This window comes from Anomaloglossus baeobatrachus, chromosome 3, assembly GCF_048569485.1.
Source record: "Anomaloglossus baeobatrachus isolate aAnoBae1 chromosome 3, aAnoBae1.hap1, whole genome shotgun sequence".
Lineage (NCBI taxonomy): Eukaryota > Metazoa > Chordata > Amphibia > Anura > Aromobatidae > Anomaloglossus > Anomaloglossus baeobatrachus.
This window is the reverse complement of record NC_134355.1, coordinates 307,379,491-307,451,579: the sequence shown is the minus strand read 5'-3', so window position 1 is coordinate 307,451,579 and position 72,089 is coordinate 307,379,491.

Genomic DNA, 72,089 nt, shown 5'->3' with positions numbered 1-72,089 from the left:
GTGGAGAGGTAAAAAGAATAATTTTTTTGTGTGTTACAGAGGGGACTGGGATGGGAAACTTAAGGGAGGAGGATGAGGGGCATAGGGCCAATACGAGGGACATAATGGCTTGTGATGGGGGACATAATGGCTCATGATGTGGACATAGGAGCCCACGATGGGGAATATAAGGGCCAGGAAGTGTGACTTAGGGGCCACGATGAGGGACGTATGGGCCCAGGATGAGGTACATTATTACAGGAAGGGGCCAGGATGGAGCAAATTATTACAGGATTGGTTAAATTTATACAAGAATGGACAAGGATGAGTGATATAATTACTGTATAGCTAGAATAAGGAATATACATTATTGGTTTATGCTGGCAATTGGGGGAAATAATTACAGGCCGGCACTATGTTGTTTTGTTTCTTCATTTGGTGTAGTGTAAATCTGGCAAAAAGTGCGGAATGTGTACTAGATGTGTACTAGAAGCAGTTAGTTATAGATGACTGTGTATGGCTGGAAGAAGTGACAGCAGTATACACAGAATAAGAAGGAAAAACAAAGATGAATTACTTCCATTACAGAGATCAATAGTAACTCCGTGTACTATCTATACACTTACACTAACCACCATATAATATATATAGAGCGCACCTGTGTATAATGTCACTGGTGATCACTGTAGTACCTGTACACTATATGCAGCACTTCAGTATATAACATCACTTTATTACTTGTACACTAAATACTATCCACAGAGCTCTTGTGTAAAATGTCATCAGTGATCATGTACTACCTGTACAATATATATTATATACAGAATGCCTGTGTATAACTTGACCAGTGATCACTGTATTATCTGTACACTATACACTATATACAGAGCACCTGTTTAAAATGGCACTAATGGAAATATTAATGTTAATAGTATATTCTTTATTAATGATCAGTATTGTAGTATATGCTGAATATGTGTTCTGGTGATGGTGTGATGGAATTTGTCTCTTGTATGTGAAATTATTCAATCACTATGTGGTGGTAAGATGTGGTCTGGTCAAAGTGGGGCGGTATTTCTGTATTGTATATGGTACCATTTAGTTACTATGTGGTAGTAATATTGTAATATGTGGTTTGGTATTGTTGTGATGGTATTTCCCAGATATTGGCCTGTGGCTGTTAAGGCCACAGATTAGGTGAAGCAGACAGTGACAGATGGACAGGAGGCCATCCTTTCCAACATGAGGAGGATTCCTTTAGTACTTTATTACTTAAGTACTAAGTTTAAAACTTGTAGAAAACCCTTTAATACTATTCACTATTCTAAGAAGTAACAGTGACTGGAACAACGTAGCCCTTGACAGGAGACATTGAGACTTTACATAATGCATGATGGTGTAGGTAGAGTAAGGGGAAAGAGCTTATACTTTTAATTGCTGTTACTTCGATTTTTTTACATTTTTTTTAGTTGTATTGAGGAAAGTGTGCTAAAATGAGAGTGGCTAGAAAAATAGGTGTGGCATTTAAATTTGCATGTTTTTTTTAAGGGCGCTTTACACGCTACAATATATCTTACGATGTGTCGGTGGGGTCACGTCGTAAGTGACACACATCCGGCATCGTAAGTTACATTGTAGCATGTAACAGCTACGTGCGATTGCGATTGAACGGTAAAACGTTCATTGCATGCATGTCGTTCATTTCCTAAAAATTGAACGTCAGGTTGTTCATCATACCTGGGGTAGCACACATCGCAGTGTGTGACACCCTGGGAACGATTAACAGATCTTACCTACGTCCTGCAGCTCCCACCGGCAATGTGGAAGGAAGGAGGTGGGCGGGATGTATACGTCCCGCTCATTTCCGCCCCTCCGCTTCTATTGGCTGACTGCCACGTGACGTCGATGTGACGCCGAACGTCCCTCCCACTCCAGGAAGTGGATGTTCACCGCCCACATCGAGGTCGTATGGACGGGTAAGCACATGTGACGGGGGTTATTCGTTTGTCCGACACCTTCAACAAATTGAAAGTGCCGCACATACGATGGGGGCGGGTACGATCACATACGATATCGTATGCTTAATTGCAAGGTGTAAAGCAGGCTTTAATGAGTCTGGTTTTCTAGCACAAACAGGAAACCTGTTGTTAAAAATCTGAATCCCACCCCTGAGCTGGAGGCACTAGAACTGCTTGGTCTTAATGACTGCAAGAATTTGACAGCATACAGCATATATACTCGATTTTTTGTATTTTTCTATATTAGTAGGTCTATGTTGTAATATGTACTTGCTACCCTTCATATTTATTGCATTTACTATGTAACTTTTGGCATGAATATATTTTGATAATTGGTGATAAATAGGTTGTATGTTGTAAGGTGGAGGTGACAGTTTGAACACTGATGAAGCATGTGATAGCTTGAAACAGCTATAGGCCATTGTTTGTCCCAGATCTTATGCTCCTTAATGATTAAATTAGCTCAAACGTATAAGTGGTGAGTGCCCTAATTTTCAATAGTGGCTCATTTTTTATTCTAAATGAATGACAGCAATTTAAATTGCTTCATTTTACCACAATTACATAAAATATCAACAAGAATATTATCCCTACCCTAGACTATTGTTTCATATCATATAAACTAAACTAAAAGTTTTTAGTATATGTTATCTGTTCATTTCCCCTGAAGTTCCTTTTGACTTTCAGAAAAGGCACAATTACTTGTAAGCCTACCAAGGAATGGCACAGTTTGTGCAGTTCACAGAGCATCCAACACTTAATATTCTCTCACTAAATGATTCCCTTTAGTATTGCTGAGGGAATACTGATCAACATTATTTGCTTGGTGAATTCAAGATGAAAACACTTAGACAAAGCTAAGGTAAATGATGCATGTAGCTAATCTGCACACCTCCACTTACAGTTTTAAAATAAATGTGTTAAATTAACAAGGAGAAAAGAAACAGAACATTAATCACAATTTACCAAACTAATAAAACGTAACTGTTCACACAAACTAAGAAATGATATGTAAATGGGGTATATAGTAATTGCAACAAAAAGTTTTCCTAGGGTAAGGGTAGCCATTAATCGATAACGGTCGGGGTGGTCATAGACTATGTTTGTATTGTAGCTTTGTTTTTATAGCTGTTGTATGACACATACCAATTTGATGGCAAGAATAGTGCTGCTTACAAGACTTGTCAAATCAAACAGTAAAGTTGTGTATAAGAACAGAGCTATATATTGTTTCAACCATATTTATTGCATCTCTAATGTAAAATGTGTCTCTATGGTAGCAGATAAAAACCTGTAAAATTTTATCCTGTAATTATGCTCTATATTGTCAGTCTCTGACTTTTAGATTTAAAAACAAATGCATGGTAGCATAAATGAATTTCAAGGTGTGATGCAGAGACCCTCCGTAACCCTTTAATGATATCCACCATATTTGTACGGCCAAGCCGGTAGCGGGTGTATGGAGTGGGATCACAGGAAGAGCTCGCCCCATACAAGGCAAGTAATAGCTGTATATAACAACCTTGACCTGTTACCCGAGATTGGTAACTTGTTAAATTCCGCTTGTCAAACTGACAGCCAAAAGACAAACAGTAAAGGCTGAACGACTGTTTCACGCCTCCCACGCTGTGAATGTCCAACAAAATTATAGAAAAAATGGTATAAAAATCATTTTTTAAAAATATATTTTAATAATGCTTTAAAAGAGGATTACACAGGAAAGTTCATTGCTTAATAAATATTTCCAAATACATGGATAATATGTAAGATGATTCTGCAGATAGTAACTTTCATCGCACACTGGCCCAGGTAATTATTCCATAGAAATACACTTATATTGTTAATAAAGCTTCACTATTCAGAACAAACTATCCCACAGATCAAAGTGGCTAATAGCTTGAAGATGGTCACTATAAAACCTGCGCATTGGCAATGATTCATGGAATTGTGGCCAAAAGCTATATAAATGAGAAAGCACATATCCAATCCTCTTATCTAGTATGGTGAACAGTCCATAATAATGTGGATACACATAAGAATACCGCAATCCTGAGGTGCTGGTATGAAACCCCCTCCTGAAGTCCTGTGCTGTATCTGTCATAGACCAAGCAGATGAAGGACAGCTCAGCAGGTTCACTAGGTGAAAGTTAATATCAGCAGGATCATCTTATGCATTATCAATGTATTTGGAAATGTTTCTTAAGCAATGAACTTTGCTGTATAATCTTCATTGAAATAATTGTAAAAATATATTTTCAAAAAAGATTTTTGTGCCATTTTTCGATAATTTTATCAAACTCTGACAGCGGCATTAACACCTTGCCAACATGAGGGCACGTCATTCTATGCACTCATTGGCACGCCCATGTTGTAATCTTGGGGCACAAATGTGTTGCTGTGAAAGCCAGAGGTCTCTTGAAGACATGCATGCTTAACATTATGGAGCTCCCTTGAAACCCTGAGTGTATAAAAATAATAATAATAATAATCTTTATTTCTATAGTGCTAACTAGAGTTGATCGAATCTGCCAAAATCCGGGACCGGCGGATGCCTGCCGGATTGAAAAAAAAATCCAGATCCGCTCCGGATTCCGGTGCCCATATAAGTCTATGAGGACTAAAATCCGGAAATCAAAAATTTTTGTGGAAGGTATAGGAGGCTAGGAGCACTCGCGGTATACTCACCCGAGGCTGTCTCATGGCAGCAAACTCCTTCCGGGTCACACTTTTCCCTTCCGGAGCCAACAATTCAATAATCATTGTCTTGCCCGCTCACCGGTGTGTGTAGTTGGTTGCAGCTAGACGGACCCCCACCCTGAGTGTCAGTGTGTCAGCTGACTGCAACCAATCAGAGCCGGCAGGATGGCCGGTGGGCGGGGAAAGCAGTGCAAGTGTCTGCGGGTCAGTATGGTTAACGTGCATGTGTTTCAGAAACACATGCACGTTCATGTCAGACGTTTGGGGCTGTGCCAGTGATGAGCTGTCAGACTCGTACAAATCTGACATGACATCAGCCGGCACAACCTGCACTCTCTGAGTATAACCGTGCATGTACCTAGAAACACATGCACGCTTCTGTCAGAAGTGTGCGGCTGTGCCGGGGATGTGGCTTTTTTTTAAAAAATTATTTAAATAAGTAACTAAAATAAAAATGACATGCGGTCCCCGCTAATTGTGATACCCAGCCAAGATAATGCTGGTTGGGGGCTGGTAGTCTCAGCCCACGCAGCCGCCCAGTATTGCCGCATATATTAGATGTGACAATCCCAGTGAAATACTGGCTCTTCTCGATTGTACTAGAGAAGTGGCAATCAGGGTAATAAAGGGTTAATAGCAGCGCACAGCTGCTACTAAACCCTAGATTACTGATAGCACAGGTGTCTATGAGATACCTGCATCACACCAACCTGTAAATAAAAGTAGATAAAAACAGACACAGTGAAAAATCCTTTTTATGGAAAAAAGCACAAAACGCACCCTCCTTCACCTCTTTATTAATCCCAATACCCTGCAGGTCCAGCGTAATCCACACGAGGTCCCACGCCACTTCAGCTCTGCTACATAACACGGCTAGCGGCTATAGAGCACAACCACTGGCTGTGCAGAAAATGACTGATAATGGCACGGCAGGCAGATACTGTCACAGGCTGGGGGCATGTCTCCCTGCAACCAATCACAGAAGAGAGGATGGTTGGAGGGTGGGGAAAACACGGAAAGCTGTGTGTATACGATGCACAGTACAGGAAGTGAATATGCGACCCGGAAGCAGTGTGCCGCCATGACACTGAGTCTTGGTAAATATAAAATGCTGTTTTATTTCTATTTTTCTTTATTTTTCAATTTGTTTCTCCAGTGCCGGATCCGGATCGTGCATCTGGAATTCCGGATCTGGATCCAGCACCCGGAAATCTTTGAAACCGTGCGGATCTTTTACAGTTCGGATCTGCTCAGCTCTAGTGCTGTGCCAAAAATCACTAATGAAATTCAGATTAACGTGTCTTTATTATTGGCATAGGTCTACGCGTTTCAGGAGCTCTGCTCCCTTCCTCAGGACCGACAAGCATAAAAGAAACATCAAATCTACAATTGTGACAACAGACATACATTAAATAGCCGCATTGACGTCACAAAGACCATCCCACTTAGAAAAAAACGGGCGGGAAACAACGAAGCAAGGCAGTACAATCATGACATCATGGATACATTCATAAGACTAGAAATAAAGATATAAAAACATATATATATACAAAAAATCTCCTGAAATAAATGAAATTTGTTTAAAAAAGTGTATTTATTGTGATGCGTGTGAGCAAAAATATTTCAAAGCATGTGAATTATATATAAGATTCATAATATATAATTCTTATATATAATTCACATTCTTTGAAATATTTTTGCTCACACGCATCCATAATCCATGATGTCATGATTGTACTGCCTTGCTTCGTTGTTTCCCGCCCGTTTTTTTACTAAGTGGGATGGTCTTTGTGACGTCAATGCGGCTATTTAATGTATGTCTGTTGTCACAATTGTAGATTTGATGTTTCTTTTATGCTTGTCGGTCCTGAGGAAGGGAGCAGAGCTCCTGAAATGCGTAGACCTATGCCAATAATAAAGACACGTTAATCTGAATTTCATTAGTGATTTTTGGCGCAGCATTACCACCCCTCTCTACCTTTCTCTGTTATCTGCTTTCGGGGGGCTGCAGCCTTGATCACATTTTTATATGCGAGTAAAGGAGTTGTGACTTGCACAACTTCATCTGGTGAGTTGTACTCCCCTCCCCCTCACCCCACATTATTGGGGTAATACCCTATCTGCGCTTCTTTTTCCACAGTTCTACACTACAGCTCTAGTGCTAGCATTTTCCGCAGTGCTTTACAATTCAGAGATGTGTACTATATACTGCAATACTGTGGTTTGTTTTATATAGCAAAAGCGATGACTAACCTGATTTGTAAACACCATATTCAGAAAAAAGCCACAAAGTTTTTTTGGGTAACGCAATAATACAAAAATTGTTGTAACAAGTGATTAAAATGTTATATATATATATATCCCAAAATGGTATAAATGAAAACTTTTTCTCACCCTTATACACTTCATTGACCAAAAAATTAAAACATTACGTGTCTCAGAAAATGGTGACACAATAAATTTTATTTGTTTCAAAGTTTTATTTTTTCACCACTAAAATAGTAAAGATGATACTGATGAGCAGTATAATATTGTGAGGTAATTAGTAACACACAATGCACAGTGTGAAAACAAGTCCCAAAGAACAATGTCATAATTTTTTTTTTTGAGGGGGGGGGGGTGTTTTGACAATTTCAATGCACTTGGATTTTGTCTCTGTTTTTTTGTAGACTGTGGTAAAATGAATGGTGTCATTCTAAAGTACAACTCGTCCTGTGAAAAACAAGCCCTTATATGTCTACAGTATGTGTAAGTAATAAAGCTCTTGGAAGAGGGAAGGAAAACAAGAAAAAGGTAAAAAAGAAAATTGGCTGTCACAAAAAGCTTAAAAGTTACATATTTCTAATACATCTCATGAAATGATATTTCTTCTCCACTGGAACTAATTATTATTTTTCAAAATTCTTAATTTGCAGGTAAAATCAGTATTCAGTAATGACAGAATGTTTCATTACCGAGATAGGAGATGGCAGTTAAGGGGGCTTTACACGCTGCGATATCGTTAGTGAATTATCGTCGGGGTCACGGTGTTTGTGACGCACATCCAGCTAGCTTCATTAACAAGATCGCAGTGTGTGATACCTACGACCGACCTTAAACGATCGCAAAATAGGTCAAAATTGTTTGCCGTGAAGAGGTTGTCCTGAAACCAAAAATCATCTGCTTATTAGCGATGTTGTTCCTCGTTCCTGCGGCACCACACATCACTGTGTGTGACACCGCAGGATCAATGAACATCTCCTTATCTCCGTTCACCAGCAATGCGGAAGGAAGAAGGTGGGCGGGATGTTATGTCCCGCTCATCTCTGCCCCTCTGCTTCTATTGGCCGGCCGCTTTGTGACGTCTCAGTGATGTCGCAGTGACGCCAAACGCACCTCCCCTTGAGGGAGGGATTGTTCGGCAGTCACAGCGATGTTGCAGAGCAGGTATGTGCGTGTAACGCTGCTGTAGCGATAATGTTCGCTTCAGCAGCGATCACCACATGTCGGCCGTACGATGGGGCGGGTGCTATCGCGCTCGACATCGCCAGCAATTGCTAGCAATGTCGCAGCATGTAAAGTACTCCTTACTTTTGATGAGATTCTATGTAGAGGGGTAAAGTTAGAAGAAAGGTGCTAGAGGCAGAGTTCCCCCCATTTCTTCCCTTCCCATCTCTATAGAATGTTAAGAGTAGCAAATGTCATCTCCTATCTTAGTAATGTAGCAATCTGTCATCACTAAATACAGATTTTACCTGCGAATTAAGAATTTTCACTATCAGTCCTTGTGGATAAAGAAGAATATTTCTCTGATAAAATATTACAAAAATGCCTTTTTTTCTTATGTATTGTTTATGAAATAAAATAACAGTTCCTCTTTAAAGGATATCTCTAAGAATGTAATAAAATGGCCCCTATCATATAATGTAAATGGCAGCCCATCCTAGTCATTTGTCAGGATTGTCTTCAGTCTGAAAAAAAAAAACACATTTCCCAAGACCTGTGTTTCAATGACAGAGGTATATCGTAATCACATGTACTGGTGGGCCGTGAGAGAAGTGTGACGCCCTGGCAAAACCAGGTAGTCACAGTTAGGCCCCTGCATAACACCTTCCCTCATTAGGCAACACACAGCCAACCTGAAATCCTAGTCACCCCCCATAGGGAAAGATAGACACACCAGTGGGCGTGACCAGGCAGTTGGGACACACCCACCTAGGGGACTAGGCAGACCGGGGTGGGAAAACAAGCAGTTAGGCTCAGATCAGTCTGAAGTTCAAGTTGGAGAGGAGTGTGGGCTGGAGCTAAGTGTAGCTCCAGTAGGAGAAGTCCAGATTGAAAGGTACTGGGATAGGATTCCTGGTGCCACTGGCTAGGTGGCTGACGGTGGTCTCCATCAGCAGGAGACAGGAAGACGGCTCGGTGGAACTGAGGTGGACCAGGACAGGGTTATAGCCTGCCGGTACCGACATGGGGAACCGACCCGGAAACCGTAGCACAAGGGGGGTACTCGGACCCTCAAGCCAGAAACCGGAACCAAGCGGACAGGTTAATTAACCAATTGAGGCCAGGACTAGAGGTCCTGTCCCACCCAAAGTCCCTCATAGAAGACAACAGCCCACCGATTAGGAATATGAGGTCACCAACAGGGCCCATAGATCCCACGGGCCAGCGTCTGCGGGCACAGCTCCTTAGGCCACATCCAACCAGGAGCAGACTCCCACGTTTCAAACTGGGAAGTCATTTCTACTTAAAACAGTGCAGAGGACAGAGATAGAGACCACCAGCCAGGTGGGGGACCCTGAATGCAACCAGCCGCGGCACCGGCCACCATCACCTTGGTTTACCAGAGACTAATGTGTTTTACTAACAGTGAGTACACCAGCACCCCCTGCGGTCACCATCCCCCGCACCGAGCCACCGAGCCCCGGGGCCACCATCCCTGGCCACGGAGGGGTTAACAACTTGCTGCACAACATCTCCCCCGAGCGCCCCATAACAGCAGCGGTGGTGTCCCACCTCACCACACACCGTGGGTGGCGTCACAAACTTAAAACTGCCCAGCCTGTACATATACGTCCCCCCATTTATTCGACGTGTCCTCGAGAGTCGAGACCCTCGGGTCCGGAGAGCCTCTAGCAACTACCCCTGAATGTCCGGACCCGAGCAGCCCCAGCTGCTGGCATGGGGGCGGCACAGAAGTGTGACAGGAGTTTAAATAAATCTTATTCTCAGTTAACTGAGCATAGAGACCTAAGGCTGGAGAGAAAAAACGCTTTGTGTTCAGTCAGCCATGGAGAAGATTTATTTTTTCTCCTGTAGCAAAATTCTCTGGCAACTTCAGTATGTGTGCCTATGGCTGCTTTCACAGATCCGTTTTTTTGCTGTGCAGCACAATCCGGTAAAAACGGGAAAGAATGGATCCGGCGTGTGTTGCCGCCAGATCCGTTCTTTCCCCCATAGACTTGTATTAGCGCCGGATTTTGCCGCATGGCCTTGCGTTGCATCTGGCTTTTGCCGCATTCGGTGTAAATAGCTGATCCGGCGACCGGATGGTATGCTGCTTGTAGTATTTTTTGTCTCTGGCGAAAAACCATATGGCGCCGTGCGGCGTGAGTTACAATGAAAGCCTATGGGTGCCAGACCATCATCATCCGGCATATGACGGAATCTTTCCTTCAAAAAACGGAAGCAACTCATAGAAAAAATTGATGCAACAAATCCGTTTTGTCGCCGGATCCGTTGCATCAGTTTTTTTGTCGGATTGTGCCAGACAGCAAAAAACGGATGTGTGAAACCAGCCTAAGATTCTGCTCCTGTCAGTTGAGACACAGGTGTTGAAAGCTGTGTTTCTTCAGACTGCAACCCATCCTGCACATGGCTAGGATGGGCTGGGAGTCCATTTCATTAAATTCTTAGTGAACCCTTAATAAAAACTGTAGAATATATACTTTTATTGGTAATAGTCTATGGGAAAGAATGTGCATATTAGCTTAATGCTGAAGAAACAACCCATAGTTTTTTAACCTTTGCCATACACACAGAACACTTTTGATGCTTGAAAATTGAATGTATAAATTTTTCCATTTCCATTTACTTCTTCAATTATTTCTAACTATTATGCGCAAACTAGAAATGAGACAAAACAAAACAAATCTTTAGCTTACAGGTAAATGATCTAAATGCCACTGCAACCATGCCAGTCTCTCACTAATGCAGTAGTGTTTCTCATTGTTCTTCTGAATGATGTTATCTTCCGGCTATAACCACATTTCAAATCTCTAAATGGTCTATGTACAAGAGCATATTCCATATGGGTTTCCTGAGAACATTAATGCAAGATATATGTTTGAAAAAATATATTACCTCAATAAATCGTAAGTCACGTATCTGTGCATTGTTTTGTACTTACATCAGCACTTCTAAAGATTTGTTTTCAAAGGCACTATAATTTCTAGATTCTCAATGCTCGCATGTCACAGCCCATAAGCAAGGTCATGACTTCTCATACTATAAAAATTAGAAATATAGAAGTGCATATGCAGAATTTTTTTTTTTTAAATGTAATATACTAAGAATTCATTAGTCCTAAGAAGTGCTGAATTTGCAAGATGTTCCTTAACTTAAATATTTAATAAATATGCAGGAAAATGCTCCTTTCCAGGTCATGATTCAATGCTTCAGTATTTAAACCTTTAAAATTTCTTATTATTGGGTGTTTCAAGATTTCATTTTGTTTGGTACTATTTTTGTCATTTGCTAGATCACAGAAATTCATGGGTTTTTTTTAATTATCATGATAAAACACAATACGAAAAAAGGTAATACTGTATTTGTTACATTTAAAGACTATATAGCCAAAATGTAATGCAGTCACTACTTACAGGTTGTACAAACAGAAGAGTAGTCAGGACAGCCGGGGTCTGGTAAGAGGAGGACATGTATGGATTCAGGTAGTACACAGAGGCGGTCAGGTCACAATCCAGGGGTCAGAATTCCAGGAAGGCATATAATAAATTCAAAGAGTAAACTGAGATGTGTCAGGTAACGGTCCAAGATCTAAAGGCAGGAGCTCACGACAGGAACAGGGAGCGAGCAGAGAGGAGTCAAAACAATAGTCTGGGGTCGAGAAACAATAGATCAGAACACTAAAAGGAACACAGGCTAACATCACAACAACACAACTGAACCAGAATGTATGACTGGCAAGGTTCTGGGAGAGCATGCTCAGTAAAGAAGCAGAACAATTACCAGGAAGATGGAACACCTGAGTAATCAACACCTCCCAGAACCAGCATGGAATCCTGCACTGTCAGTCAACATGCCAGCTGAGTAGAAAAAAAATACAGCAGAGCATCTCCTAATGTGCAAGATGCTCTGCACAGAGGAATCATGTCACTGCCAGCGCAGTAGTTCAGGAAAGTGCAGCAGGCATCTCCTAGTGTGCAAGATGCTCTGCTGAGAGGAATTGTGACACAAAGCTGTAATTTTAGACAGCATTATTATATATGCTCTAAAGCAATATTAACCAATAGTGATGAGCGAGTACTAAAAAGCTCGGGTGCTCGAAGCTCGGGCCGAGCCTCCCAAGATACTCGTGTACTCGGCCCGAGCACCGAGCCCAATGTTATCCTATGGGAGACCCGAGTATTTTTGTGAAATGACCCCCCGGCAGCATGTAGAAACCCTAAAAATGTCACAAAAGTCTCAGAAGAGTGCTCAAATGACATGGCATCAGCATGGGGAAGACCCCTTGAAGCATTTATCACTCAAAAGTCACAGCTGTGAACAATTTTGTCCAAGTTTTACGCCATTTTTACGGACTCACCAGAAAACCTTCCAAAATGACACCAAAATGAATTTTCATGGCGGAAATGTTAAGGGCACATACCCAATAGTGAGATAGAGCTGGTGTATGTTACTTTTTGAGATTAATACATGAAAGATTTTACATGAAAACCTTGTGTGGCACTCCGATGTCCAAAACGCACGTTTTGTGCTTTTTACTAGCGATGTCGGTCATTTTTTTTTTTTTATTCTATCTCCCTCAGTCCGTCGGTCTGTCTCTCTCTGTCTTGTCTGTCCCCCTCTCACAGTCTGTCGGTCAGTTCCCCCCCCTCTCTCTTACTTACCGTTCCCCGATCACTGCCGCGGCGCTGCACAGCTGTTCAAACTCCGGTGGCTTTTCCTCTTTTGAAAAAGCCGGCCACTCATTAATCAATCTCCTATTCCCTGCTTTCCTGCTTTTCGGCGCCTATGATTGGTTGCAGTGAGACACGCTCCCACACTGAGTGACAGCTGTCTCACTGCACCCAATCACAGCAGCCGGTGTGTGTATACTGTGCAGTGAAATAAATAATTAAATAATTTAAAAAAACGGCGTGCGGTCCCCCCAATTTTAATACCAGCCAGATAAAGCCATACGGCTGAAGGCTGGTATTCTCAGGATGGGGAGCTCCACGTTATGGGGAGCCCCCCACCCTAACAATATCAGTCAGCAGCCGCCCAGAATTGCCGCATACATTAGATGCGACAGTTCTGGGGCTGTACCCGGCTCTTCCCTATTTACCCTAGTGCGTTGGCAAATCGGGGTAATAAGGAGTTAATGGCAGCCCATAGCTGCCACTAAATCCTAGATTAATCATGTCAGGTGTCTCCCCGAGATTCCTTCCATGATTAATCTGTAAATTACAGTTAAAAAACACACACACCCGAAAAAATCCTTTATTAGAAATAAAAAACACTAACAAAGTCCCTCATTACCAATTTATTAACCCCGACAAACCCTCCATGTCCGGCGTACTCCACAGTCCTCCAGCGTCGCGTCCAGCTCTGCTGCATGGAAGTGACAGGAGCTGCAGAATACACCGCCGCTCCGGTCACCTCCACGCAGCTAATGAGATGAGTATAGCGATCAGCTGAGCTGTCACTGAGGTTACCTGGATCCAGCGGTGGATGCAGCGGTGGCCGCGGGTAACCTCAGTGACAGCTCAGCTGATCGCGCTACTCACCGCCGCTCCAGTCAGCTCCATGCACCAACTGAGGTGAGTATAGCGATCAGCTGCTGTCACTGAGGTTAATCGCGGCCACCGCTGGATCCAGCGGTGGCCGGGAGTTACCTGACTGACAGCAGCTGATCGCGCTATTCCCTTCATTAGCTGCGTGGAGGTGACCGGAGCGGCGGTGTCTTCTGCAGCTCCTGTCACTTCCATGCAGCAGAGCTGGACGCGACGCCGGAGTCCGTGGATTACGCCGGACATGGAGGGTTTGTCGGGGTTAATAAATTGGTAATGAGGGACTTTGTTAGTGTTTTTTATTTCTAATAAAGGATTTTTCGGGTGTGTGTGTTTTTTAACTGTAATTTACAGATTAATCATGGAAGGAATCTCGGGGAGACGCCTGACATGATTAATCTAGGATTTAGTGGCAGCTATGGGCTGCCATTAACTCCTTATTACCCCGATTTGCCAACGCACTAGGGTAAATCGGGAAGAGCCGGGTACAGCCCCAGAACTGTCGCATATAATGTATGCGGCAATTCTGGGCAGCTGCTGACTGATATTGTTAGGGTGGGGGGCTCCCCATAACGTGGAGCTCCCCATCCTGAGAATACCAGCCTTCAGCTGTATGGCTTTATCTGGCTGGTATTAAAATTGGGGGGACCGCACGCCGTTTTTTTTAATTATTTATTTATTTATTTTACTACACAGTATAGACCCGCCCACCGGCTGCTGTGATTGGGTGCAGTGTGACACCTGTCACTCAGCGTGGGGGCGTGTCTCACTGCGCCTGTGGGCGTGGAAAGCAGGGAATATGAGATGGCTGTGTACAGAGCACAGCGCGCCGGCCGGTATAAAGGCTCGGTCATGCTGTGCAGGCCGGCCAATCACTGCAATTCCACAACTAACAGGGCTGTGGCATTGCAGTGGTCTGCCAGCCAATCCCTGCATGAGGGCTGGCTCTCAAAAGAGCGCCAACATGCAGGGATGAAGACCACGAGTAAAGCACGAGTATTGCAAAATTACTCGGTACCCGCCTGTGACGGGGGTGTACAACAGAGCAAAGGATGGACGAGGCCGAGGGACGATCCAACAGGTTTATTAACAGGAATGCAAGAACAGCACACGATAAGTCCACGTAAAACAGATTCGGGGGCCCTTCCCGACAATCCTCGGACCGGATTACAAAGCAATCGTCCTTACAGTAGTCCAAAGAGTTCCACACAATCCCACGGGCCGCCACACAGGCCTAGCTCCGTCCGTGTCCACAGCCACACAGGCTGGAGCTCCTGCTCCCTTCAAGTTTCAGCTCACTCTGCCTGAATCTCCCAGGTAAGCAGAGTTTACACTAGTTGGACTCTAGGCCCACCTCCCCCTACTCCCAGGGATGGAAGTGCCTCAAGAGGATATAACCTTGCATTTTAGGGGGGTGATTACCTACAACAATAGAAATGTACACAGAAGTAGTTCAAATAAGACAATTAACCCAGCTTGAAATAGGAATCTGTACAGCATATACAGTGAGAGGGTAAATTACATCTTCACAATCCCTCCCCCTCCCAACTTGTGTACGTACTAGGGACCTCTACAGGTCACTGGTTAAGTACACACAGGCAGAGCGTTACTTACATGTGGCTTCATGCAGCCACGAATTGGCATCGTAGCTCTCCCACATCATTGCCCAGGAGAACAGCTGCAGGCAGACCACCCATCACCCCAACCACACATCGCTTGACCCCAAAACCAAAGCTCAGATCCACAGTGGCTGTGGGAATAGTCCTCCATTGTTCACCAGCCAGTTCAATGACAATCCCAGGTCCTCTATGGATTGCCTCAGGCCGAACCACTCGGGGATCAGCCAGTGTGAGGAAAGCACCCGAGTCACAAAATCCAACAAGTCTCTGTCCATCCAGCACAACCTCCTGCAAGTGCTTACCTCGATGAGCAGAAGTCGTCATAACTGCGGGTCGCACCCCGTAAACTCCTGGTGGTGCAACATGGGCTGAGTCACTAGGCCAGTCCTCACATAGCGGTGCCACATCTTCCTCCATGGCACTGGGCTGTAAATAATTAACAATCCGATTGGGCGCAGGATCAGTCCTCATTTGAACAGCTGGGCAGGAGACTTGCCGATGCCCTGGCTGTCCACATTGATAGCATCTGAGCTGGGTCTCCCTCCATCCAAGGCGTCCTCTTGGGTAAGGGGTAGGGGAACTTGGAGGCCGGCTCCCACCTGAAGGTGCTGTAGGGGTTTGAGGATGATTCCTCCATGGCCTGGCTGGGCATGAGGCCTGCAAATGCCCGGGATGCCTACAAACATAACACCTGCGCTCTGTTACTTCCTCTCCCCGGCGTATTCCAGAAAGTGCAGTAGAAGCAACTGGAGGCACATTAACACGGGTATCAACATGTGGTGGCTTAGAGGAACGGGGAACAATGGGGACAGAATAACTGGGGGCATCCGGTGTTGTGGAGCTGTTAGGCGTCTCTCCATCCTCCAACAGAACCCTCCACTGAGGCTTGATGGTGAGCACCTCATCAGCTAGAGCAGCAGCTTCCTCCACTGTCGCTGGTTTTCTCTCACGCACCCATTCCCGGATCTCAGCGGGGCACTTGAAGTAAAACTGCTCTTTTAGGAGGACCTGGAGGACGGTCTCCAAGGTTAAGGCCTCCTCTGCCTCCAACCAACGATGCCACAGATGTTTGAGTTTGTGGGCATACATCTTGAAGGACACTTCCTCATCACATGCTAGAGTACGGAACTGAGTCCTGTAAGTGTCTGGCGTTACAGCATAATGTTCTAGAATAGTCTGTTTAATATCCGCATACTCACAGTTCCACCGATGGTCCATAGCTCTATAGGCTGCAGCAGCTCCACCCTCTAAGAGCCCAACCAGATGCCGGACGCGCTCCCTTTCTGGGACTTCCATTAATCGACACTGATGCTCAAAGTCCTGGAAGAAGCCCTCAATGTCACCAGCAGCCTCATTAAACTGCTTGAAGTCTTTGCGGGACACTCTGGGAAGTTCCCTCATGATGGGTGCTGGGGTTACAGTCTGTCTGGAACCTCTCGCGGCTTCCACAGCGAGCTGCTTATCCAGCAATGCCATCTCCTCCATCCTGCGCTCCTTCTCTTCAGCTCCACGCATGGCCTCCCTCTAATCTTCTATGGTGGCCTCATCTCCAAGCAGTGCCATCTTTTCCTTGTACCACACAACCCATTGACTTTTTTGGGTATTCACCTCCGGCTCCCGTCTTTGCTCCCCTTGCTGTGGAAATTGTTCCTCGGTGCCATCTTGCAGGCAAGCGTGTTCCAATGCCTCAATTAGTTGCTCCTTAGAGAGTCCTTTGTAGCCGACACCTAATTCACGGGCCTTTGTTTGTAGACTCGCCACAGTCCAGTTCCTGTATCCTGAGGTTCTGGTTTCAGACGTCGATTGGCTGTTGTCCTCCATTTCTTCTGCTCTGATCCCGCCGCTGCCAACCAGTTTGTGACGGGGGTGTACAACAGAGCAAAGGATGGACGAGGCCGAGGGACGATCCAACAGGTTTATTAACAGGAATGCAAGAACAGCACACGATAAGTCCACGTAAAACAGATTCGGGGGCCCTTCCCGACAATCCTCGGACCGGATTACAAAGCAATCGTCCTTACAGTAGTCCAAAGAGTTCCACACAATCCCACGGGCCGCCACACAGGCCTAGCTCCGTCCGTGTCCACAGCCACACAGGCTGGAGCTCCTGCTCCCTTCAAGTTTCAGCTCACTCTGCCTGAATCTCCCAGGTAAGCAGAGTTTACACTAGTTGGACTCTAGGCCCACCTCCCCCTACTCCCAGGGATGGAAGTGCCTCAAGAGGATATAACCTTGCATTTTAGGGGGGTGATTACCTACAACAATAGAAATGTACACAGAAGTAGTTCAAATAAGACAATGAACCCAGCTTGAAATAGGAATCTGTACAGCATATACAGTGAGAGGGTAAATTACATCTTCACACCGCTGAGTAGCCCGAGTACAGTGATACTCGTGCGAGTACCGAGTAGTAACAAGCATACTCGCTCATCACTATTAACCAACTCTAATCCTCAAAACTTGCCAACAGTGCATGTTTTCAGGATTTCCTTAGTATTGCACAAGTGATAACTTAATCACCTGCATAGGTGATGATTGCAATTGTTTGGAGTTGATTGTTGGTGGCTTTTAAGGACTGGAGTTGGAAAAAAACTGCTCTAAAGTGTACTTAGTGTTTTTTTTATTTGACTTGGTCCAAGAGTAGGATCTTAAAGGGATCCTGTCATATCATTTTTTTATATTAAACCACCCCCATTATGTTTTAAATCATGCAATGTAGATCAGTAATATGGTTAAAAAAAACCCTCCATGTATTTCTCTTAAACAAAATACTTTATATGTTTAGGCAAATACAGTAAATACCTTGGGTTTCAGTCATAGGGTGGAGCTTTAATGTCAATGTCACTCAAGTTCAGGCATGATTCTTTTTTTAATTTAGTCATGCCCCCAGCATTGTAATTGATTACACCACAAGTCCTTCAGCATCACTTCTATGCTGAGCTCCGCCCATTATGGTCTGACCTATCAAAATATAAAAGTAAAAAATCCATATGGTACATTCTATAAAAAGAAGAAATATAAACACCAGAAATTTTATTTTTCAGTTTTTACAATTCCCTAAAAGATTCATTAAAAAAATGCAACAAAAAACATCATGTGTATCCAAAATGCTTGCCATGATATAAAATAACCCATCACATAGCTTCACTGATACAAAAAAAATCTAAATATGACAGGTCTTAGAACATGTTAATATAAACCAAAGTATTTAACTACTTCTCCCACGTTTTTAATTTTTATTTTTTCTCACCTTCTTCCGACAGCCATAATGTTTTTATTTTTCCATCATAATTGCTATATGACTGTTTTTTTTCCAGACAAGTTGTACTTTTGATTGAAACCATTAATTTTAACATATCATGTATTGAAAACAGGAAAAAAATTCCAAGTGCGGTGAAATTGCAAAAAAAAGTGCAATTGCATGATAAAACTGATGTCTGTATGATTCCTCAGGTCATTACAAGTTTGCAGATACCAAACATACTACACAGTTAGGTCCAGAAATATTTGGACAGTGACACAATTTTCGCGAGTTGGGCTCTGCATGCCACCACATTGGATTTGAAATGAAATCTCTACAACAGAATTCAAGTGCAGATTGTAACGTTTAATTTGAAGGTTTGAACAAAAATATATGATAGAAATTGTAGGAATTGTACACATTTCTTTACAAACACTCCACATTTTAGGAGGTTAAAAGTAATTGGACAAATAAAGCAAACCCAAACAAAATATTTTTATTTTCAATATTTTGTTGCGAATCCTTTGGAGGAAATCACTGCCTTAAGTCTGGAACCCATGGACATCACCAAACGCTGGGTTTCCTCCTTCTTAAAGCTTTGCCAGGCCTTTACAGCCGCAGCCTTCAGGTCTTGCTTGTTTGTGGGTCTTTCCGTCTTAAGTCTGGATTTGAGCAAGTGAAATGCATGCTCAATTGGGTTATGATCTGGTGATTGACTTGGCCATTGCAGAATGTTCCACTTTTTTGCACTCATAAACTCCTGGGTAGCTTTGGCTGTATGCTTGGGGTAATTGTCCATCTGTACTATGAAGCGCCGTCCGATCAACTTTGTGGCATTTGGCTGAATCTGGGCTGAAAGTATATCCCGGTACACTTCAGAATTCATCCGGCTACTCTTGTCTGCTGTTATGTCATCAATAAACACAAGTGACCCAGTGCCATTGAAAGCCATGCATGCCCATGCCATCACGTTGCCTCCACCATGTTTTACAGAGGATGTGGTGTGCCTTGGATCATGTGCCGTTTCCTTTCTTCTCCAAACTTTTTTCTTCCCATCATTCTGGTACAGGTTGATCTTTGTCTCATCTGTCCATAGAATACTTTTCCAGAACTGAGCTGGCTTCATGAGGTGTTTTTCAGCAAATTTAACTCTGGCCTGTCTATTTTTGGAATTGATGAATGGTTTGCATCTAGATGTGAACCCTTTGTATTTACTTTCATGGAGTCTTCTCTTTACTGTTGACTTAGAGACAGATACACCTACTTCACTGAGAGTGTTCTGGACTTCAGTTGATGTTGTGAACGGGTTCTTCTTCACCAAAGAAAGTATGCGGCGATCATCCACCACTGTTGTCATCCGTGGACGCCCAGGCCTTTTTGAGTTCCCAGCTCACCAGTCAATTCCTTTTTTCTCAGAATGTACCCGACTGTTGATTTTGCTACTCCAAGCATGTCTGCTATCTCTCTGATGGATTTTTTCTTTTTTTTCAGCCTCAGGATGTTCTGCTTCACCTCAATTGAGAGTTCCTTAGACCGCATGTTGTCTGGTCACAGCAACAGATTCCAAATGCAAAACCACACACCTGTAATCAACCCCAGACCTTTTAACTACTTAATTGATTACAGGTTAACGAGGGAGACGCCTTCAGAGTTAATTGCAGCCCTTAGAGTCCCTTGTCCAATTACTTTTGGTCCCTTGAAAAAGAGGAGGCTATGCATTACAGAGCTATGATTCCTAAACCCTTTCTCCGATTTGGATGTGAAAACTCTCATATTGCAGCTGGGAGTGTGCACTTTCAGCCCATATTATATATATAATTTTATTTCTGAACATGTTTTTGTAAACAGCTAAAATAATAAAACTTGTGTCACTGTCTAAATATTTCTGGACCTAACTGTATGTACTTTTTCTTTTATCTAAGTGGCAAAAAAATTCAGAAGTTTGTCCAAAAAAAGAATTGTGCTTTTGTCACCATTTTTCGAGACTCTTGGCGTTCTTATTTTTCAGGATCTGGTGTTCTGTGATGGCTTATTTTTTGCATCTTGAGCTGACATTTTTAATAATACCATTTTTGCGTAGATGTGACATTTTGATCACTTATTATTGTATTTAAAAGAAATGTTGCGGTGATCAAAAAATTGAATTTTGGCTTTTGGAATTTTATTCTCGCTACGCTGTGCACCACTCAGGTTAATTGATTTTACATTTTACATCAGGATTTCTGAACTCAGCGATACCAAATATGTGTATGTTTTTTAAACTGTTTTATTTTCCATGGGGCGAAAGAGGGGTGATTTCAACTTTTAGGTTTTTTATTTTCTCAAACTTTTTTTACATTTTTTATTTATTTTACTAGACCCCTAGGGTACTTTATGCCTGAACAGTCCGATCGCCTGTGCATTTCCGCTGATCAAAGCAGCATTGCTCTGATCAACAGAAATGCTCATCTCCTTTGAGTCCTGGCGCTCTCACAGGAAGGGAGTCTTGGCAGTTTTATGGGTCATCAGCTGACCTCGCGTTACCATGACAACACATGGGGCTTGGGCCTTTAAATCGCACTGTCAGTGATTAGCAGCGCGATATAAGGGGTTAACAAGCGTGGATAGATCTCCAAACCACGTGCGCCTGCTAGCCACACATATCTGCTGATCAGATCAGCAGACATTACCAGGGTATACAGTGAGCTTGACGCCGGAGCCTCTGGTAACCGGAGACTGACCAATGAAGTACCAGTATGTCCTTGGTAATAATGGGGTAAAAAAATTAGAAATAGATTTTTTTGTCACCACTTAAATAAAAAGAAGTCTAAGCTATCTTTCAATACACTGCATACTAAAATGATTGAAAACATTCAAAAGTACAAAATCAAACCCTCGTTACTACTTTGAGGGAAAAATAAAAAATTCTAACACTTGAAAAAAGAAGAGGGAAAAATGCAAACATAAAAATTCTCTATAAAGTCAATGGGTTAATAAATGCATTATACAATGGTCCCCACATTAGCCCCTGGTTATAGAGGGAATCCCATGCTGTGTTTTAAAATTATTTAAATAAATAATTTTAAAAAACAGCAGGAATGCCCCCTATTTTTATAACCTGCTTACTGCTGGGGGTTGGTATTATCACCCACGTGACAAATCGCCAACCGGCAAACTGACTATGGGGAACCACACATGGGCGAGTCTCAAGAGTTGTTACAAGTGAAAAGGTTTTGGTACCGTGTTAGCCAGTGGAAAAATTATTGAATATTTTCATCATAGTATCATCATAGTATCATCATAGTTTTTAAGGTTGAAGGGAGACTCTAAGTCCATCTAGTTCAACCCGTAGCCTAACATATTGATCCAGAGGAAGGCAATAAAAACCCCAATGTGGCAAACAAGTTCCAATGGGGAAAAAATTTCCTTCCTGACTCCACATCCGGCAATCAGACTAGTTTCCTGGATCAATACCCTGTCATAAAATCTAATATACATAACTGGTAATATTAAATTTTTCAAGAAAGGCGTCCAGGCTCTGCTTAAATGTTAGTAGTGAATCACTCATTACAACATCATGCGGCAGAGAGTTCCATAGTCTCACTGCTCGTACAGTAAAGAATCCTCGTCTGTGATTATGATTAAACCTTCTTTCCTCAAGACGTAGCGGATGCCCCCCGTGTTCCAGTCGCAGGCCTAGGTGTAAAAAGATCTTTGGAAAGGTCTCTGTACTGTCCCCTCATATATTTATACATTGTGATTAGATCCTCCTTAAGCCTTCGTTTTTCCAAACGAAATAACCCCAAGTTTAATAACCTGTCTTCGTATTGCAGCCCACCCATTCCTCTAATAATCTTGGTCGCTCTTCTCTGCACCCTCTCCAGTTCAGCTATGTCCTTCTTATATATCGGTGACCAGAATTGTACACAGTATTCTAAGTGCGGTCGCACTAGTGACTTGTACAGAGGTAGAACTATAATTTTTTCATGAACACTTATACCTCTTTTAATACATCCCATTATTTTATTAGCCCTGGCAGCAGCTGCCTGACACTGTCCACTAAAGTGAAGTTTGCCATCCACCCATACACCCAAGTCTTTTTCTGTGTCTGTTTTACCCAGTGTTCTACAATTAAGTACATAATCATAAATGTTATTTCCTCTACCCAAGTGCATGACCTTACATTTATCTACATTAAACTTCAATTGCCACTTCTCAGCCCAATCCTCCAATTTACATAAATCTCCCTGTAATATAAAATTATCCTCCTCTGTATTGATTACCCTGCAGAGTTTAGTATCATCTGCAAATATTGAAATTCTACTCCGCATGCCCCCAACAAGGTCATTTATAAAAATGTTGAAAAGAAGCGGGCCCAATACTGACCCCTGTGGTACCCCACTATGAACTGAGACCCAGTCCGAGTACGTACCATTAATAACCACCCTTTGTTTCCTATCACTGAGCCAGTTTTTAACCCAGTTACACATATTTTCCCCTATCCCCATTATTCTCATTTTATGTACCAACCTTTTGTGTGGCACCGTATCAAAAGCTTTTGAAAAGTCCATATACACAACATCCACTGCATTTCCCTGGTCCAGACTTGAACTTACCTCTTCATAGAAGCTGATCAAATTAGTTTGACAGGATCGATCCCTCATAAACCCATGTTGATACTCTGTCATAAGGTTATTTTTCTTGAGATACTCCAGTATAGCATCTCTCAAGAAACCCTCAAGGATTTTACCAACCGTAGAGGTTAAACTTACCGGCCTAAAATTTCCCGGCTCAGTTTTTGTCCCCTTTTTGAATATTGGCACCACATTTGCTATGCGCCAGTCCTGCGGTACCGACCCTGTTATTAAGGAATCTGAGAGGATTAAAAATAATGGTCTATCTATCACAGAACTCAATTCCTGTAGTACTCTGGGGTGTATGCCATCCGGGCCCGGAGATTTGTCAACCTTAGTGATTTCGAGGCGGCGGCGTACTTCCTGCTGGGTTAAGCAGGTAATATTCAAGGGTGAATTTATGGTATCACTGGTCATGTCATCTGCCATGGCATTTTCTTGTATAAAAACCGTAGAAAAAAAGTCATTCAGCAGGTTGGCTTTACCCTCATCCCCTTCCACCATTTCACCAAGACTATTTTTAAGGGGGCCAACACTATCGCTTTTCAGTTTTTTACTGTTTATGTAGTTGAAGAATATTTTAGGATTATTTTTACTTTCTCTCGCAATGAGTCTCTCTGTCTCAAACTTAGCTAACTTAATTTGCTTTTTACATATTTTATTTAATTTTCTATAATTATATAATGCCTCATCACTACCTACCCTCTTTAATTCTTTTAAGGCTTTCTGTTTTTCTTTTATTGCTTCCCTTACAGCTCTATTTAGCCATAGGGGTTTCCTCCTATTTCTAGCATGTTTGTTCCCATAGGGTATATTTTCTGCACAAGCCCTATTCAGGATGCTCATAAAAGTCTCCCATTTGCTTTGTGTACTTTTATTACTTAGTACATCATCCCAGTTTATTGCACTAAGATCATCTCTCAACCGTTTAAAATTTGCTTTCCTGAAGTTTAGTGTCCTTGTAGCCCCTCTACTAGACATCTTACTAAAGAATACATGAAAACTTATTATTTTGTGATCACTATTCCCCAAGTAACCCCCAACTTGTATATTTGATATGCGGTCTGGCCTATTGGTTAGTACAAGGTCTAGTAGTGCTCCCCCTCTTGTGGGGTCCTGTACCATTTGTGAAAGGTAATTATCTTTCATTGTTATCAAAAATCTATTTCCTTTGCTGGAACTGCAAGTTTCTGTTCCCCAATTTATATCAGGATAGTTAAAGTCCCCCATAATAATTACCTCTCCGAGACTCGCTGCTTTATCAATTTGCTTTATGAGGAGATTCTCTACCTCTTCCATAATATTCGGCGTCTTATAACACACCCCTATCAGTATTTTATTATTCATTCTCCCCCCCCTTATCTCCACCCATAGGGACTCTACATTCTCAGTACCCTCACATATGTTGTCACGCAGGATGGGTTTTAAGGATGATTTTACATATAGACACACACCTCCCCCTCACTTATTTGTACGGTCATTCCTGAGTAGGCTATAACCCTGTAAATTAACAGCCCAGTCATAGCTCTCATCCAGCCATGTCTCTGATATCCCCACTATATCATAATTTTCTTCCAACAATATTAATTCTAATTCCTCCACCTTATTTGTGAGGCTTCGGGCATTAGTGTACATGCACGTTACGTATGACTCTGTACCTGTATTCCTGCTTACTGTATTAACTGTCCTAACCCTTCCCCCTGTACCACCCCCAATTTCATTACTTGTGCCCTGGTCACTATCTGCACTACATTCCCCTTCTATAAAGTGAATACCCTCGCCCCCCATTCCTAGTTTAAACACTCCTCCAACCTTCTAGCCATTTTCTGCCCCAGCAGAGCTGCACCTTCCCCATTAAGATGCAGCCCATCCCTAGCATATAATCTGTAGCCAACTGAAAAGTCGGCCCAATTCTCCAGGAACCCAAAACCCTCTTTCCTACACCAATTCCTGAGCCACCTGTTAACCTCCCTGATCTCTCTTTGCCTCTCTGGTGTGGCTCGTGGCACAGGTAGTATTTCCAAAAATACCACCTTTGAGGTCCATGCTTTAAGCTTACAACCTAATTCCCTGAAATCATCTTTAAGGACCTTCCACCTACCTCTAACTTTGTCATTTGTGCCAATGTGTACAATGACCGCTGGGTCCTCCCCAGCCCCTCCCAGTAATCTGTCAACCCGATCAGTGAGAGGAACAAAATTATAATCTTGTGATACCTTTTAATGGCTAACTAAAATAAATTAAAGTGATGTTAGAAAGAAAGCTTTTGAGACATCTCAGGTCCCTTCATCAGGCATGGTATGACAAAATATCTGAAGAAACACAAATATATGCACAAACAGAGCAGAGGGATGGCATAATAAAAGACATTTAAATAAATAAACACTGAGCTTAGAGAGTGAATCCTTAATTAGCTTTGATTAGTGGTGTGAGAGTTTTATTGTCCCAATATCCATGTAGGATCAGAGGTCTGGTGAGTCTCTGGAATGACTCCTCAGATTTTGTAATGGACCATGAATCCTCCTGACAGATTGAGTTCTGTGTCCACAGAGTTAAACATTGTGATGAATTTGTATTCCCAGACCCTGCGATGGCTCTGTGATCTGAAGTTGCCTTTTAATATGACAACTTTCATATGGTTTATGTTGTGTCCTGAAGCGCAGAAATGTTTGGCCACAGATAAATGGATTTTTTTGTCTGTAATTGTGTGGCGGTGAGATCTCATCTTTGCTTTCAGTCTCTGTCCTGTTTCTCCAACATAGAGGCCCCCAATAGGACATATAGTGCACAGGATTAAGTACACCACGTTGGAAGCGGAACATTTGAATGTCCCAGGAATTTTATAGTCCTTCTGTGTGTTAGGGATCTGTATCTGGTCTTTGGTCTCTACATGAGTGCAGGTTTTACAGCTCTTTACATTGCAAGGATAAGTTCCTCTTGGTGTGTCTGAGAGCATAGAACTTCGGATCATGATGCTCCTTAAATTAGGAGGTTGCCTGTAGCACAGCAAGGAGGATCTTTGAATATTGTTTTTAACCGGTCATCCTTGTGTAGAATGTGGTGAAGTTTCTTGTCCGTTCTTCTCGGTACCTCAAGCTGTGGGTTGTAGGTCACTACCAGAGGTACTCGACTATTTTCATCTTTTTGTTTGTATTGAAGCAGTTCACTTCTAGGGGTCCTTGTTGCTCTAATGATCTGGTCATCTATGGAGGTGGGGTGGTAGCCTTCGTTTAGAAATGTCTTTTTAAGATGGGTTAAGTGTTCATCCCTGTCTGCAGGGCTGGAACAGATACGATTATATCTGAGGGCCTGGCTGTAGACAATGGATTTTTTAATGTGTTTGGGGTGAAAGCTGTCCCATCTGAGGTATGTAGGATGCTCAATAGGTTTCCGATACACCGATGTCTGGATTGAACCATTTTGAATTTTTATGGTTGTATCCAGGAAGTTGATTTCTGTTTTTGAGTGTTCCAATGTCAAGTTTATGGTAGGATATAATGCATTGAATTTTTTATGGAATTTTAGAAGCTCTTGTTCAGATTCGGTCCAGATAATTAAAATATCATCGATGAAACAGAGATAAGCCAATGGTTTGAGGTTGCAGGATGCTAAAAAGTCATTTTCCAGTTTAGCCATGAAAAGGTTGGCATACTGTGGTGCCATTTTGCTTCCCATAATAGTTCCTGTGCGTTGTAAGTATAGCTCCTCGCCAAAAGATAAAAAGTTGTGTGTGAGGATGAATTAATACAGACTCAGGAGGGATCCCATTAGCTACAAGAAATATTTGGCAGGCGGTTAGTCCATCTTCATGTGGGATGTTAGAGTATAAGGATGCCACATCCATGTTATCTAAAATGGTACTTTCGGGTAGGGGACCTATTATAGATAGCTTTTTCAAAAGTTCAGTGGTGTCCTGTATATAGCTGGCTGTGTTTCTCACCAGTGGCTTAAGGACATTTTCTACCCACCCAGACAGTTTTTCAGTGAGCGTTCCCACCCTGAGGAGATTGGCCTCCCTGGGTTACCTGGTTTATGAATCTTGGGTAGCATATAGAAAACTCCCATCCTTGGATTCTCAGGTATTAGGTCCAGAAGATTTGTGAAATCTGTACCCAGACATCTGATGATTTTTTTCAACTCCTTCATATATTTTGGGGTTGGGTCATCATCCAGTCTGGTGTAGTACTGTATATCCATCAGTTGTCTGTTTGCTTCTTTAATGTAGTCCGTTGTATTCAGGAGAACTATGGCGCCCCCTTTAACTGCTGGCTTAATAGTGATCTCCTTGTTTTTCTTCAGGCTGTGAATTGCCCTTCACAGGTGCCCACTGATATTAGATGTTTCTTCTGCTTTTTTGTCCAATATTGTTGACTGTACCGAATATCTAAATGAGTCAATATACTGGTCCAAACAGTATACAACTTGCTTTATAACATCCCTTTACTTTATTTTAGTTAGCCATTAAAAGGTATCACAAGATTATAATCTTGTTCCTCTCACTGGGAACATTCAAGAGTTGTTCACACATTCTATCGCATGGGCATTACAGGTTCGCTCCAAAGATTCCCAGACTGAAGAGGAAGAAAACATTTGCACTGATGCCCAAAATCTTTGTGTGTTGGATCCTGCCTTGACAAAGATGGGTCCCAGTAGGATCCTGACCCTCATCAATTGATAGCCCCTGGGGGTGGAGGTGGTGATGATGAGAAGCCTGATCTCACTCAGAAATTTTGGTGGGCCAGCAGGGGGCCTTCACTCAACTGACAACACTTTGAGGAATTAAGCTAAATAGTGATGGCTATGATGCCATCCTCACCATTATTATCCCACTTCTGTGTGCATAATTTTTAAAGGGCTAGCAGCTGTCCCTCACTCAATTCTCAAAAGTTTGAGGAATCAACCAAGATTGTGAGCAGCTATGATGCCTTCATGAACATCACCATCCTACTTCACTGCACTCAAAATGCTTTGCATGTGGTCTTTGTGGAGAAGCAGTAAGAAAACAGCGTGGTACATGCTAGCATATCCTGACTCCTTGCCCTTGAAATATTTCCATCTAGGATTGTGGACTCTGAGGTGTTTTGCAACATGATGGTGGCCATTCTTCGGTACTCAGTCCCCAGCCGCCAATATATTTACCAAGGTGCCATCCCCACCTTAGGTCTACACTCCTCCCATAACATCACCCATGCCCTCAACAATGCATTAGGTTGCAGTAGCAGTAAACCTATAAAAGGACTGTAAAGCAATATATCCTGACTATATGCCTCTGATCCAAAACTATAGGCCCTGTCACACATTGAGATAAATCTGCTTCAGATCTGTGGTTGCAGTAAAATTGTGGACAATCAGTGCCAGGTTTGTGGCTGTGTACAAATGGAACAATATGTCCATGATTTCACTGCAACCACAGATCTGCCAAAGATTTATCTCTGTGTGTGACGGGGCCTTATCCCTCCTTCACCAGCCAGCCCTACACTAAATGCAGCTAATAGCAGTATTAATAGGGAAAAGAATAGATGTAGGCCTAAAAAGGATTTTTAGCTTTTTAGTTTTGGGTTGCCGCACAAGGTCTGTAAAGCTAGAATCCATGCCTACATGCCTCTAATGTACTAACTCTTCTCCAGAAACTCTCCCTACACAAATTGCAGAATAATAGCAGCATTATTAAAGAATAGAGTACATTTTGTTTATGTAGCATCAGCATGGTCTGTAAGGCTAGGATCCCTGCTTACAGGCCTTTAATACACTAACCCTTCTCCAGAAATTCACTCTACACTAAATGCAGAGTAAGAGCGGTGTTATTAGATAATAGAATAGATTTTTCAGGTAGCACAAGCAAGGGCTATAAGGTTAAAATCCCTACCTACAGGCCTCTAATACAGTAACCCTTATCCCGAAATTCACTGTACATTAAATGCAGAATAATTACAGTATTATTAGATAGTAGAATACATTTTTTAGGTAGCACAAGCAACGTCTGTATGACTAAAATCCCTTCCCTGGAGGCCTCTAATACACTATCCCTTCTCTTGAAACTCCCCTTTCACTACATGCAGAATAAGAATGGTATTATAAAATAATAGAATAGATTATTTAGGTAGCACAAGCAAGGTCTGTAAGGCTAGAATCCCTGCCTACAGGCCTCAGATACACTAACCCTTTTCAAGAAACTTTCCCTACACGAAATGCAGAATAAGGGCGGTATTATTAGAGAATAGAATAGCTTTCAATTAGCCCTGAATAGGACTGTTAGTTTACTGCTGTACCAGCAGATACTGTCATGCTATGACCCACGCCTTACACTATTTATAGGCACAGTGATGTAAACATGGTGTTTCAGGGTCTTTTATAAACTCGATGACGCTCTGCCTCTGACCAACCACAGTAATGTCAGTACTCAAGATGGCTACAGCATTACCATGATTCACAGGCATTATCTGCTTACTAGCTGGCTGATAAATAGCCAGGAAACATGCAGAACGGGGACTTGAGCATGGCATCCGAGCAGCAAAATGTTCGATCGAGTATCGAACACATTGAGCATGCTAATACTCGATCGAGTACCAAGCAGTACTGAGTACGTTTGCCCAGCACTAATGCTTACTTTTATCTATTCTCTTACTACATTCTTCTTCATTGGAGTTTTTCTTTTATCTCCATTAGGAAAGCGCATCTTCATCTACAGTGCCCACTTAAAGTCAGGTGTAGTCTTAGACACCTCTTCTGTCTTACCATTAGACAATGCACTTTTTCCATCAGCTGGAAATAATGACTCTGAGCTGACACTTCAATGAATAAAAGCCGATCTCTGATCTTTCTCCACATTTCCTTTTATAAAGAAGTAGACAATCAATATACTTATATGGCTTCATCTGGTCTGTATGCTATTAGTTTAGAAATCCATCATCTACCTCCCTTTTTGGAAAGAAGCAAAATTAAAAAAAATCTAATAACCTGCCAGCTCCTAATATTTTAGTATCATTAGAGTTTTTTTTATGAGACATAAGTCAAATTCAACTCTTTCTACCTTATCCTATTTCATCCACCTTTTCTAATTACAGCTTGGCCAAATGGTCTATCACAGTCTCCCCAGGACACCAGTTATGGAGGGCTGAGGTGCAGCATAGGAAAGACAACATGATTGTAGATACAGGATACTAAATCAGCAGTGGAAAAAGAATTATTATCAACTATCTGCCACAAAGACACTAAGGTAAAGTAGCAGAATTGTAATCATAACTCACGCTAAATATGGGGAAGTACCAAGTGAACGCCAAAAGGGAAGGGAAAGGAAACCCTGTGCCTAAGGAAAGGGAAGATGGTGACCCCTGACCAAACCTACTGCTGGTCCCTGGGGTCTTTCAGCACCCTAGATGGGTTCCACATCTTTGTGCCAAGCTGGACCCTAGGTATTCCTAGTGCTGGGCTCTTCGTCAGCCCCACTAAACAGTATAGATGACACAATGAAGACACACAGGGGGAAAATGCATGATCTACGTATTTACAGATGACACAGGTAGAAGTTCAGCAAAGTTTTCAGCAGCAATACCACAGAGGAGTACAAGCCACCTGTTTCTAACCAAGGCTCTAATTAGCTGAATAATATCACCCGCAACAGTCCAAGGAAGCAAGAAGTATTTAAGCACCAAGAGAATACTGATGATCAGCAGCTGAGTATAAGGCATGCTTCTGCTTGGTCCAAAAGAGGGAGAGATGAAGCCAACAGGAAAGCTACAGTACTTATACCATTGAATACTAACAGCAGGAACAATGGAAATTCAGGGAGTATTCTGCTCAGCCAAACACTGTGACCTTCTATGGCCATAAACCACATGACTGTCTGTCACTTGTTACTTTAAAGTGTAACCCTCAGTTTAATTTTTATTTCATAAATCAATAGTACACATGAAACTAAGCAACTTATTTCTTTTCAGTCAATTTTGCTTCTTTCTCTTCCAGAATTGATCAGTCATTATCAAAATTCTTAATTCTGAGGTAAAATCCATATTCAGTAAAGACTTTCCCATTACTGAGATAGGACATGGCAGTTATTACTGATGAGATTCTACGACGGGAGGAGGGAGGAGCTAGAGGAGGAGAAAGGATCTAGAGGCATATGAAGGACCTAGAGGCAGAGGAAGGAGCTAGAGGCAAAGTTCTGTCCCTCCTCTATCTTCTATCTACATAGTATCTCAGCAGTAACAACTCGCAGAGCAAGAAGTAAATTGGTCTGATAAGATATATTACAAAATTGCTTATTTTCATGATTACTATTGATTTATAAAATTAAAACAACGGTTACACTTTCAAGAATATGCATAAAATCTTGGTTTGGCAAGTGAATGCAATACAAGGCTTAGTTTCCATTGTAATGATGAGCCACTTTATAATCTAAAAACCTTTCTTTTCCATCTAGTTATATCTGTTATACTGTCATATCATGAATTTGAAAAATATTTCTTAAAAACAGGTGCAGTTATGGTTATGGTTCAGGTTTCACAAATGACTCTTACTGACTTTGCAACTAAAAAACACCTATTTATTGCACAGACCAGATGTAGCCAAATCCCTGAACGGGTCACTTTACAGTATAACACTGGAACTGAAATTACCCAGAAATCTATTTTGGTTTTATTTTTCCCTGAAGATTAGAGTGTATCCCTTTGGTTAATACTGTAGCTGTATATAAACAATTGGTAATATATTTTAAGTTTTAGTAACTGACGCATTATAATTATTTGATCTTTCTGTAATTAAAGAAGTAAATACATTCGCTCACACATTATGAAAGGCTTCTATTATTTATCAGCTGATGAAAAGGCTGCACTCGTTATTTGGAATTACAATCTCTATTTCATACTTAGTACCATTACTTTCTGCTCAATCAGGTTTTATTGAAGATTTTAATTACTTTGTCTTTGTGTCTAATGTATGGGAGCAAATAGGACTTCTGTGATATATTTAATTGCAAAATAAATAAATAATTCATAATCTATTTCTGTATTACATCTAAAGATACAATTTATAAAATTTGGATCAACATGCAGAAGGTTAAATATTTGAAACCCTTATTAGTCTTTTTAGCTTCTCATGGGTGACTTTTTTGAGTAATAATAATAATAATAAGATAATATTTATTCAGTTATATAGCGCTATTTATTCCACAGCGCTTTACATACATTGGCAACACTGTCCCCATTGGGGCTCAAAATCTAAATTCCCTGTCTGTATATCTTTATAGTGTAGGAGGAAACCGGAGTACCTGGAAGATACCCACACAAACACAGGGAGAACATACAAACTCCTTGCAGAAGTTGTCCTTGGTGGGATTTGAACCCAGGACCTCAGTGCTGCAACGCTGCAGTGCTACCGAGCCACTGAGCCATCATGCTGACCCTTTTGGGAATGTATTCAGGTCTAAGCAGTCAGCAGAGAGGTGCCCACTAGATAATCTCCTACTGGTAGAGAAAAGTATATAAACTATCAAGAAACCTGGTTGCAGCTAAAATCTTAGTCTATGACATAGCATGCCAAAGTGTGCTACGAATTGAAGGTCACAGAGGCACGATACTGACCTGTATGGATGTGGCCTGTGACTTTAGAGACAGCAAATCAAAATGATTTATATGTAAAGAACCTAAAATGTGTTGGAAACCAAAATAAAATTGGCATATACTCTGCAATCATGAAGCAAATAGTAATAGTACAGATAAACAACATAGGGTACTTGGTGAACACTGTTTCTGATAAAAAGGCATAAAAGCCATCTCACCACCAGAAGGCGTACCACAATCAGGATGATTCTATCCTCTAGTATTCAAACCTCCCTTCAATCAACCAACCTCAATGTAGATGGGGGAAGACTGGGGCCCAAATAGTTCAGAAGCCTACCCATGGGTACCTATATAAATGAAATACCTATCTAAAAAAGGTGTCTTCAAAACAGGAGAGCAGAAGGGGTTAATGCCGCACAGTCGCCAAAAAAGATGTACAATTGTTGATAAACTAATAATTATTTTATTCCATAGGTCTACACGTTTCGAGGTATGGGACCTCTTCCTCAGGACCGAAAAATCAACAATACATTGATGTCTCCTCTCCTGCTTTGAAGACTCGTCCACGTGGGGCTTCAGCAGCCACCATTATCTGTATGCTATCTCTGGTGGTTGTGACTCTCACAAACACATAAGGTGAGGGTTTACTCTTACACATTGCCCATTTATATACCTGGTAAGACCCTATCTGCGCTTCTTTTTCCCTACATAGCTAAAAAAGGGGGGCCATGCTCCTGTTTGTACAAAGTACAAGTAATTACTGCAACACCAAAGAAATAAGCTGGAAAGTGCATTTTGTTTAGATATTTTAAAACAAAAACTGTTTAGGATATTAAGAAACTTTACATTTATTCCCTCAATAAATAACTTTGCTGTCTTTGTCTTCCTTTCATGTAAAAAGTATCCAGACTAACGTGGTTTGAGTTTATTAAATTTACTAATTTATTTTAAAATATTCCAATGACAGTTTTGAATAAGATCTTGGAGACCCAGAACTGTAAAACCAGGACTTCAAATATTTGCAAAATGAAATAGTTATACATGTGCTTTATCTCACAAATTTAATATTAGCTACAATGGTATCTATCAGAGCTGAAATATAGACTCACCTAAACAATATGCTTTAAGACTGGGATAAATATATTTTCTAAACTTATCATCCAGGTTTGGATGAGAAAGATAAAATTAATATACCCGCCAATCTTTAGCTAAAGCTCAAAGCCATTTATCCTTTACAACAAAATATTACTATATATTTCTAGAAAAATATACTTTGGCCATGTTATAGTGATAAATATGGGTTGCAAAACTATTTTTCAATTTACAGTCATAAACTAGAAAATTATCATCCAGCACTCCCAAATCTATAGATATAAACCATTATCTCTGTTCTTAGTGACTTTATGCCTATAATACATAAGTAAGGTATATAGCGTAAGTTGCATATCAACTGAATATTACCCAAGCAAGTAGTAGAAAAATAATCTTCGAAAAAATCATCTAAGGAGGGATTTCAATCAGGAATACAATGTGTTATCTTTTAATGCACTACATTGTGGAGGTGGATCATTGACTGAATATGCCTCTTCAATGCACATGGCCAATGTGACCTTGCTGCATCTTTTGAATTCTTATTGACGTTGGTCCAGGTCATTGTTATCCTGTACTCCTTCATTCTATTTTTATAATGCATAAACATCAGATTGGCACAGTGCTTGCATTAATGCAGAAAATCTTCTAAAACAGGAGAGATCAAGTACAAAATACTCACCACTGAAATTGCAACACCGAGAAGGAAAAGTCATAGGATTATGGAAATCACTGGATGGATAGACATGATAGTGATTTTGAAATAATTAAAAAAATGAAAGCAAAATTTTTAAAATATCTCAATTTATTCAGTATTGAGGATGAGCGTCATTGGCAGAAATAGACAAAACTTATGGGGCACCCGACTGGGCCAATGAAGGTCAGGGGATGTCACGGGTGGCCCTGCCCGGTTTCGTGACCCCGAGGTGTCCACGGAAGGGAATGGGTGATGGTGGAATTTGATTTTGTGACACCACCTGTGGTATGTAGCCAGGGAATTAGTCGCCGCTGCTGTCGCTCTCCTCCGGGGCGGATGATAGTAGCAGCTAAGGTATTTCTGCTCCCCACAGGTGGAGCGGGCCCTGGAGAGGATGATGAGAGTGGTAGTATACGTTGGGGTGCAGGACTGAGGGCACCAACAGTAATTGGATGACACAGACTTGTAGTTTCCTTTACCTTTTCTGGTTGCTGGTTAATGTCCTAAACTACAATGGTACAGTCAGCCTGAAAGCACTGGGGAATCTCCCTTTGCCATGTGTGATGTAAGCCTTCCTCTATACGCTTGATAAGTGGGTCACTATGGCTTAAAGTCTCACAGCGTCCCTCGTCTTCTTGTCAATCTGCCTGGTCCCATATGGCGGACAGTGTGAGCCGGATGTGGGGCCCGCTTGCCCGCTTGTATTTCTGCGGCCCCGGGCTCTATTTACTGCTTCATCATGGTAGACTCTGTCTGGCCACAGGATGTAAAAACTCCTGTTCTCCGGGTTTTACTGCTGGGCCATTGGTACCCGACAGTCGAGGACCCTGGTGTCCTGACCTCTTTGCTCGGTCCTGAAAAGCTCAGAGCAAGCTCTCAGACAGTGACTGGTCTATTCTCTGTTCTAAAGTTTTCCTTCCTCTTCCTGTGTCTAACACCTCCCCAGCCCAGAATCCTTAGGGAAACTCGCCCCAAACAGGACTTGAGCTCCCCCTTCTGGCCTGGATTGGGAAATGTTGCATGTGATTTTACCTAACACAGAGAATTCCCCACTGCTTCCAGGCAAAGCATTTCCCCCCCAAGGAGGAGAACAATACCACTGTGGCTCCCATGTCCACTGGGGTGCTACACTTACACACCTTGACATGCTATCAAGGGGGTTATTAAAGGTTGTCTTGGGAATATATTGCTAGTCCCTTTACAATTGCCCAATGATGTCCCAGATACCCTTGATGGGAGACAAGTCCAAAGATGCTCCAGGCTACGCAGGCTGCTCACAGTAGCATGAGCAACATGCCTTCTGGCATTGTCATGGCTCCTAGGACACTCGCACACCTGCCTTACTGAATGAATGCATAAAGCTGCAAAGAAAGTATGGAAAGCCATGTGGGATTCCCAATTATATACACATATACATGAAACAAGACTTATCACAAGTTTGTGCATGTTAGACTGGCCATGGAACAGTAGCTGCAGAGCTAAGTAAAACATCTGATTTATTTTATAATCTCTCATGACTGTTGCAGAGATATTAGTTCGTAAAGTTTAGGTTATAATATTAATTTATGATAAGGCAAACTGAATGTTACCAGAGAATCGTCTCAGGTGGTGTGTACCTATTTACTGCATGATGTTGACCATGTTTAGTGAGCATTAGTTAGTGTGGTCTGTGTGTATAAATGACTGACAATCGATAAATGTTTACCAATTGGTGACTGCTTAGTGATATGGTTACGCCCATGTAAGTGGAACCTTAGTCATAGAGATAATGGGGAAAAAAGTCATAAAACACTAAAGAAACTGCAGGTAGTGTGAGACAGCATGTCAGTAAAGATTGAGGATATTAGTGTGTGAAGTAAAATAAAGCAATACAGATTTAATTGAAAGGCAGACAGGTGATATAACTACCGTAGTTGCTCCTTATGTGATCAGTGTAGTTGTAGTACTTCTGTAATTCAGTCACACAGTGCCTTGAAAAAGTTTTAATATGGCATGAACATTGTTTTCATGTTGCACCTACAAACTAAATGTATTTTTTTGACATTTTTTGTGATCTACCAACACAAAGTAGCAAGTATTTGTGAAGTATAAAAAAAGTCTCATGATTTTTAAAATATTTTTAAAATATCAATCTGAAAATCGTAACATGCATTTGTATTCAGCTCCTGCATTCTGATACTGTAAAGGGGAAAAACTCCGGGCAGACAAGGCTCTGCTCAACTTCAACAGACTGAACCTGTGTTTGTGATCTGCCCGGGAGGACGTTGTGCCACTTTTTTCTTATTTTCTTCAGGGGAGTGACCACCTCCCCGCAGCCAGTCACCGTCTTAGACGTAGCAGAACAACACATCTCACGAAGAGTCTCTTCACAAAACAACTGGTTGATTTATTCTTCAGCCTTCTTGACAGACTTGGACATTACTATCCCATTCTGCTGCTGCTGTTCCCTGGGGTACTTCCACTTCCTAGCCCTCACTTTGCATATTAGCCTTCCAGTGGCTGAGCCTAAGCCTCTACTTATCCCTGTTCTTGTCTCCCCGGCTACCCATGCCCAATCGTTGCCTCGGACAGCTACATTAAGCAATAAGCCTGTCTCTAAGAGAGCCAAAGGTACCGAACACATGAAGGATACCTCCGGGTTCCATGATGGGCCCAAGTTACCAAGCACCCTCCGCAAACCTGGAAGCTCTCTGCAGAACTAAAGGCCCTGTCAGACACAGAGATAAATCTTTGGCAGATCTGTGGTTGCAGTGAAATCATGGACATATTGTTCCATTTGTACACAGCCACAAACCTGGCACTGATGGTCCACAATTGCACTGCAACCACAGATCTGCCGCAGATTTATCTCTGTGTGTGATAGGGCCTTAACTCTCTTTCTGGTCTGTCTCCCTAGCAAACCCTCTAATCTTTGACACTCCTCCCATCCTCGCTCTTTGTTCCCTCGGCAACCAGGAAGTATTTTTTACACAGATGCATATTAAATAGGGATGATCGAATACCAAAATATCCGCTTTGACTAATATCTGACTAATAGATTGCCGCTATTCGACTATTTGCAAATATTTGATGCGCAAGGTAAGTCTATGGGAAACTCGAATAATTTCACATTGGACCTAACGGCAAGCTGTGGTGACTGAGGAAAAGGCTGAACTGGATGGTAAAAGGCAGAAACAGTATGGGCACAGCCTGTAGAATTTGCCTGACTACATTTCTGGTGTCTTGGAATAACCTGCTCAGAGCAGCAAGTGGCGTTTACCTAGTCACCAGAACAGCTCTCAAACCAAAGTAAACGCTTTTTTGACAAACAGAACACAGGTATTTCGGTCTCTCTCTCTCTGTATGTTGGTGTCTCCCTCTTCCCCCCTCTCTCGTACTCACTGATCACTGAACGATCACAGGCACGGCGCAACACAACTGTCACACTGCTCCGGTGGCTTCTCCTGCTTTTGAAAATGCCGGCTGCTCATTATTACATCTTGTATTCCCTGCTTCCCTCGCCCACTGGCACCTATGATTGTTTGCATTCAGATGCACCCCACGCTGAGTGACAGCTGTCTCACTGCAACCAATTACAGCCGCCGGTGGGCGGGTCTATGTAGTTCAGTCAAATAAATAAATAAATAATTTGAAAAAACGGCATGCGGTCCTCCCCAATTTTGATACCAGCCAAGGTAAAGCCACACAGCTGAAAGCTGGTATTCTCAGGATAGGGAGCCCCACGACATGGGGAGCCCCCCAGCTTAAAAATATCAGCCAGTAGCTGTCCGGAATTGCCGCATCCATCAGATGAGACAGTCCCGGGACTCTACCCGGCTCATCCCGAATTGAATAAACACATACACCTGAAAAAATCCTTTATTTGGAATAAAAGACAAAAAAACACCCTCTTCCACCACTTTATTAAAATCCCCAAATACCCCTCCAGATCTGGCGTAAGTCTCACGAGGTCCCGTGACGCATCCAGCTCTGCTACATGAAGCTGTCAGGAGCAGCCGTAGAACAAAGCGGCTCCTGTGAGCTCCACGCAGCAACTGAAGTGAGTCACGCTGTCAGCGATGATGTCACACAGGTTACCCGCAGCCACCACTTTCAGGTGGAGGACTGCAGCTGGATGCGGGTAACCTGAGTGATGGCACCGCTGATCCTGCGGCTCACTTTAGTCACTCAGGGATTTGCGGTCATCGGTGAGTCCTTTGACCTGTGACCACAAATGAGGTCGTGGCACACAGACAAAGCCACGCAATGACAATGAAGTCAGATGAAGTTCATCCGAGTTCATTCTGATCACGCAGTTGTGTCTTGCAGCCAGCTTTGCATCACAGTAACACCACAAAAAAGATGGCTGCAGCATTACTATGAGGCCAAGCAATATCAGATGTGCTGGAAAACAGGCACCAGGAAGTCAGAAATGAAAATGAAACTATCGGAGCTGATATTGTTTTATCCGTCGGATACCGAATGGTGCGAATAGCCTGTTATGCATCAGATACCGAATAGTGGCTCGCTCATCCCTAATACTAAATCTTCACTTACTCTAATACCTATGTAGTTGACATTCTTACTTAGCATTTTTATGCCAATCACTATACTGTTAATACATTATTCACACCTATTGTTTTATACTTTAAATTACTGTAAAACACTTATTTATAATAAAGCATAAACTTCAGTAAAACACTTTAAACTTTCAGCCGCCAGATGGTGCCGAACGCTGCACTGACATTACCAACCCATATTCTCCAGCATACAAAGGAGGAGAACAAACAAGTATTTGTGCAAATAATCGAAACTGGTGGTGATCCTTCCTTGTTTGGGTATGTGCATTATGTGTTAACTACTCTTCAGCCCCAGTAGCCTATGCCATCCAGCCGTATTTAGTTGTGGATATTACCCTTTTTTCTATGTCTTGATGCCATTGGGATATTGTGTTTTGGTCCTATGCACTTGCACTTTATTTCTATGATATATGTGTTACTCAGGCACCCTCTGCCATCTTGATTTACACTCTAGGCCAAGTTGTATAATCACTCTGCGTTGCACCCCATTGCGGGTGCTATACGTGCTACATCACTTGTACTCTACTCACTCTGGTTGTCGTTGCACCCCCTCGGCAACTTCGCCTCCTTGTGTTTCTCCTAAATGTATCCACAATTTATAGGGACACTGCTTTTGAACGAGTGAAAGAGATCTCCATACACAGTCAAGTCGGCTGCAGTCTCCCTTTGATATACCCAGTCATCATATTTGGGAGCGGGGTGCTGAGGGTGTGTGACTACCCCAGGGTGCCTAGTGTAGTATTCAATATATCATTGTATATCCACTCCACCTCTCCCACGGCTATTTGGGATAGAGATGATGGTGTTTCAGGGCTTTATTTATTCCATCATATCTTAACATATTAAACGCCCTTCACCTCACCCACGGCTACCTATGACCGATTTTGCCGTTTTATGTCTAGATATTACCTAATTGATTATAGTGTGCATTTTTTCACCTCTCCCACGGCTATTTGGGATTATGAATATTGAGTGCCACTATTCTACTGTGTTTATTAACTTTTCCTAGACATATTACCGCATAATCTCCATCTCTCGCCCCCGGCTACTGGCTACTGATGTATATATTTTTAAATACTTCATGCCCCCCTTGATCTATTGGTAGTTGTTTTTAACTTGACAATTCTTGCAGTAATGTGTGTGTTTTTTCAATAATAAAAGTTTTGATTATTTGCACAAATACTCGTTTGTTCTCCTACTTTGTATATTGATTGTGAGTAGTGCATACATGGTACCGGTGTACATATGTCGGTCACATGTTTACTTAATGGCTCATGTATTGAGAATTTTTCTCATATTCTCCAGCAGTAACAACACTTAAACAAATGTCCCTTAAAACACTACTATTAAGATTTACACGATATAAAACACATTGGATACTAATGTCAGGTATAGAAAATGTTTTTAACTTTAGTTGATTAGGGACCGTCCCAGATGGGTACACCTTGATGAGGTGGGATGGCTTCTTACCTTTTTGCAAAAATGTATATACTAAGTACCCTGTTATTAAGCACTTGTATTTTATTTATTATTATTCAGGGTATTTTTAATACAATCTTTCTCTTTGTTTTTTTCACATTGGATACTAATGTATGAACACCATAGGAGTGGGGTAATCTAGTCACCTCCTACAATACCCCTAAATAAAATACTGAGTAAGTATTTGCCTCCAAAAGATACCTTTTTAGTAAATTCAGTCCACCTGTGACAACTTAATTCTAAGTATAACTACAGCTGTTCTTTGAAGGTCTCAGAGGCTTGTTTGAGAACATCAAGGATCAAACTGCATGAAAGCCAAGGAACACAGCAGACAAGTCAGGGATAAAGTTGTATAAAAGAGTAAAGTATTTTTTGAGAAACAAGAAACCAATCTTTGTGAGTGAATACAAAATATTTAACTCTGCATAAAAAAGTTAAAAATGAAGTAAACCAATTCTGTAGTGGCTGCGCTCCCCGTAGTAATGATTTTAAAAACTCTTGTCTTCAAATGGAATTTATTACTCAAACATACGGAAATAAAAAACGGATACAACGCGTTTCGGCGGGAACACCGCCTTCCTCAGGTCCAGTCTGCTGATCCTTATAGCACCCTAGGGAAACTAGTAAAATAAAAAAAAGTAAAAAAAAAAATGTAAAAAAATTGAAAAATAAATAAATAAAAGTTCATGTCTCCGCCCATTCACCCCATTGAAAATTAGAGGGTTAAAAAGAAATAATATATACACAGATTTGGTATTTAGAAATGCTCGAATCTATCAAAATATAAAATCAATTAACCTGATTGGTAAACGGTATAGCAGCAAAAAAAATCCAAACCCCAAAATGACATTTTTTGGTCATCACAAATTTTGCGCAAAATGCAATAACAGGCGATCAAACGTAGCATCTGCATAAAAATTATACCTTTAAAAACCTCAGCTTGAGATGCAAACAATAAGCCATCACTGAGCCCTATATCCGGGAAAAACAAGAATGGTATGGGTCGCAGAAAATGTCTCAAAAAGTGCCCCATTTTCAGGGGACAAACTGCTGGTTTTTTTTAACCCCTTAGATAAACGTAAATGTGTCATCCCTGCAGCGAATCGAACCACTCAGATCCAGGGTTGGTGATCGTTTGTGGCTCGAGGGTTTCCGGACCCGGGGGCTTAGGGGCCACACTCAAATGGAAAGGGAGTATTTACAGGGGATTTGGTATAGTTCATGACGCTATCCGTGATGTGCGGTAATTGGGAGTACTGTTGCTGCCGTTGGGAGTTCCCGGGGTGATGGAGTGGGGCAGCTAGGTGACGTTGCCCTCCACGGGTAAGGGTAGGCCCCGGTACTCTGGTGGAAGATGCGGGGACGCAGTGCAGGGGTCAGTCAGGTACTCACTCAGCAATGAAACAGACACTGACAAGAGGGTAAACCAAGTCTCTGAACGCCGTTGCCTCTCAAGGGGAGCTCATCCGGGTCCTGTCCCCTACAGTACTGCCGGTGGTCTGTAACCTGCCTCCTGTCGTAAGTTTTAGATTGTCCGTTATTGCCCAGTAGTTTGGAGCTATCCTGGCCCCACTCCCCACTGTGGCTAAGTGAAGAAGCCTGATCTCAGGAGCTCACGCTTGAGATTTCAGTGGGCTGCTTGTTAGGAAAGCCCTATACCCCTCGTTGCGCTAGTGCCCCGATCTCTGAGCTGGTGGAAACAGTCCATAAAGGCCCTGTCCTCCGCAGGTTAATTGCTGGGCTGCCTGAAGCTTCTCCCCGACCTACGGTCCGTGTACCCCGTCGTGCCTTCAGTCCTGGACTGGTGATAGGACCAGGCTGCTGACCGTCCTCCTTGATGAGTCCCAAGCACCTAGCCTCAATCCCCTGTGACCGGGGGTCCAACTCCTCTAGGTCCAGTCCACCTTCTGCGACCTAGTTTACTTCTCCCCTGCGAGCTCCAACACCCAGCTTCCTCAGAACGCCTCACGGCTTAAGGGCTACCACTCAACTGAACTGACATCTCCTACCTCCCTGTATGACCCCTAGGGGCGGCCCTATTCCTGCTTAAGCAGCCCACTGGTGTGCCTAACAGGTGTGGTGCAAAGTGTATCTAGGATTTGTGAATGCTGGTGGAGGCAGCACTGTAGGATAGAGACCCAGAACCATGGAGGTTTGAATACTGCACGGGTAGGGCAGTTTGTGCAGAACCCTGTGACGACCTGAATAGTCCAGGGACGTCTCATAGACCTTTACATGTTTGCTATCTACGAACTGAAACCGACTTGAGGCATCACACTATCACATTCGTTTTACCATATAGTGAACACAGTAAATAAAATATACTAAAAAACATCATATAATTGCATTATTTTTGCAATTTTTCCACACTTGGAATTGTCCCTGGCTGTGATTGGCCAGGGACATCACTGTAAAAAAGTAAGCAAAATGGTTAAAGCAGGACATACTTACCAGTTGCAGTGGTGCAGCTGTAACAATACTTCAAGGTCTGCTCATTACTTCTCATTTACATTCACTGCTTCACCCACCCACTGTCTGACAGCATCTATGATTGGCTACAGTCATACTGCCAGCGTGCTGACATCTCTGATTGGTTGCCCTCACAGAGGCTGTTTGTCTGCCCAAGTAAAGTGTAAAAAAAAAAAAAATTGGGTAGGGTGCCCGCCGGGCATATATATAGATATATATATATGTAGATATATATATATAGGCGTATATAGATACCCAGCTACAATAATGCAGTAGTCTGCAAGCTGTGGTGGCAATCGGGGTACTATAAGGAGTTAGTGACAGCTGCGATTTGTCAGCTGCCATCAAGCCGTAGATTAGTAGTGGGAAACATCTATGAGACCGCCCTCGTTACTAATCCTGTAAGTGAAAATAAGTAAAACACAAAACACAGAGGAAAAATTCTTTATTTCAAATAAAATACACACCATCTTTCACCCCTTTATTAACCTCCAGAACACACTTGTAGATCTGATGATCCTGGCCGAGCTACATACTGTAGCCACAGTGCATGGGCATATTAGAAAACTTGACCCCCTGATGTGGCTTCAGGCAAACACTGACTAAGCCACAGCTATGAGCGTCACTGTGTTTACCTGTAGTCACAGCTGGAGGTTTATATGGTCCCCCACCTATGATCACAGGTAAACTCCCCTCAGGTCAACTCATTGAACTCAGTGACCTCACCTTAGGTGAAGTTATTAAGTTCAATTAGACCTGTGCTTACTGTGGCAATTTTACAGGCCTGAATGTCTTGTCCCGATTGACTTGTATAGAGTTCATTGTTCGGGGTCAAGTTCAGGGTTAGGTTCGCTCTCAACGAACTCAAATTTTTTTTCCCCATGCTGGCTTGGTGAACTCGAATATTCACAAGTGTCGGTTATCACTAATCCTCAATAATTCATGAGTGTGGCCAGTTAACATTAAAAAGCATCCAGTCATCTGTATGTGTGGAATCTCAAGTTTCACATTTTCAGGTGCACCACATTTGCTGCCATGGCTAACAGATTCTACTGCCTTTTGCTAAATGATGGCTCAGCCTTGAAGGATGATAATTAGATGCTAATATTTCTTAAAGACATCCATCCCTGCTTTGTATTTCATGTATATGTATTTCATGGCCAGTTGCGGTAATATTTTGAACTGTGATGATGCACTACTGCAAGTAGGCCAGGTGGTTACATATCCACAGTTAGGCACTTAGTCTTGTTCCTGCATCATGTGACGCTTATGCACTTGCTTAAAATCTTATAAATCTCCCTAAATGGACATCTCACCATCCCCGCCAGCAACAAGAAATGACATAATGAATGACAACAGGGCAATTTAATAAGCAATAATGCTAGAAAATATGTGGCTACAATGTGTTTGGTTAAAATATCTGTAACATCCTGGGTGTGGATTCACTGAACCGTGCACCAGACTATCCTGGAGAGGCAACCAAGAGCTAACCCCTATACAGGGACTGTCTGGTCGCCCCACCAGAGGGCCTAAATGCACGGCAGCCGGAACACTAGTAGGTACGGGAACAGCGTCCTTCAGGAGACTGGTAGTATGGAGTCTCTGGGGCCACAGGGTTCCAAGACACAGTGCCAGAATCAGGTTCAGGTGCCGGGTTGGAACAACAGACGGGATCTGGGTCCAGCTGGGCGTGAAGGTTGAGGTCGCCGGGCGAAGTCCAGGTGATGGGTTCAGATTGACAGGAGATGGTGGAATCCTCAGCACACGGTCACCGGGACACTTCCTGGGAGATCGGCAATCTGGGACCAGGTCAGGATGGCAGACAGGCTCTGCGGAATACAGAGGTTAATTGGGATGCAATGCACAGAGAGACCTGACATCTAGCTCAAGGAACACGTTGCTCAGGCGCCGCCCACATGGAAAGGAAAGCCTTATATACCCTGTCCCAGTATCATGTCATATCCTGCTTCAGGAGTGCTAGGCCTATAAGTTAAGGTGAGTGGGCACGGCCCCGCCCTATACACATGCATGGGCCTCAGAATCAGAGCCAGACAACTCAGAGTCAGACACAAGGGAGCAGGACACAGGGGAGCACGAGCGGGAGCGGCAACCGTGACTGGTGGGCACATGGACCGGATCAGTGGGTAAGGAGTGATACCGTGATGGTGAGACTGGATCAGTGGGTAAGGAGTGATACCGTGAGACTGGATCAGTGGGTAAGGAGCGGTGCCGTGACGGCGGGAGCGTGACAGTATCACATGCTCCTTATATGGTGTATGTCCTCAAATAGATTATGATTTTTTTTTTTAAATAAACTTCCTTGAACATGGTAGTACTCATAGCAAGCAGAGTGTGATGGCATTTCAACCATACATACATTGGGAGTACAGTCTTAAGAATTTGCAGTGAGACTGTGACTGAGCACGATCTGATTTGTGATGTTGCAACATAATGGAATTTAACTTTGCACATGTTGGATGTCTGGATGAACAACATAAGATGGGGATTAAATATACACTTAGGTCTAGACATATTTGGACAGTGACCGAATCCTCATGATTTGGGCTCGGGATGCCACTGTTTTTAAACTAAAATGAAATAACTGAAGTGCAATTGAAGTGTATGTAGACTTTTGAGGTCGAACAAAAATATCCTGTGCAATGTTTAGGATTGCAATTATTTTTCTACAAAGCCTCATCATTTCATTAGCTCAAAAGTAATTGAAAAAAAATGTCATTACCATAATTAAAATGTTAATTTTTAATTCTTTGGAACAAGACTTTGCAGTCAATGACTGCCTGAAGTCTGGAAGCCATAGACATCACCAAACACTGGGTTTTCTCCTTTGTGCTTCATTGCTAGGCCTCTAGTACAGCTGATTTTAGTTGTTGATTGTTTGTGGCTCTTTCTTCCTTAAAGGGAATCTGTCAGGTATTTTGTAGTACATTACTAATATTATACTTAAATAGGGCTTAAGGCGATCTTTCAGAATCAGCTACATTTATAGCTGTATGTTATCTAGCTATCTTGTTTTAAGCTCCATATAATTCATGTACATACAAACTGCATATTCACTGTTCCCTCCTCCCACCTCCCAGTACATTCACTATCACTGCTGACAGGTGGGAGGGAGTATGGGAGCGGGCAACAGTGCAAATTCAGGTCAGATTTACTATCACTGATGCCAGTACTGAGAGGTGAACAGTGAATATGCAGTTTGTATTTACATATGCTTGACTAGCTACTACTTCACACTGAGTTCTATGGAGATTAACACAAGACAGCAAGATAACAGCTATAAAAGTTACTGGTTCTGAAAGAATTGTTTAAAAGAACAGAGAGTCCTCAGTGGTTGATACCTTTTAATGGCTAACTGAAAAGATGGTAATAATTGCAAGCTTTCGAGACTACTCAGGTCTCTTCATCAGGCATGGTATAACACAAAATCTGAAGAGTCACGTATTTATACACAACAGGACTTAGAATAGTGCAGTAAAAAAAAAAAAAAAAAAAAAAAAAAAAAAAAAAATAATAGATTTAATAAATTTTTTTTTTTTTTTTTTTTTTTTTTTTTTTTTTTTTTTTTTTTTTTTTTACTGCACTATTCTAAGTCCTGTTGTGTATAAATACGTGACTCTTCAGATTTTGTGTTATACCATGCCTGATGAAGAGACCTGAGTAGTCTCGAAAGCTTGCAATTATTACCATCTTTTCAGTTAGCCATTAAAAGGTATCAACCACTGAGGACTCTCTGTTCTTTTAAACAATTTTTTTATCTCTACTGGCTAACACGGTACAAAGATATATTTTACTTGGTTCTGAAAGGTCTCTTTAAAGCCCTATTTAAAGATAACATTAGTATTGTACAACAACATCACATCACAGATTCCCTTTAAGTTGTGTCATAAGCATGTGAAATGCATGCTGTAAGGGGTTGAGATCTGGTGATTGACTTGGCCAAAGCAGAATATTCCACTTCTTTGCCTTAAAAATCTCCCGGGTTGCTTCAACAGTATGATTTGGGTCATTATCCATCTGTACTGTACTAACTACTGCATCTACCAAATCTGACATCTTGCCATGGCCTTCACCCTTTAACCCTTGTACAGGTGTTATGAGAGAGAGTAATCAAGTCATTCGGGACAGACAGGTAAAACACTGGAAAACTGGTTACTGGCCCAGCCGCTTCCTGTATAGACTTGAGATTTGGACGCATTGTCAAATGGTGAATGCATAGGCTAAAATGGCCCTAACTCCAGATTAAATAAAGGCAACTCAGATCTATGCTGTCTAAATGGCTGTCGAGTAATGCACAGACCTCTTAAGGAAATGAAGGGCAAAGCAGAATGCAATTTACCTACAGAAAGCAAGGAGTGTTGAGATCGGAAGAGATAAAGAGTGAGTAAGAACAAACCAAGTAATACAAAATGAAAAGGTAATATACGTACTGCTAGAGAGTATGCTGCCTACTTTGTAGCTGCAAACCGAAGGTAGGTGCAGGGTGAAAAGCAAAAAATGCAGAGAGATAAACCCCAGCTGGTCTTTCACTGACTGGCTTAAACAGAAATTTAGTTGGATAACCAAATGAGAATATCACCAGCAGGAAAACACTAGCAGGTGGAAGGTATACGGTAAATAGCTGCAACTGAAAGGTGATTGAACAGGTTAATGGATCAGAAAAACAACACCTATTAACTTAAAAGACTAGAGCAAGAATAACAGATAAACACCAACATGTATCTGCTGTGGCTCAGTGGACAAATAAGCTGACCACAAAGCAAAGGGTCATGGCTTCAAACCTTGATGCATGACAACAGGTATCAGTACACACACAAGGGCTCTTGGGTGGGGGCCAAGGAGTAGGCTCCAATGGGAAGATTTCAGAGACAGAGGAATCTGCATCAAATCTGCGAGGTGACAAACTAGAAAAGAATCATAAGGCTTAAGAACAGTCATAATACAGGCCAAAGTCAAACAAAAGGATAATTGTAACTAGTAGTGGACAGTAGGACTTCAGGAGCTTAATTAGTGAGCACCCCAATCCAGGATCAGGAGCTTCTTGTCTGAATAGTGCTACACGTCTGAAAGAACACAGGAGGACTAGCTTTGTAAGCTCACTTCACTCACAATAAATGTACAAAGTCTCCGGGTGACAGAAGCAACATGGAGGCCAGTATATGTACATATATGTACGGTGCATGTTGGATGGATGTGGGTGTATGGAGTGGGCACATGGAGTGAGCTCGCTCCATATTCGCTGTGTATTAAATAGCTCAGCCTGTGATTGTTAGCTTGTAAAATCCCAGTGCCAGAGTTTGACAGTGCCGGCATAAGGTCTCACAATTTTAAGCACCCTTAATGTAATTACAAGTTGCCAAAGAGTTGCTATGACTTGTCATAGCAGTGCTCCTTTGAAACTTTGCCTGTGGCCAAGCTTCAAAGGAGACAGTGATTTTTATTATATACCGCAATGCTGTGGCATTGCTGTAAAATGCACTAGCAATCAGATGATTGCAGTATATAGTGCCCTAAGGTGACTGTTAACATTAAAAACTAAAAAAATTGTTTTATAAAATATGACAAAATAAAAAATCATAAAAGTTCAAATCACCCCTTTTACCCCATTACAAATAAAGATAATAAAAAATAAAAATACAGATTTGTTGTATCACTGCAACAAAACAAAAAAAATAAAAAAAACACCCACATTTTTTTTTTCCACTGTAATACCACAAAAAATGAGGTTACAAGGGATCAAAATGTCATATCTATCCCAAAATGGTATCAATAAAAACGTTGTCTTATACTGCAAAGAAAAAGCCATTTCTCAGCTCTATTAAATGAAAAATGAAAATGTTATGGGTCTTGGAAAATTGTGACACAACCCCCCAATTTCTTTTAGCAAACGAAAGATTTTTTTTTCCAGCAAAACACCATTACAAAAAATGAACATATTTGGTATCGCCGTAATTGTATTGATGAGGAGAATAATAGCGCAAGGTCATTTTTACCTTAAAATGTACATCATAAAAATAATTCTCAAAAAAATTGTTTCATTTCACAATTTCTACCTAATTAGATTTTCTCCCGTTTTACAGTACGCTATGTGGTAAAATGAATGGTGTTGTTTAAAAGTACATGTCCTCCCACAAAAAATTAAGCCGCAATATGTCTATGTGGCAAAAAAATAAAAAAGCTATGGCACTGGGTAGAAGGGGAAGAAATAAATGAAAGCGTAAAAAGGGCAATTGACCACATTGTGAAGGTCGTAAAAAAAGGGGCTGAAGGATCAATTATCCAGTTTCGTTTTCTAATGCACTCCTATTCAGTTTAGAAATTAAAATAATATAGGATAATAAAAATGGCATATTAGGTTAACAATACAGTTTTTTATGTAAAATGCACATTCTTTTATTCAAATACTTAGTATCTTGTTTCTTTAGGATGCTTATTGTTTACTGTGATTGCATAGATCCATTCAATTTTTAAAGCAGAATAATTGTTTCCTTTGGTCGTAAGAAATCAGGCAGAGCAGTGAAAGAAGCTTTTTTGTAAGAAGGACAAAGATTTATCAGATCTAAAAAAATCACTCTGTCCTTCTCTATTCATAAGTTCAATTCCTTTGTCATAATGACTGATATTCATCAAAAATGTAACAAGATATGATACTTTCCCTTGCAAATTCATCTGCCTGAAAAGATGTATGCTCATGCTCCTTTTACAATTCTAAGACAAGATCAGTGATAGTATAAAACATTTTTCCGCTGTAAAGAAATTATAGCACAATATAGTATTTAACATTGAATCTCAGTAAAAAGTAGATAAATAGAAAGAAGAATAAATTTCAGAAACCGTAAAGTGGAATATGTGTCATAAATAAAGGAAACAAAATATACATTTTATGAAACCAAACCTCTGTTCTCAGTTATCTCTACTGATCGTCTTTTCAATTCACCTGTAAGAAGAACAGTTATCATTCTTTTGTGAGCACAGCCATAGATATTTAATTATGTTTAATAAAATTATAAATTCTACAACCCCAATTACAAAACAGTTGTGAAAGTGTAAACAAGAATGAAATGATTTGGTAAGCTCTTAGGGTGCGTGCCCACGATCAGTATTTGCAGCGGTTTGGACGCAGCCTACCTCAGCTGCATCCAAACCGCTGCGTTATACAGTACAAGCACAGTCGATGGGATTTCTATAAATCCATGCCCACTATGCTTGTTTTTTCTGCAGCAAACACTGACCTGCGGAGCGGCTTTCCTGACTGCAGCATGTCAATTGGTTGCTGCGGAATTGCCTGCGTCATCCATAGGGAGAACCCAAACGAGAGACCACAGCGCACTGAACCCTGGTCATGGGTACTGACAGCTGCGGTCTCCTGCTTTCTCCGGCAGAGGAGATGCGCGGCCCCCCTGGTCAGGACTCTGAACGCAGCGAGTCCTGATCATGGGCACATACTCTTATAGCCACATTTTATTCAAAACAGAACATAAAACACAGATCAGAAGGTGAAAGTTAGAAATGTTTCCATTTAATTTTAAAAAATGAACTCATTTGGACATTGATTGTAGCAAAACATCAAAAAAATTGGGACTGAACCATGTCTACAATTACATATCAAAGGGAAAAATGACAGCGTCACAGCATAGATGAAAGCATCCAAAGTGTTCTTTATTCTGCCATAATTGCAACATTTTGACCCACTCAGATCTTTCTCAAGTATGAAAATGACCTGAATAGGTTGTAACATTGCACCTACGGCAGAGTAAAGAGCACTTTGAATGTGTGCCGCCGCCGCAGCGGTCGAACCGCTCGGATCCAGGGGTAATTGCTTGTGGCTCAAGGGTTTCCGGACCTGGGGGCTAGGAGCCACACTCAAATGCAGAAGGGGCTATTTACAGGGGAAATATAGTTTGTGACGACATCCGTGGTGTGCGATAATGGGGAGTACCGCCGCTGCCATTGGGAGTACCCGGGGTGATGAAGTGGGGCAGCTAGGTGACGTGACCCTCCACTGGTAGGGGATTACCCCGGGACTCTGGATGGTGCCTTGGGAATGCAGGGGCTCGCAGGCTCACCAGTTGAAGGGGTTAATTAGGTACTCACTCAGCAATAAAGCAACACTGATAACGGGGTAAACGAAGTTTCTGACTGCCGCTGTCTCCTGGGGGGAGCTCATCCGGTTCCCATCCCCTGCAGCACTGCCTGGTGATCCGTGACCTGCCTCCTGGCATGGAAATTTAGAGTGTCCTTTGTGGCCCGTCAGCTTGGAGCTTTCTGGGCCCCGCACCCCACTGTGGCTAAGTAGAGGAGCTTGCTCTCAGGAGCTCACGCTTGGGATTTCAGTGGGCCATTTGTTTGGAAAGCCCTATCCCCCTCGCTGCGCTAGTGCCCACGATCTCTGAGCTTTGTGAGAACAGTCCATAGAGGTCCTGTCCTCCGCAGGTTAATTGCCAGGTCGCCTGAAGCTTCTCCCCGACCTAGGGTCTGTGTATCTTATCGTGCCTTTGGTCCCAGCTCGGCTATTGAACTGTGGCTGCTGGCTATCCTCCAAGACTAGCCCAGCACCCAGTCTTAATCTCCCGCGAACAGGTCTCCGACTCCTCCAGGTCCAGACCACCGTCTGCGACCTAGGATACTTTTCCCCTGGGAGATCCAACTCCCAGCTTCCTCGAGCTCCTCACTCACTGGGAGCTACTTCTGTTCTGCCTGTCAGCTCTGCTCTGTTCTCCACTTCCTCCCTCACTGACTTCCCCCCTTCCACCACTCTGTCTGACCCCTAGGTGGACTGCCCTATTCCAGCTTAAGCAGCCCACTGGTGTGCCTGACAGGTATGGTGCAAGGTGTCACTAGGATTTGTGAATGCTGGTGGAGGCAGTACTGCAAGATAGGGGCCCAGAACCATGGGGGTTGAGCCCTGCACAGGGAGAGAAAGATTGTGCAGAACCCTGTGACGTCCTGACTAGTCCAGGGCTTTCATCTATTCTGTGACGCTGTCATTTTTTTTTTAAAAATTGTTATATTTTTAAATGCAATTGTTCATAGATTATTGAACCTCTGACCACATGTTACGTCATCACCGGAGTCCGCTCCAGCGACTTCTACTCCGATCGACAGGTAATGCCATGTTCTTGCCGTGGATGGTCCTGGTGATGGGAGAGGAGTCCATGCCAGCGGCGCCAGTGGGCGCAGGCTCCGCTCATCCACTGGACTGGGTTATCTTGGTATCTGCAGTACCACTGGCTGACTGTAGGTGGCATGTGTTTTCCAGCTGAAGTTACCATCATTCAGCTACAGCCAATAGGGAGACACCACACCCTTCTTAATTCCCCTCCTGTCTGCTGACCACTGCCAGAGATAGTTCTGATATTCTGGCTCCTATTCTGTTTTGTGATTCTGGTGTTCTGACTTTTGCTTTTGTTCTGACTACCTCTCCTGCCTGCTGTTTATGTACCTCGCTGCCCGATCCGGATTTGACCTCTGCTAAGTTTTCTAATTACGTCCTTACCTGACGATTCTGTCCCTATTCAACAATTCCTGGTTTGACCCTGCCTGACGACTACTCTCTCGGACTGCTGCCTTCCACAGGTAGTGATATCCAGGGCCCTGTGTAATTCCAAATCCCTGTATAGGGGTTAAAGGGTTTCAGGTTTCTAGGGTTCCTGCTTGGTGAGTGGCTTTCCTCTATCCCTTCCATTATGTAGTGCCCTGGAAAACCAGGTAGATGTACACATAGGCCCCCGCATAACACCTATCCTATAAAGGATTAAATCAGCCGACCTGAAACCCTAGTCAACCCCCTTCAGGGAAGGACAGACACACCAGTGGGTGGGACCAGGCCGTTAGGAAACGCCCACCTAGGGGCCTAAGGAGCCCAGGGCGGGAAAACAGTTGGTTAAGAAAAGAGTTAGAGTTGAGTGAAGTGGAGTGAAGCTGGCAGGTGCCAGGGTCGGAGCCCTGACACCTTGGCTAGGTGGCAGACGGTAGCCAGAGTCTGCAGGAGATGGGAAGCCAGCAGCCAGACATCCGAGGTGGACCGGGACAGGGTTGGAGCCCGCCGGTACCGACACCGGAGAACCGACCCGGAAACCGTGTGCACAGAGGGGATACTTGGACCCTGAAGCCAGGACCGTCACCGACGGCCAAGCTAATTAACCAATTGAGGGCAGGATTTTAGGTGCTGTCCCAACCTAAGTCCCGAAAAGTAGACAATCACCCACCAAGAGGGATAGGGCAACCGCCAGGGCACGTAGATCCCAAGGGTCAGTGTCAGACGGGCACGGCTCCCAACCAAAGGACCGGGAGCGGACTCCCGTGTTTCATTCTGGGAAGTCCTACCCACAACACACTGAGTGCAGAGGAGAGAGATTTTGACTACCAACCCGGGTGTGGGATCAGATACACCCGTCTGCGGCAGCCGGCCACCATCACCTTGGTTTACCACAGGACTTGTGTGCTTTATTCGACCGTGAGTAACATCCCCGGCCTAGTCGAGTGCGCCGGCCCCTGCAATCACCATCCTCAGCATAGAGACACTGGGCCCCGGGACATCCATCCCTACCCACGGAGGGGTTAAAATCCAGCTACCAGCCCAACATCCCCGGGAGCCCCGCAACGGCAGCAGTGGTGCTACATCTCCCCACACACCGTGGGTGGCGTCACAGACATTTTACAACCAATCCCGTATAAATACGTCCCCCTTTTATTCGGAGTAACCGCGAGACCCCCGGGTCCGGAGGATCCCTTGAGCCGTACCGTAGATCCGGATCCGAGCAACGCCAGCTGCTGGCTCTGGGGCGGCACAATTACAGCCGTCTGAGTCTGTGAATCCAGGCAGGCGTTACACCACATTTGCTTCAGAGAGACTCTGCTGGTCTAAAATTTTATTAATATACTCAGTATTGTGACTTAGCTTAAAGTTGTCTTTCCAACTATTTTTCATTAGTACCACTTACTTTTCCAGCACTTGTTAACCCTTTCATAAGTTTTTGGAAATGTCTTACTACCAACAAATCTCTAAATTAGTTACCGTACTTGTTTCAAATGTAATGGAAAAATGTCTATCTTTCATCTTTTGATATGTGTCCTATATTCTTTTCTCAATAATTATAAGAAACTTCCAAATTATTGCATTTTGTGTTTTTTTTAATACATTTTAAACAGCATCCAAACCTTTTTGGAATTAGGGATATAAAAAGAGAAAAAAATAATTGTCCCAAATTCAAATTGCAAGTGATAATATTTGTGTTGTCTTAGGGAATACTTACAAGGTAATTAAAACCTCTGAATATTGTAGTCTTACAAGGATTCAAGCAGTGAGCACTAATAGGGAAAAAGTAGCAAGTGACGTGTTAGCTAATTGGTTTTGTGAAATATTGATCATGACTGGGATGCTACTCCTCTAAGTTTTTATCAGTGCAGACAATGGCAACAATACCTGTTAAAGGTAACCTGTCTCCAGGTTTTTCCTACCCCATCTGAGAGCCACATAATGTAGAAACAGAGACCCTGATTCCAGTGAGGCATCACTTACTGAGCTGATTGCTGTCATTTTGATAAAATCAATGCTTTCTCTGCTGCAGATCTAGCAGTTATACAGAGCTCATGAATATGCTGGACTACCTGGCAGTATGCCAAGTAGTCCTCTAATGATAATCTACTGCTGATTAATCAGTGATTTTATCAAAACTACACTAATCTTTCCAGTAAGCGACACATCGCTGGAATCAGGATCTCTGTCCCTACATTATGCTGTTGTCAGATTAGGTGTTAAAGAACTGGTGACAGTGTCCCTTTAATGATGAAGAAGAGGTCTGCAGATGAAAAGGTTGAGCTATAAATAGAATTTACTATGGATGAATTAATCAATTGATAGCTAATCAAATTAATTTAGAACTTCCTAAAATTCAAGAATTCTAAGAAAACAGAATTTTTAGAAATTGCCTTTATGTAGGCTGAAAATGGTTATAAATAGGGATGATCGAATACCCTATTATTTGCTTCGACGGAGATCCGACGAATACCTCGCCACTATTCGAGTATTCGCGAATATTCGACCCCCAATGTAAGTCTATGGGAAACCAGTATAATTTTACGTCGGACCTAACGGTGACCTGTGGTGACTGAGGAAAAGGCTGAAATAGATGTAAAAAGGCTGAAACAGTATGGGCACAGCCTGTAGAAGGTGCTTGACTGCATTTCTGGTGTCTTTGGATAACGTGGTAAGAGCAGCACGTGGCGTTTACGTAGTCGCCAGAACAGCTCTCAAACCAAAGTAAAAGATGGGAAATTGCTAAAAAACAGTTTCTAGTGCCTAATAACTGTGATAAAACGTCCAATCAAGCCCCAACCTCAAAAAAAACCCACTTTAGCATATGTTCACACGTTTCGTTTTTTATATTTTTCCTTCTTTTTCAATTAGAAAGGGCTGTAACATACATTTTATTGGTGTTTGTCTCACACCTACTTTTAGGACAAATTTGACAGCACTTTAAAAGGTCAGCTACAATGTGCCCGTTGGGATGTTGACCTTGCCCTCCTCCTCCTCCACCAGCACCACCGGCTCCAGTGGCCCTCTACTCAAATGTAATAAGGGCCACTGGCTGTCCTCAAATCTCAGACTTCTTAGAGCTCTCAGGTGGGCCCTGTAAAATACATTGGGGAGGGATGGCAGTCATTTGTAGTTTTCTGCATCCCCTTTATCATTAGTGTGAAAGTTGGAATACGTACTCCATAACACTTTACAGTGCTATTGCTTATGTGGCCATTTGAGTGTTGGCCTTGCCCTCCTCCTCCTCCTCCACCAACACCACCGGCCCCAACACCACCGGCCCTCTATTCAAATTCTATTCAAATGATTCAGAAATGTATGTTTTATGGACAAATGAACGCCACGCTGGGACATCGAAGCTGATGTCATTGATGATGATTGCATCTGACCAAAAGCAGGTTGGGATCAGGAGGCATCATCGCCTGCTTCATAGACTGCAGTTTGTGAAGCATGCAGCACCGTGGAAGTGGCAGTTGTTTCACTCTGGAACTCAGGCTTTATTGCAAGGATTTCAAAAAATTCAGGTTCCCCAGGGGGTAATGATTCAAAGGCCATGTAGCACAGCATCAGAAGTTACTCCCAACAGCTTTGTTTTAAAAAAAATTGGTAGCATAAGCAACAGGGCATAACATGCCAAGGAGTTTAATACATTCAATTTCTCCAGGGGATAATGGTACAGACACTATGGAGCACTGCATCAGTAGGTACTCCCAACAGCTAATTTCAAAAAAATTGGTAGGATAAGCAACAGTGCATAACATACCAAGGAGTTTAATACATTCATATTTTCACACTGTCAAAAGGTCGCAGAAAGCCTCTGTTCCAACAAGCCGATACGGCAAAATCTCAAGGGCTATCAATCATGCAATGTGTGCAGTTATATTTTCTGCCCTTGGGTGCGTAACGGGGTATTTTCGCTTCTTTTTGAAGGTCTGTGGTATGGACAACTGAAAGGAACGCTAGGACACCGAAGCTGATGTCGTTGATGATTGAGTTTGGCCAGCATTAGGTTGGGAGAAGGAGGCATCAGTGCCAGCTTCTTGCACAACAGTTTGGGAAGCAGGCAGCCCAGGGGAAGTGGCAGTTGTTTCACTCTGGAACTCAGGCTTTATTCCAAGGATTTAAAAAAATTCAGTTTCCCCAGTGGGGAATGATTCAAAGACCATGTAGCACAACATCAGAAGTTACTCCCAACAGCTCCCAACAGCTTATTTAAAAAAAAAATAAAAAATGATAGGCTAAGCAACAGGGCATAACATGCCAAGGAGTTTAATACATTCAGTTCCCCTAGGGTGTAAAGGTTCAGACATCATGTAGCTAAGCATCACAAGGTACTCCCAAAAGCTCCCAACAGCTTGTTTAAAAAAAAAAATGGTAGCAAAAGCAACAGGGCATAACATGCCAAGAAGGTAAAAAAAATTCTGGTTTTGCAGGGGGCCATATGTAACACACCGTGGAGTACAGCATCAATAAACAACACAAATAGAGACTGCCTGACCAATTACTCTAGACAGTGTGATCTCAACAGTACTTGTGCCAGCGCATAACGTACAAAGGCTTGAAAAATATTGCCCTGGGTGATTGAGCCAAACAATTACATTGCAGCAGGATAACAAGTTACATTAGTCATGCGGTGTCATTAGATTGATAGAAGACAAAATAGTCTTAAATGAGAAACAATGATAGTTATCTGAACTTAAGAAATCCAAATTTTGGGGCTACACTTATTATTGGGTCTCGTTAACAGGCGGCCTTAGATACTCTGGGGCAATCCATATATGGTTCATTTTGATCATGGTCAAACTGTCTGCACTTTCCGTGGATAGTCGTGTGTGACTATCTGTTATTATTGACCCCGCTGAGCTGAAAACACGCTCAGACAACACACTCACAGCAGGGCAAGCTAGCCCTTCCAAAGCGTATAACATGAGGTGTGGCCAAGTGTTGAGCTTGGAAACCCAATAGTTAAAGGGAACAGTAGGCTCGGAAAGCACGCTGATACGGTCACCTACATAGTCCCTCACCATCTTAACTGTTCCCTCCTTTTCATCGTTCCCCCAACCAGTATCTGATTCGCAGTTGATGGTTTGTGGAAAATGGACCAGCTTTGGCACATTAGTCCCCTGCCTGTGTTGCTCCTACTATATGTAGCTCTCTCTTGTAATCCTGTTGCATGAGATGACATGCTACCTCTGACACCAGCATGATCTGAGGGTAATTGTTTCATCAACTGCTCCACTACAGCCCTCTTGAATGTTTCTATAGTACAATCCTTATTTGCCTCCACAAGTAGCAAAGCAAATTTATCTTTGTAGCGTGGGTCAAGAAAGGTACATAACCAGTATCTGTTGTCTGCCAAAATGCAAGTGTAAGCGCTGCTGCAGCACTGCCAGGCCAGCAAAAGAGGGAGATGACTTGCGGAAATTTGCGCTAATACGTCGTACCTTGGTAATAAGGTCTGGTATCCCAGGGTATTTCTTCAGAAAGTGCTGAACCACTAAATTTACAACGTGGGCCATACAAGGAACGTGTACAAGCTTTCCAAGCTTTAAAGCCATCACCAGATTACGACTAGAGATGAGCGAGCCTCTGAAGGCTCGAGTTCGGTTTGGTTCGTTGAACAGAGGCCCCGTTCGAGAACCGTTCGACGAACCGTTCAACGAACCTCTCGAACCCCATTGAAAACAATGGGAGGCAAACACAAACACATAAAAACACATTATACATGTACACATACTTTTAATAAACATTGCCATAACACTTACAGGTCTCCGCGACGCGTCCTGCACTCTGTCTCACGCCGCTCTTCCTTCTGATAATCGCTGCGTCCTCCCAGGAACCAGCACTGATGATAGGACCTATCGTGACGCCAAAATAGCATGTGACCAGTCACGTGTCTATTATCTCATTGGCTACAGACTGGTCACATGGCTAGACGTCATTGCTAGGTCCTGTCAGTGCATCTCTCCGGTATGCGGTGATTGTTCCAGCATGTCCGTGTACCGGCAAAATGCTCTGGCACATGGTCGACTCCCCGTTCCTGCATGTGTGCGCTGTTTACAGAGTCAGCCCACATGCAGGGACTAGCTGTCACAGCCGGTAAATAGCGGCACTGGGAATCACGTGATCGGAGCACCATTGCTATGGTAATCCGCCTTTCAGCGGTGACATCACCGCTTACAGCATGCAGCCGCTGCTCACTCTCACTGAGTGATTAGACTGCACGGGGAGCTACAGCATCTTCCTCCCATGAAGTGCTGTCTGATGTACCAGAGCTGCATGGTTTGAAGGAGAAAGAAGACAGAAGAGCAGGATCGTGGAGGGATGAGAGGGAGTAATAAACATGGAGTCTCTAAGTGTGTCTGTGAATTTATTTCTATTAAAGTATTTTTTCTCTCTGTGGTATCGTTTTTTAATCCTTTATTGGAGATTCTTAATGGCTGGGTCAAACTTGCCTGACATTAAGAATCTCTGGCTTAATACTAGCTAGTAAAACAAAGCTAGTATTAACTCAATATTACCCAGCAAGCCACCCGGCTTCAGGGCTGCTGGAAGAGTTGGATACAGCGCCAGATGACGGCGCTTCTATGAAATTGCCACTTTCTGGGGCGGCTGCGGACTGCAATTCGCAGCAGAGGCGCCCAGAAAGCTCGGACCAACCTGTGCTGCTGATTCCAATCCCCAGCTGCCTAGTTGTACCTGGCTGGACACAAAAATGGGGCGAAGCCTATGTCGATTTTTTTTTTAATTATTTCATGAAATTCATGGAATAATTAGAAAAAGGGCTTCCCTATTTTTTTTAGTTCCCAGCCGGGTACAAATAGGCAGCTGGGGGCAGCCGTACCTTCCTGTTGTACCTGGCTAGCATACAAAAATATGGCGATGCCCATGTCATTCTTTGGGAAGGCAAAAAACTCCTGCATACAGTCCTGGATGGAGTATGCTGAGCCTTGTAGTTCTCCAGCTGCTGTCTGCTCTCCGGCATACACTAGTGAATGGAGCATGCAGAGCCTTGTCGCTCTGCAGCGGCTGTCTGCTCTCCTGCATACACTAGTGAATGGAGCATGCTGAGCCTTGTCGTTCTGCAGCTGCTGTCTGCTCTCCTGCATACACTAGTGTTGTACGTGGAGAGGACGCAGAGCACTCGTGTTCTGTAGCAGAGCTGACAGTGCCGTGTTTATTACTTTGGACCTGGAGGGGTATTTGGGGATTTTAAAAAAATGGTGAAAGAGGATGTTTTTTTGTCTTTTATTCCAAATAAAGGATTTTTCGCTGTGTGTGTTTCTTTACTTTCACTTACAGTTTAATGATGGGAGGTATCTCGGGGAGACGCCTGGCATGATTAACCACGTTATTACCTCGATTGCCACCGTACCAGGGCAATTCTGAATGAGATGGGTGGAGTCCCGGGACTGTCGCATCTAATGGATGGGGCAATTCCGGTCAGCTGCTGGGTGATATTGTTAGGGTGGTGGGCTCCCGATATTGCGGTGCTCTCCATCCTGATAATACCAGCCTCCAACCGTGTAGCTTTATCCTGGCTGGTATCAAATATAGGGGGAACCGCATTTTTTTTTTATTATTATTTATTTATTTATTTTACTGCACGATACAGACCTGCCCGCCGGGTGATGAGCTGTCACTTATCGTGGGGGCGTGTCTGACTGCATCCAATCATGGGCGCCGGTGTGCGGTGAAAGCACAGAATAACTGATTGAAAATGGCTGCCACTTCATTATTCAAAATAGGAAAAGACGCCGCAGATTTGTGACAGCCATGCAGCGAGGCGCCCGTGATCGGTGAGTAGGAAAGAGAGAGGGATTGTGCTGGGGATGCAGGACGCATGCGGACAGCAACATGTGCACACAGCCTTACTGTGAAAAGCCACATTTTTAGTGCTCGAACCGTTCTCGAACGTAACTCGAACTGTCGAGCTTTTAGCAAAAAGCTCGAGTTCGTCAAACGTCTCGAACACCCCCCAAAATCACTTGAACATGAAATTTTCGAACTTCTAGACTCAAACATCGCTCATCTCTAATTACGACCATTATCACACACTACCATCCCTGGACGGAGGTCCAAAGGCTCAAACCACTCATCTGTCTGCTCAATTATTGCTTTCAAAAGCTCAGGTGCCGTGTGAGATTTGTCAACGATACAGATGAGCTTCAGTAGAGCGTGTTGCCGCTTAGCCGAGGCAGTGCTGCAGAGATCCCAGCTGGGGAATGATGTCGACGGTTGGACAACAGCGGATGTTGACAAGGATGCACAGAAGCCAGATGAAGAGTAGGAGTTGCTGTGTAGGAGGCTACTGAAACTGTGATTGAAGTGGGCCCCACTATTCTGGGTGTGGGAACAATATGGGATGTTGTCGGCCCAGGCTCTGTATTAGCCGCCACCAGGTTCAACCAGTGTGCCGTCAGTGAGATGTAGCATCCCTGTCCACTTCCGCTTGTCCATGTGTCTGTGGTTAAGTGGACCTTCCCTGTTATGGCATTGGTGAGATCCCGTTTGATGTTTACAGACACGTGATTGTGGAGAGCGGGGACGGCACAACAAGAAAAATAGTGGTGGCTAGGCACAGAGTACCGATGTTCTAACACCGCCAAAAGGTTGTGGAAAGCCTCTGTTCCCACAAGCCGATAAGGCAACATCTCAAGGGCTATCAATCGTGCAATGTGTGTGTGGTGCCCCTGAGGCTTCCGTCGCCACAGGAACATTGCACCCCAGCCAGAGGTGTCATGTCCCATCCTGGGTAAGGAAAGGAGTGAACGCCGGTCCACAGGCAAATCTGCACTACACCCATTGTTAGGTACACACAGGGACCAGGGACAGTGGCAGCTACCCTCCCAGGCTGCATGCTGGGAGGGGCCGTAAGACCCATCCCTGCTTCCATAGGGTAGAGCTTAGCAACTGGGTGGGTGGGAGGAGCCAGCCGAGAGAAGAGTAGTTACAGGAAGGTAAAGTCAGAGAGTTTCAGTTTACCTCAGGGAGGAGGGGAGTGAGGAGGTCTGCATGAGGCAGAGGAGTCTGAAGTTGAAGTGAGAGCTGAGAGGAGTAAGAAGAGTAGTGCTCTAGTCAGTCAGGAGCAAGAAGGAGAAAGTGATGCTTCCTGGTGAAGACCCTGGGACCCAGCTAGGTCCAGGTGACACCATAACCGAGAAATACAGAAGGGATTCCAGGGCCACAGACAGCTTTCCGGCTAGTGGCCTGTTCCACAGAACAATCAGGTGGAGGGATCAAGCTGCACACAGGGGACGGTCCCTAGAAACTGGAGGAAGAGAAGTCAATTCCAAAGGTAAAAACCGAGGCCTAGGGTAGTTACAAACACCCCGGGCCACAGCCCACAGCAGAACCTCTGGAAAGGGGGTAGAACACCCACTAGGAAAGGCCCTGGCCCAGAGGCTGTGGTGGAGGCCAAGCCAGGTTCATCCAGTAAAGGCAAGGCTTAGAATTCAGCTGAAGAAAGGAACACAATAGAGGGGTGCACCGGCTTTCGCCCCCAGAGCTACCCAGGATCGGCGGAGGTCCCTGACAGTGGGTTCCAGCAGTCCAACGGCACCAGTGTGCACCAGCCAGGAACTGTGAGTAAAGACCTTGAAACTGCACCCCCTGGTGTTGTCTCCGTTATTTCACTGCATAGACTTCCATCACTACATCGACACTTACAAGCACCAACTGTTGCCCCGGGGTACCGCTCCACCTGTGGGGAGCAGGACCATCCAAGCTGCCATTCCATCAGCCCCGGAGTAAGCAAAAAAATGGAGGAAGCAGAGGACGTTCTTACAAAAGATCTTAGTGTAATGGGAAAGTACTTCCGACAATGGAGATTAAAACCTAACCCATCAAAAACGGAAGTTTGCTGCTTTCATTTACACAATGCAAGTGCCAAGACTGAACTTAAAGTACAATTTGAAGGCCAATCTGTTAAACACAATTTCAATCCCAAGTATTTAGGTGTAACCCTTGATAGAAGTCTAACTTTTAAATCCCATCTGGATAAATTGGCACAGAAACTGAAAGCACGTAATAATATTATTCAGAAACTTTGTGGATCCTCCTGGGGCTCGGCAACATCTGTTTTGAGAACATCTACTCTTGCCCTGGTGTACTCTGCTGCAGAATACTGTGCTCCAGCATGGTTAAATAGCTGTCATGTAAACTTAATGGACACTCAGCTGAACAACTCTTTGCGTATAATATCTGGTGCTATTAGACCTACACCTGTTCACCGGTTACCTGTGCTGGGTCATATCGCACCCGGAAATCTAAGAAGACAAAAGCTCCTACTTAAAGAGTACACTAAAGTAGTGAATAATGAAAAACTTCCAATACACCAAAATATCAGAGATGTTACAATACAACGATTGAAATCAAGACATCCACCCATCCGAACTGCAATCACCTTGCATGAACAAAACTTCAATTTAGAGGAGAAATGGTGAGAACTTTGGGTCAATGTAGTAGAAGGTGATCCCCAAATGTTCCCTAATTTACAAAACCCTCCACCAGGCTTCAATCTACCAAGGAAAACATGGGTTACTCTAAATCGTATCAGAACAAACTTTGGCGTCTGTGCAGATTTTATGTATAAGTGGGGAAAATATGACTCTCCGACCTGTGACTGTGGAGCAGATCATCAAACTATCCAGCACATTGTTGAGGAGTGCCCCCTGAGATCCTACCATGGTGACAAGAAGGATTTCTATATTGTAAATGATAACGCTATTGCATATATAGAAAATATTGATATTCAAATTTGATTTTTATCCTGTTGATATTTTTCAATCACTGTCTATTGTCTGGTGTTTATTTTTATATGATGGTAAAATATACGTTCATACGATTAAAATAAAAATCAGCCCCGGAGGCCCCATACAGCAGTGGCGGCTTAATAGCCGCAAACCACAGGTGGCGTCACGAATATAAACTATAATCACCTCCACTGAAGCCATATTAATTGACTCCCGCCAGGGTCACGGAGTCGGGCCCCACCACCACTGACGACCCCCGGACTAGTCCCGCCCGGCACCGGGTGTCCCATAGCCCTGGGGTGGGCGAGTCATGTGTAGTTATGGTTTCTGCCCTTGGGTGCATAACGGGGTATGTTCGCTTCTTTTCGAAGATCTGTGGTAAGGACAACTGAACAGAACGCTGGGACATCAAAGCTGATGTCATTGATGATTGAGTTTGGTCAACATCAGGTTGGGAGAAGGAGGCATCAGTGCCACCTTCTTGCACACCAGTTTGGGAAGCAGGCAGCCCAGGGGAAGTGGCAGAGTTTTGAGTCTGGAAATCATGTTTTTCATCTAGAGCTGTCAACCACCTAGTGGTGTGCTTGGCTAACATATGGTTTCTTATGCTGGAGGTGCAAAAGCTGGAAGTATTTCTGCCTCTGCTAAGCTTGGTCTGACAGATTTGACAAATGGCAACCATTTGGTGCGAAGGACTCTTGGAAAAAAACTCCCACACAATTGCAAAACGGACCCTTGGACTCTGAGATGTCTGAGGTGGTGGTGTCATGTGCACAGTTGATTGACTTCTGGCAGTGGTCGAAACCCTATGTCTTACAGCCTTTTTGCGGACTATGGGAACTTGCTCCTCTGCACTGCTGCTCTCGCAATCCATGCCACCCGTCCATGTTGTATCAGTCACCTCATTATCAACCTGGTCGTCTTCAAATTCCTGAAGGTCTACATCTTCGAGAATGGAGGTTTCAGGCTGACCTAAGGGCAACTGTGTCTCATCATCCTCCAACACTTCCACCTGATTGCCCAGCATGTCATGGCCAAAAACATGGCTTTCTTCTGGCCTTGGGTGCTCAAAGATTTGTGCATCCTTGCACACCACGGCCTCACCTGCGTTGGTGGTGTTGCGCGGTGAGAGGCAAGAAAGGTCAAAGGATCCCGTAAACAGTTCCTCAGAGTAACCTGCTTTGGTGTCATATGTTTCCTTAGAATACTGATGTTGTGAGAAAGGATGCCCAGGCTGAGGATTCGATGGGCCAGCCTCTGGGCTACTCAAGTCTGTCTGTGTAGACCCTTGGGATTTACTACTCGACAAGTAACTGGAGGCATTTTCTGCTAGCCAACTCGTTACCTGTTTGCACTGTTCAGGGCGCAAGAGTGCTTTCCCACGTGGACAAGAAAATTGGGATAGGAAGGCAAAGGTAGATAAAGCAGGAATCTTTTTCTTTAGCTCGATCACACTGCTTGGGCGACCACCACTGTCACTACCACCTCGTCCACAGCCCTTATCCCCTCTTTTTCCTATTTTTTTGGTTTGATTATTCAAGGTGAATACTTTAACGTGACCTTTTTTTACAGGCAGTGGAACAACACTTATGCCGGGTTGTTAAACTTGCGTTATTAGTTTCTCACGATAGCTGTTTCTGTAAGTCTAAAAACCATAAGGTACCTTTATTGGACAAACTACCACTTGGAGGAGTCGACAAAGATGTTGTGAATGTCTTTCAGCCCCAAAAGAAAACAGGGTTTGACAACACTTTTATTTTAGTATTGGTTTTTGGCACTCAGACTGTTTTAGTAAGAGCAAGCCACTATGTAGGTTTTGTAAGATATGAAGCCCTCCAAAATATGCTAGCTTGTTGCTAGGAAGGTACTGGCCTTGAAGCAGAAGTTGTGACCCTGACGACAAGTATTAATAAAAATTGGGTAACACTACAGGGTGCTTTACACGCTGCGACATCGCTAACGATATATCGTAGGGGTCACGTCGTTAGTGACGCACATCCGGCGCCGTTAGCGACATGGCAGAGTGTGACACCAATGAGCGACAATCAACGATCGCAAAAACGTGAAAAATCGTTGCTCATTGACATGTCGTTCATTTCCTTAATATCATTGCTGCTGCAGGTACGATGTTGTTCGTCGTTCCTTACCTGCGTCCACGCCGAACGTCCCTCCCCACTCAGAAAGTGGATGTTCGCCGCCCACAGCGACGTCGCTCAGCAGGTAAGTACGTGTGACGGCGGTTAAACGACTTTGTGCGCCACGGGCAACTAATTGCCCGTGATGCACAAACAATAGGGGCGGGTACGATCGCTCGTGCGATCACACAATAGATCGTATCGTGTGACGCCCGCATTAGACGGCTGCCGTGTGAAGTCGCTGTGACGCCGCACAAACTACCCCTGAGAAAAGAGGCGGGTCGCCAGCCAGAGCGACGTTGCAGGAAAGGTAAGTCCATGTGACGGGTGTTAGCGATCTAGGTTCTGTAAGATATGAAGCCCCCAAAACTACACAAGGTTGTTGCTAGGAAGGTACTGTCCTTGAGGCACAATTACTTAGCCTGACACCAAGTATTAATAAAAATTGGGTAACACTAAGGGGGGGCTTTACACTTTTCGACATCGCTTCAGAAATATCGTCGGGGTCACATCGCACATCCGGCGACGTCCGGTGACGCACATCCGGCGCCGGTAACGACATCGCAATGTTAAATCATAGATGCGCCGATAAATGATCGCAAAAGCGTTGAAAATCGCTGATCTGTGTAGCATTGTTCTTTTTCATAATGTCGGGTCGACTGCAGGTACAAAGTGGTTTGTCGCTCCTGCGGCAGCACACATCGCTGTGTGTAAACCCCCAGAAGCGACAAACATTTCCTTACCTGTATCCCGATGGCAATGCAGAAGGGAGAAGGTGGGCGCGATGTTATGTCCCGCTCATCTCCGCCCCTTTGCTTCTATTGGCTGGCCGATTAGTGATGTCGCTGTGACACCGAACTCACCTCCTCCTTGAAGGAGAGATCGTTCGGCAGTCACAGCGACGTCGCCGAGCAGGTATGTGCGTGTGAAGCTGCCGTAGTGCTAATGTTCGCTACGGCAGCAATCACCACATATCGCATGTGCGACGGGGGCGGGTACTATTGTGCTGGACATCGCTAGCCGATGCTAGCGATGTCGCAACGTGTAAAGTACCCCTTAGACTGTGTGTTAGTTGCAGCAAGCCACTATCTAGGTTCTTTAAGATATGAAGCCCCCAAAACTATGCAAGGTTGTTGCTAGGAAGGTACTGGCCTTGAGGGAAAAGTAGTGACCCTGACACCAAGTATTAATAAAGATTGGGTAACACTAAAGGCCCCGTTACATGCAACGACGTATCTAATGATATATCGCCGGGGTCACATATTCTGTGCCGCACATTCCGCATCGTTAGCGTCGTTGTTGCGTGTGACACCAACGAACGGCCGTTAACGATCAAAAATACTCGCCTTATCGTTGATCGTTAACACGTCGTTCATTTTCATAAAATCGTTGATCGTTGAGGACGCAGGTTGTTCGTCGTTCCCGAGGCACCACACATCGCTACATGTGACACCTCAGGAACGACGAAGTACAGCTTACCTGTGGTCGCCGGCAATGAGGAAGGAAGGAGGTGGGCAGCATGTTACAGACGCTCATCTCTGCCCCTCCGCTTCTACTGGGCGGCCGCTTAGTGACACCGCTGTGACGCCGCACGAACCACCCTCTTAGAAAGGAGGCGGTTCGCCGGCAACAGTGACGTCGCTAGGCAGGTAAGTTCGTGTGACGGCTCCTAATTTTTTGCGCCACGGGCAGCGATTTGCCAGTGATGCACAAACGACGGGGGTGGGTACGGTCGCTAGCGATATCGTTATCAATAGCGCTGCATGTGACGGGGCCTTAAGACTATGTGTTAGTTGCAGCAAGCCACTATCTAGGTTCTATAAGATGTGAAGCCCCCAAAACTATACAAGGTTGTTGCTAGGAAGCTTCTGGCCTTGAGGCACAAGTAGTGACCCTGACACCAAGTATTAATAAAAATTGGGTAACAGTAAGACTGTGTGTTAGTTGCAGCAAGCCACTATCTAGGTTCTGTAAGATATGAAGCCCCCAAAACTATGCAAGGTTGTTGCTAGGAAGCTACTGGCCTTGAGGCACAAGTAGTGACCCTGACACTAAGTATTAATAAACATTGGGTAACACTGAGACTCTGTGTTAGTTGCAGAAAGCCACTATGTAGGTGCTGTAAAGCGGGCTTTACACGCTACGATATCGCTAGCAATTGCTAGCAATGTCGAGCGCAATAGCACCCGTCCCCGTCATGTGTGCGATATTGTGTGATCGCTACCGTAGCGAACATTATCGCTGCGGCAGCGTCACATGCACATACCTGTGCTGCGCCATCGCTGTAACCGCCGAACAATCCCTCCTTCAAGGGAGAGGTGCATTCGGCGTCATAGCGACGTCACTGCGGTGTCACTAAGCGGACGCCCAATAGAAGTGGAGGGGTGGAGATGAGTGGGATGTAAAATGCCTACCACCTCCTTCCTTCCGCATTGCCGGTGGATGCAGGTAAGGAGATGTTCCAGATCCTGCGGTGTCACACATAGCGATGTGTGCTGCCGCAGAAACGACGAACAACATCGCTAATCAATTTTTTGTTTCAGGACGATCGCTCCATGGTCATTGATTTTGACCACTTTTGCGATCGTTTGAGGTCGCTAATAGGAGACACATGCTGCAACGTCGCTAACGGCGCCGGATGTGCGTCACAAAAACCGTGACCCCGACGATAATACGTTAGCGATATCGTAGCGTGTAAAGCCCGCTTAAGATATGAAGCCCCCCAAAATATGCTAGCTTGTTTCTAGGAAGGTACTGGCCTTGAAGCAGAAGTTGTGCCCCTGACACCAAGTATTAATACAAATTTGGTAACACTCAGACTGTGAATTGAGATTGTGGCACTACACTACACCTGAACCCTTTGTTTTTACAACTTTGGTATCTTTTTTTGCAAGTCGTAAATATTTGGTTGAAGCTTCTTTTGTATGAATTACTGCATCAATGCAGCATGGCATGGAGGCCATCAGCCTGTGGCACTGCTGAGGTGTTATGGAAGCCCTGGTTGCTTTGATAGCAGCCTTCAGCTCATCTGCAGGGTCTGGCATCTCTCATCTTTCTCTTGACAATACCCCATAGATTCTCTATGAGGTTTAGGTCAGGAGAGTTTGCTGGCCAATGATACTGTGGTTATTAAACCAGGTATTGGTACTTTTGGCAGTGTGGACAGGTGCCAAATCCTACTGGACAGTACTCTAAAATTTCCTGGTAAACAGCTGCGCTGACTTTGGTTTTTATAAAACACAGTGGACCTACAGCAGCAGATGACATGGCTCCCCAAACCATCACTGATTAAGGAAACTTCACACTAGACCTCAAGCAGCTGGGATTGTAGCCTCTCCACCCTTCCTCCGGACTCTGGGTCCTTGATTTCCAAATGAAATACCAAATTTACTTTCATCTGAAAACAACACCTTGATCCACTGAGCAACAGTCCAGTTCTTTTTCTCCTTGGCCAAGGTAAGACGCTTCTGGCATTGTCTATTGGTCATGACTCGAGTGGCTTAACACAAGGAATGCGACATTTGTAGCCCATGTCCTGGATAGATCTGTGAGTGGTGGCTCTTGAAGCACTGATCTATGCTGCAGGCAGCCCTGAAAAGGGCTTTCTGTGTTGTTAAGATGCCTACACGCTTCCTAACAGCTGTTTGCTCTATCCCTATGCTGATACAACGCTGGCTCCGGATGTGCTCAAAATGGCAGCGAAAGTTTTTTTATAGACCCTATGACGCTGAGCGGCAAGCCAATCACAGCAATGCCACAACCAAGATGGCTGCAGCATTACTGTGATTGGTTAAAAAGCCCAGCATGTTTAGTGGCTGCAAATCAGCTGCCAAACATGCGTGTGGGACTTCGGAATATAGCGAGGCGAATACACCATTACTTGCTATATAGCAAATAGCCCAAATACCGTACTACATCTACATCTACATCACTATACAGTATATAATATATGCATTTCCCTTTTTGTATTGAATCACTGAAATAAATTAACTTTTTGATTATATTCTAATTTATTGAGCTGCACTTGTATTTTTTCTCACCTTTTGGGAAAGGCTGTAATCACTTAGATGAAATTCTCACTTACTCACGGGATTATGGGTCTCATATAGAACATAACAGAAAGGTTACTCAAGAAGTGCGTATTCCATTTTTGGGTTACATAATTTCTGCTGCAGGTTTTTGATGGATCCCACTAAATTAGAAGATATGTTAAAATGGGGCCGTCCTGAAAACCTTAAGGCTTGGCAACATTTTTTAGGTTTTGCGAATCATTATAGGAAGTTTATTGGCAATTTCTCTGCCTCCTACTGACATGACTTAAAAAGGTACAGACTTTGCAAAATGATCTGAGAGTGCATTGCATCTGAGAGTACATTGTATGTGTTTGACTGTCTTAAAAAATTCTTCATGTCAGCATCTGTATTGATACAGCCTGATGTATCTCAGTCTTTCTCGATTGAGGTTGATGCATCAGAAGTGGTTCTAGGAGCTGTGTTGTCTCAGGATCCGTTTTATGGTAAGCTACATCCATGCACCTTATTCTATAAAAAACTGTCATCGGCTGAACGTAATTATGATATTGGTAACAAAGAGTTACTGGTGATCAAATTAGCGTTTGAGGCCTGGCAACACTTTTTGAAAAGAGCTATCCTTTGGGTTACAGTAATTACCAACCATTAAAATCTTCCTCGAGTCTATAAAGCGTCTTAGGGGTACTTTGCACGCTGCGACATCGCAAGCCGATGCTGCGATGCCGAGCGCGATAGTCCCCGACCCCGTCGCAGCTGCGATATCATTGTGATAGCTGCCGTAGCGAATGTTATCGCTGCGGCAGCTTCACATGCACTCACCTGCCGTCTGATGTCGCTCTGGCTGGCGACCCGCCTCTTTATTATGGCGGCGAGTCGTGCGGCATCACTGCGACGTCATACGCCAGGCGGCCAATAGGAGCGGAGGGGCGGAGATGAGAGGGATGTAAACATCCCGCCCACCTTCTTCCTTCCGCATACCCGACGGGAGTCGCGGTGACGCAGGTAGGAGATGTTCCTCGCTCCTGCGACTTCACACACAGCGATGTGTGCTGCCGCAGAAGCGAGGAACAACATCGGACCGTCGCGTCAGGGTAATTATGGAATTCGCTGACGCTACACCGATGATACGATTACGACGCTTTTGCGCTCGTTAATCGTATCATCTAGGATTTACACACTACAATGTCGAGAGCGATGCAGGAAGTTCGTCACTTTCGACATGACCCCACCGACATCGCACCTGTGATGTCGTAGTGTGCAAAGTACCCCTTACACTGAGACAATTTAAATGTTTGTTGTTTTTCAATAAGTTTTATTTTCTTTGTAAGGCTGATGCTTTGTCCAGGAGTTTTCCAGGTGGCGAAACTGTCCCAATTCTTCAAAAGGAAGTGGTAATTTTAGTGGTTAGTACAGATTTGGATGAGATCGCGGAAGTTCCAACTGGGGTTCCAGTGAACAAGTTGTTTGTTCCTCTGACTTTTCGACTTAGGGGCACTTTGCACACTACAACATCGCAGGTGCGATGTCTGTGGGGTCAAATTGAAAGTGACGCACATCCGTTGTCGCAGGTGATATCGTAGTGTGTAAAAGCGCAAAATCGTCGTAATCGTATGATCGGTGTAGTGTCAGTCATTTCCATAATTTGGAAATGACCAATGTTACGATGTTGTTCCTCGTTCCAGTGGCATCACACATCGCTGTGTGTGAAGCCGCTGGAGTGAGGAACATCTCCTACTTGCGTCCTGCGGCTCACGCCAGCTATGCGGAAGAAAGGAGGTGGGCGGAATGTTTACGTCCCGTTCATCTCCGCCCCTCCGCTTCTATTGGCCGCCTGCAGTGTGACATCGCTATGACGCCGCACGACCCACCCCCTTAATAAGGAGGCGGGTCGCCGGCCAGAGCAACGTCGCAAGGCAGGTGAGTGCATGTGAAGCTGGAGTAGCGATAATGTTCGCTACGCCATCTATCACCATGATATCGCAGCTGCGACGGGGGCAGGGACTATCGCGCTCGGCATCGCAAGCATCGGCTTGCGATGTCGTTGCGTGCAAAGTGCCCCTTAAGGTTTGGGGGAACATCATTATTCTGTTCTCTCTGGTCACACTGAACTTAAAGTTAATCTTGATCTCATATTGCATTGCTTTTGGCGGCCCAAAATTCACAGGGATGTGGTAACAAGTATGTCTGCCTGTGCCACCTGTGAGTGATCTAAGGCAGCTCATTCTTTTTCTTTGGTATGTTTGCAGCCTTTGAATGTTCCCAGCTAACCTAGTCTCATCACTCATCATTATTGCCTCCATGGGAGAGGGGTCAGCAGCATTTGCCTGACATGGGTTCTACGTAATGATAAGCAAATATAGATGGCTCAATTCATTACTTGAACTAATATTAAGGTATTTGAAATATCCGTTACTCATCAAATATTTTGGTATTGGTCTCATGAGAGTCGAGTCCCCTCCCAGCCTGTTCGGCGCCTGATTTTTGGACCATTAGACATGCTGGGATTGCTTGACAATCACAGTAATGGCATAGCCATCTTTGCTTCTGGCATTACTGTGAATGTGATGCACAGTGAAAAAAAAAAGATTTTTGGTCATTAAAGG